We start from the raw sequence: 57,828 nt of genomic DNA, 5'->3' as shown, positions 1-57,828 counted from the left end.
TTTCGCTTTTTTTTTGTCTGAAGAAAAAGAAACTGAAATTAGCACATGGAAGAGGTAATGAGCTCCAGGTCCGTTAGAAAACCCTCATACACAAATTCCCTGAATGGCTGAATATAAAACACCCAATTTTCTCCGATTCATAAGTTGATAAAACTCAAACTTTTTTTTTTTTTTATTATTTAAAACTCAAACTTTCCGATTTACTTTTCTTTTTTTTTTGCTAACATACTTTCCGATTTACTTGACGATTAAGGAAAATCAAACATGAGTTTTGAAGATGGCGACAAAGAGCGACATCAATCTGTGGCGAGACATTGACATTAGTTTTTGGATCCAGAAGAAGCATATACCCAGATCAGAAACTGGGACGAATGATTTACTTTTCCACGAAAATAATAAAAAGAGTTATTTTTTCTTTTCGCAAAAATGTCAAACAGTCCGTAAAAAGTTGATGTTCTATCTAAAGAGATGGCAACGATGTGCATGTCATTTTGCAATAAAGGAACGATTATTAATTGTTCGTTAGCTTATGTTATAATGGATTCACAAAATATGTAATATGAATGCTAATGGCAATTGGCGTAAATTCTCTAGTAAGTAAATGTTAATAAATTTAGATTGCTGGGGAGAGCTGGGGTGCCGCCACATCAGAAAAATAGCAAAGTTGTGATTAATTTACTAAACTACGGTTGTTTATTAAAAATGCTCCTCCTTTAGTAATAAGAAGATATGATCCTATAGGTCACATACCTAAGCAAACTGGATCATACCTAAGCAAACTGGATCATTAATATATATATTAGGTTCATACTAAATATTATATATGATATAATATATGTATATATATTCACATACGAGATGTGAGTATAAAAGAGGGTCACGTTACTTTGAAATAATATTTTTTTTTTCTTTTTTTTGTTAACCGAGGGTCCCAGACCAGGGCCCAGACATCCCTCGAGGCCCGCAGCAGCCACGTCATTTCCACCCCAGAAGTAGCAGGGTGGGCCCGGGTGGCCACCTAGTGGTTTAACCGTAGTGGGGTGCCTTCGAACCCAGGTCGCTTAGCTCACTGGAGTCCGCCTACCACTAGGCCACCAAGAGGTGGTTTACTTTGAAATAATATTGATGGTCATTATTATTAAAAGAACAAAGTTAAGTATGAGCCCATAGGCAAACCTAATTGATTTAGGTTACGTGTATATATACCAAACACATATTATGATATGTGGAAGTTTTTTCCCTCGGCCGCAACTTAATTATAAAGACGAAGTGTTCGTGAGTTCTTGAGAGAAGTCTCAACGGTACTAGCATCCCGTATCAATCCAGTTTGTGTGCGTGTGAATACCAGTAGAGGCACGACATTTGGAATGCTAGAAATCTTAATTTGGTTTATTAATCCTTCCGCTGTAAAACTTCCAAGTATATTCGAAACCCTAAGATCTAGATTTATTTCCGTATTTGCATGAGATCTAGGCAAACTAAATTCATAGGTTGATTTATAAATCGTTATAAACTAGTATGAATTCCAACAAAGTGTTCTCCCGCGATTTTGACGTCGGTGTTCATGTGCTTGAGGAGAACGCCATGGACTAGATTCACCATCACCGACGGATCCGATCGTCGTCCTTTACCGGAGCTCACCGGATTCTCGCCTCACATATCCGATCGTCGTCCTTTGTCGGAGCTCCCCGGCTTCTCGCCTCACATATCCGATTTTCATCCTATGCCGGAGCTCGCCAGATTCTCACATCGAGGAAGAAGATATAGATGGGTTTTTTTTTGATCGATGGTTTAGATAAAAGCTTTTAGTAATTGATTAGTTTAGGTTTAATTAATTAGGGGACATAGTAGTCATTTTCCTATTAAAAATCTGGTGGTATAGTTGGTTAATGTATAATTGAAAAGTGGTATAAAGAAAATGGTATTTTTGGCAATTCCCCTTCGAATATTTTCTGATTTTTACACAGTAGGAGAAAAAATATCATCTTTTGATTTTCAGTTAAAACTTCCTTCTTCTTTTCGTTGCATCAAAACTTTTACAAGCATTTCAAAGATTTTTTTTTGTCAGCGAAACATTTCACAGATTATTGACTGAAATGATAAAAAATATGGTTTCTTTCTCCTCCAATATTAGGCCATCATTAACGGGGGTTTTGGATGGGTTTCTTACGCGTGGGCCCCCAGATTTTGACAAAACACGGTTTCCAAAGTTTGCATCATTGGCATTTCATTATACATATATATTTGCATAAAAAAAAAAATTCATTAAGTTTGCATCATTGGCATTTCTAGGAGAGTCTAGAGCATATAGGTTGCATTTACTTGCATTGGGAGCAATGATTTGAAATGCCTTGTAAAGAACATTACTTTGCACCTGAATAGCTTATGCACCTCTCAAAAACACTTGTATGCTTCGAGCCTTGAAGACTCTTCCTGAAACTTGTTGATTGCTGAAACTCAGTCTTTGAAGCCAACTACAACCTTATTTGAACTAAACGAACTTAATGCTTCTTGCTCATGGTCCCTTGTGTACTGAGTCATGGCTATACATACCTGAGTTGTCACATCCTTTATGCCAATCTTATTCTGACAAACTCTAGTGGTAGACCACTCCCAAAACCTTTCCCTCCTTTTAAGCTTTCATTGTTTGATGAGTGAGGCCTTCTTCGGAAAGTCTTACATGTGCATAATGTTGAGAGTATCGGGAACGACAATGCTTGATCTTCATTCTTGCTAGATTGGGCACTCTATTGTCTAGCTATAGGTGAGAGGTGAGAGTTGTGATTATGATTTGGGAGCAATGAAAAAGGAAAAGAAATGACTCTTTGTGTTTAAGTGAATTGTCTTATTGGGATAAGTAGAAAAACCTCTAGCTCAAGTTATGAAAAGTCTTGGCCCCCATCTAAAAAAAAAAAAAAAAAAGAGAAATAAAATATGAAAAGAAACGAAAAAGAAAGAAAAAGGGGGCTAGCAAAGTTGTTAGGAGCTAAGTAATGTTTTGAGGTTGTGAAAAATCCCTTGTAGATTTCAAAGAGAAGGAGTTAATGTTCTTAGGATCTTTTGGTGAGAGATGTGAGTTGGGTTTGGCATTTGAGAATGATTGTGTAATTGTATGTTTGGGAAAAGGGTAGAACAATGGAGATTGAGCATTGTATGCATGAATTGATCCCTTTCTTAGATATATTATGTGCAATGTCAAGGCTACTTGTTTCGAGAGTAAACCACCTTAAAGATTTTATGTTTCGAACCTCTTGAATCACTTGAATAAAAGTCTTCCCTCACCCAACCAAATGACTTGGACCAACTTACCATTTGCAAGAATTCACCTGATGTTTTGTGCTTAATGAATGTGAGAGTTGGTTGATTTGAATGTGTGGATGCATGATGATGAGTGTAGGGATGAAAAGAGTTCAGATAGACCTAGAGAAGCTAGAGTGTAATAAGAGAGTGTGCTCGTGCTGGATTAGATGTTGAATCGAGTACTAGTTGTGTTTCTTTTGGCTATGAGCTCCCACCTTCAAACCTCTCTCCCTATGAGTTCTAGAAAGTTCACTTGTGGACAAGTAAAAGAACAAGTTTGGGGGAGTTGATATCTTGTATATTTCCATTATCTTATCCATTCATCCATGTGCATTTTGATCATATAGACTAGGATTTAGCCATGTTTAGGTTGCATTTTGCATACATAAGTCTTTATCAGGTATTGGAGTACCACATGGAGTTCTCGGAGACATTTGGGTGTGTTTGGAGCTCGAAAGAGGTGTAAAGATGATCATTGGACGAGCAGAGCGTTGGGAGCGACTTCCCGGAGCGACACCAGCAAGTCGCTCTGACCTGCCTTTTCAGAGCGACCTTACCAGAGCGATGCGGAGAAGTCGCTCGCCATTTCATCCCGGTGGAAGCCGAAAACTGACCCGGAGCGACCTATCAGAGCGACCACTCCAGGTCGCTCCCGAAGCCCAGAGCGACTTGGCCAGAGTGACACCCCGAGGTCGCTCGCATTTCTATCGCATGACGACAACACAATGGAGCCCGAGCGACCTCTCGCAGCGACACAGCGAGGTCGCTCCCGAAGCATGGAGCGACTACTCGGAGCGACGAGCGGAGGTCGCTCGCATTTTCATCACTCGGGAACGCGAGAACGAGTCCGGAGCGACCTCTCGCAGCGACACAGCGAGGTCGCTCCCGAAGTGTGGAGCGACTACTCGGAGCGACGAGCGGAGGTCGCTCCGCGTCTTATTTCTGCTCGAACTTATGATTTCTCAAGGGCCTTTTGGTCATTTCATGATGCACGTTTTTATTTTCTAAACCTATGTTTTAATACTCTGTAAGCCACCAGGAGGCAGATCTATCTTTGTTCTGAAGAAAACCACCAAAAACCTTGAAAAAGGGGATCTCTTTGATTCATTGATCACATGTTCTACTGTTGATTTCTATTCTATTATCTGTATTTTCTCTGAATGATTAATCTGAAATCCAATATGGGTTTAAGAGGAATCATGGAGATTAGTGAGTAATCACCTTTTGAATTCATGGGTTAGGGAGATTAAGGGTGATTAGGTTAGTTCTAGGATGTTTTAGTGTAGATCATTCTTGTTCCTTGCTAGTAGAGTATTCCTAATGCATCTTCTGAGTTGGCCACTCAAAAGTTGATCAATAGGCATTTCCCACCCGAAAGGTGTTTGATGAAATGCCTGAGACAACTCTCCTAGGCTTTTAGTATACTTTGCCAAAGACATTTGTTGTTAAAGGTGCTAAGATAGCTAATAGACTTGTTAGTAATGATTGTTTTCATATTATTCAACCAAAGACATTTGATGTTTGAGATATGTTAGCAAATGAGCATTTATCTAGACATAGAGCTTGCTTAGAATTGTGTCTAGGCTTAAGGTTGATAGTTTGATTGATCATTTGCCATCATTAGTTCGATACTTGATCACCCAAGGTCTAATCCCTATGCCCATGAGTTCTCTTTTCCCTTAGTCAAGAAAGTATCATTTTGTTATTGCTTTCTAGTATTAGTAGTAGTTTAAAACTCATCTAAATCATTGGTTGCACTTAGATTAAGTGAGTACTTGCATTCTCAGTGCTTTGATATCCCTCAGAACTGGTTCGACAATCACTATACTACAACATTTGTCTTAGGAGCCTTGAAAACTCCTAACATCAAATTGGCGCCGTTGCCAAATTCTGAGTAGATTTGAACATTGAGATTTAGTCACTTACTTGAGACTAAGTCATTTTAATTTTGTTTTGTTACTGATTCTTCTTCTTCACCTACCTTTCACTTTCAGGTGTATGAACTTGAGGAGCAGAGGTCCATCAAACCTAGTTCCAATAGTAGCAGACATCAGAGCTTTCGAGAGGGAGTGTGTTAGAGCTAGAAGAGAAGAAGAACAACAAGCCCACTTGCAGAGATTGGATATTGATATGGCAGATCCACCGCAAGGGGCAGAACACCAACCGCGGGCAGCTCGACCCATTGGTACTTATGACCGGCCCAACATTCATGGTCACAGACTGGGAATCCGAGCACCGGCTGTGGCAGCCAACAACTTTGAGGTCAAGTCAGGACTCCTCAACGTGATCGAGAACAACAAATATCATGGCTTGGCTTTAGAGGACCCATTCGATCACTTGGACAGGTTCGACAGCTACTGTGGGTTGTCAAAAACCAATGGTGTGTCAGAGGATGCCTTAAAGCTGAAGTTATTCCCTTTCTCTTTGGGGGATAAGGCACGTCAGTGGGAGAAGTCTCTACCCAGCGACTCTATCACTACTTGGGATGAGTGCAAGAGAGCATTCTTGGAGAAATTCTTCTCATCCTCAAGAACTGCTAAGCTGAGAAATGAGATCTCCAGTTTCCAACAGAAGAACTTGGAAGGATTCAGTGAAGCCTGGGAGAGATTCAAAGGCTACCAAGCCAATGCCCACACCATGGTTTCTCTAAGGAGAGCTTGCTGAGCACATTCTACAGTGGTGCTCTTCCTAAGTACAGAGCCAGACTGGATACAGCTAGCAATGGGTTCTTCTTGGGAAGAACTGAGGAAGATGCAGAGGAGCTGGTTGACAACATGGTAAAGAGTGATGCAGTCTACAGTGGAGACCACGACAGGGGCAGTAGGGGTGATGATAAGCAGACGAGGAAAGAGATCAAAGCTCTACAGGATAAGATAGACATCCTCCTTGCTGATAAAGCCACACAAGAGCAGCTGCACTTTGTTGGTAACCCAAGCCAAGAAGCAACACCTGTTGTCCATGAGGTTGAGGGTTTGGAAGGTCAGGAAGAGTTGTGTTTCATCAACAACAATGGTAGCTGGTACAAAAAAGAGCCCAACTTTCAGTACAACAACTACCAACAGAAATCCTATCCCAACAACCAACAGAGTGGTTATCCGCCTCGAAACAACCAGCAAGGCAGCTATCAACCTCAGCAAAACCCCTCATCTGGTTCCTCTGCTCCTCAAGAGAGCAGCACTGACACCCTGCTGAAACAAATCTTGGAGTCTCAGACTAGAAGTGAGAAGCATGTTGGATATGAGTTGAAAAACCTTCATTCCAAGATTGATGGGAGCTACAATGAGCTCAACAACAAGTTCTCACATCTTGCTTCTACAGTCAAGAATTTAGAGAATCAGTTTGCTTCCATGAACACTCACCAGACTCGCCAGCAAGGATCTCTACCTGGAAAATCTGACCAAAACCCCAAGGAGGCCAAAGCTATCACCCTTAGGAGTGGTAAGCAGTTACCTCCTACAACCCTCACCAGGGATGCTGAGAAACTAGGTGAGGAGGTGGCCATCAACTTAGATGATGAAGTGGTGATTGTTGATGAGAAATTCAATGATGAAATCTTGGAGAAGATTGTGGAAGCCAAGGGTAAAGGAAAGGTTGGGGAAGAGAAGAAAACAGTGAAGGATGGTGAAGTTCTTGCTCCAGCAAGTGAGAATTCTTTTGTTCCTCCTCCCTATGAACCCAAACTACCATTCCCTGGTAGATTCAAGAGGCAGCTGCTAGAGAAGTACAAGGCTTTGTTTGACAAGCAAATGAGTGAAGCTCAGGTTGCAATGCCCATCATCGATGCTTTCATGTTGATTCCTCAATACAACAAGTTCCTGAAAGATGTTGTAGCTGCAAAGAAGAAGGAAATGGAAAGCATGATGATTCTTACCCATGAGTGCAGTGCCATCATCCAAAGGCTTGATGTTCCAGAGAAGTTAGAGGATCCAGGATGCTTCACACTACCTTGTGCTCTTGGACCTATGGTATTTGAGAAATGTCTCTGCGATTTGGGAGCTAGTGTCAGCGTGATGCCTTTGTCTGTTGCAAAGAAGCTTGGATTCACTCAGTACAAGAAGTGTAAACTCTCTCTGGTGTTAGCTGATCGTTCAGTGAAGTACCCTGTGGGCATCTTAGAGGACCTACCTGTGAAGATTGGAAGGTATGAGATACCTACAGATTTTGTGGTGCTTGAGATGGGTGAGGAGGCTCAGGACCCATTGATTCTTGGAAGGCCATTCTTAGCTACAGCAGGAGCAATTGTTAAGGTGAAAGAGGGCACGATTGATCTCCATTTGGGTAAAGGGCATGTTCTCCACTTTGACATCAAGGAGAAAATGAAGAAACCAACTGTGTTCGGGCAAGCCTTCTACATTGAAGAGATGGGCACTCTTACTGATGAGCACCTTGAAGAGTTACCACCTGAGGACGACGAGGAGGGAGCATCTCCCTCTACTCATTCTCCATAGAAGGTAACCCACTACTTTCCTTGTATATACCATTTCGTTTTTGCATGTTAGTTTTCTCTTTTTGGGTATCTCTCTCTCCTTGACAACACAGAGACTGTGTCATTTAAGTTTGGGGGAGGTACCAAGTATTTGATCACGTTTGCTTTGATGATTTTGAGTCTCATGCATTGCATTATACATATATATTTGCATAAAAAAAAAATTCATTAAGTTTGCATCATTGGCATTTCTAGGAGAGTCTAGAGCATATAGGTTGCATTTACTTGCATTGGGAGCAATGATTTGAAATGCCTTGTAAAGAACATTACTTTGCACCTGAATAGCTTATGCACCTCTCAAAAACACTTGTATGCTTCGAGCCTTGAAGACTCTTCCTGAAACTTGTTGATTGCTGAAACTCAGTCTTTGAAGCCAACTACAACCTTATTTGAACTAAACGAACTTAATGCTTCTTGCTCATGGTCCCTTGTGTACTGAGTCATGGCTATACACACCTGAGTTGTCACATCCTTTATGCCAATCTTATTCTGACAAACTCTAGTGGTAGACCACTCCCAAAACCTTTCCCTCCTTTTAAGCTTTCATTGTTTGATGAGTGAGGCCTTCTTCGGAAAGTCTTACATGTGCATAATGTTGAGAGTATCGGGAACGACAATGCTTGATCTTCATTCTTGCTAGATTGGGCACTCTATTGTCTAGCTATAGGTGGGAGGTGAGAGTTGTGATTATGATTTGGGAGCAATGAAAAAGGAAAAGAAATGACTCTTTGTGTTTAAGTGAATTGTCTTATTGGGATAAGTAGAAAAACCTCTAGCTCAAGTTATGAAAAGTCTTGGCCCCCATCTAAAAAAAAAAAAAAAAAAAAGAAATAAAATATGAAAAGAAACGAAAAAGAAAGAAAAAGGGGGCTAGCAAAGTTGTTAGGAGCTAAGTAATGTTTTGAGGTTGTGAAAAATCCCTTGTAGATTTCAAAGAGAAGGAGTTAATGTTCTTAGGATCTTTTGGTGAGAGATGTGAGTTGGGTTTGGCATTTGAGAATGATTGTGTAATTGTATGTTTGGGAAAAGGGTAGAACAATGGAGATTGAGCATTGTATGCATGAGTTGATCCCTTTCTTAGATATATTATGTGCAATGTCAAGGCTACTTGTTTCGAGAGTAAACCACCTTAAAGATTTTATGTTTCGAACCTCTTGAATCACTTGAATAAAAGTCTTCCCTCACCCAACCAAATGACTTGGACCAACTTACCATTTGCAAGAATTCACCTGATGTTTTGTGCTTAATGAATGTGAGAGTTGGTTGATTTGAATGTGTGGATGCATGATGATGAGTGTAGGGATGAAAAGAGTTCAGATAGACCTAGAGAAGCTAGAGTGTAATAAGAGAGTGTGCTCGTGCTGGATTAGATGTTGAATCGAGTACTAGTTGTGTTTCTTTTGGCTATGAGCTCCCACCTTCAAACCTCTCTCCCTATGAGTTCTAGAAAGTTCACTTGTGGACAAGTAAAAGAACAAGTTTGGGGGAGTTGATATCTTGTATATTTCCATTATCTTATCCATTCATCCATGTGCATTTTGATCATATAGACTAGGATTTAGCCATGTTTAGGTTGCATTTTGCATACATAAGTCTTTATCAGGTATTGGAGTACCACATGGAGTTCTCGGAGACATTTGGGTGTGTTTGGAGCTCGAAAGAGGTGTAAAGATGATCATTGGACGAGCAGAGCGTTGGGAGCGACTTCCCGGAGCGACACCAGCAAGTCGCTCTGACCTGCCTTTTCAGAGCGACCTTACCAGAGCGATGCGGAGAAGTCGCTCGCCATTTCATCCCGGTGGAAGCCGAAAACTGACCCGGAGCGACCTATCAGAGCGACCACTCCAGGTCGCTCCCGAAGCCCAGAGCGACTTGGCCAGAGTGACACCCCGAGGTCGCTCGCATTTCTATCGCATGACGACAACACAATGGAGCCAGAGCGACCTCTCGCAGCGACACAGCGAGGTCGCTCCCGAAGCATGGAGCGACTACTCGGAGCGACGAGCGGAGGTCGCTCGCATTTTCATCACTCGGGAACGCGAGAACGAGTCCGGAGCGACCTCTCGCAGCGACACAGCGAGGTCGCTCCCGAAGTGTGGAGCGACTACTCGGAGCGACGAGCGGAGGTCGCTCCGCGTCTTATTTCTGCTCGAACTTATGATTTCTCAAGGGCCTTTTGGTCATTTCATGATGCACGTTTTTATTTTCTAAACCTATGTTTTAATACTCTGTAAGCCACCAGGAGGCAGATCTATCTTTGTTCTGAAGAAAACCACCAAAAACCTTGAAAAAGGGGATCTCTTTGATTCATTGATCACATGTTCTACTGTTGATTTCTATTCTATTATCTGTATTTTCTCTGAATGATTAATCTGAAATCCAATATGGGTTTAAGAGGAATCATGGAGATTAGTGAGTAATCACCTTTTGAATTCATGGGTTAGGGAGATTAAGGGTGATTAGGTTAGTTCTAGGATGTTTTAGTGTAGATCATTCTTGTTCCTTGCTAGTAGAGTATTCCTAATGCATCTTCTGAGTTGGCCACTCAAAAGTTGATCAATAGGCATTTCCCACCCGAAAGGTGTTTGATGAAATGCCTGAGACAACTCTCCTAGGCTTTTAGTATACTTTGCCAAAGACATTTGTTGTTAAAGGTGCTAAGATAGCTAATAGACTTGTTAGTAATGATTGCTTTCATATTATTCAACCAAAGACATTTGATGTTTGAGATATGTTAGCAAATGAGCATTTATCTAGACATAGAGCTTGCTTAGAATTGTGTCTAGGCTTAAGGTTGATAGTTTGATTGATCATTTGCCATCTTTAGTTCGATACTTGATCACCCAAGGTCTAATCCCTATGCCCATGAGTTCTCTTTTCCCTTAGTCAAGAAAGTATCATTTTGTTATTGCTTTCTAGTATTAGTAGTAGTTTAAAACTCATCTAAATCATTGGTTGCACTTAGATTAAGTGAGTACTTGCTTTCTCAGTGCTTTGATATCCCTCAGAACTGGTTCGACAATCACTATACTACAACATTTGTCTTAGGAGCCTTGAAAACTCCTAACATCAAATTGGCGCCGTTGCCAAATTCTGAGTAGATTTGAACATTGAGATTTAGTCACTTACTTGAGACTAAGTCATTTTAATTTTGTTTTGTTACTGATTCTTCTTCTTCACCTACCTTTCACTTTCAGGTGTATGAACTTGAGGAGCAGAGGTCTGTCAAACCTAGTTCCAATAGTAGCAGACATCAGAGCTTTCGAGAGGGAGTGTGTTAGAGCTAGAAGAGAAGAAGAACAACAAGCCCACTTGCAGAGATTGGATATTGATATGGCAGATCCACCGCAAGGGGCAGAACACCAACCGCGGGCAGCTCGACCCATTGGTACTTATGACCGGCCCAACATTCATGGTCACAGACTGGGAATCCGAGCACCGGCTGTGGCAGCCAACAACTTTGAGGTCAAGTCCGGACTCCTCAATGTGATCGAGAACAACAAATATCATGGTTTGGCTTTAGAGGACCCATTCGATCACTTGGACAGGTTCGACAGCTACTGTGGGTTGTCAAAAACCAATGGTGTGTCAGAGGATGCCTTAAAGCTGAAGTTATTCCCTTTCTCTTTGGGGGATAAGGCACGTCAGTGGGAGAAGTCTCTACCCAGCGACTCTATCACTACTTGGGATGAGTGCAAGAGAGCATTCTTGCAGAAATTCTTCTCATCCTCAAGAACTGCTAAGCTGAGAAATGAGATCTCCAGTTTCCAACAGAAGAACTTGGAAGGATTCAGTGAAGCCTGGGAGAGATTCAAGGCTATCAAACCAATGCCCACACCATGGTTTCTCTAAGGAGAGCTTGCTCAGTACCTTCTACAGTGGTGCCTTCCTAAGTACAGAGCCAGACTGGATACAGCTAGCAATGGGTTCTTCTTGGGAAGAACTGAAGATGATGCAGAAGAGCTGGTTGACAACATGGTGAAGAGTGATGCAGTCTACAGTGGAGACACGACAGGGGCAGTAGGGGTGATGATAAGCAGACGAGGAAAGAGATGAAAGCTCTACAGGATAAGATAGACATCCTCCTTGCTGATAAAGCCACACAAGAGCAGCTGCACTTTGTTGGTAACCCAAACCAAGAAGCAACACCTGTTGTCCATGAGGTTGAGGGTTTGGAAGGTCAAGAAGAGTTGTGTTTCATCAACAACAATGGTAGCTGGTACAAAAAAGAGCCCAACTTTCAGTACAACAACTACCAACAGAAATCCTATCCCAACAACCAACAGAGTGGTTATCCGCCTCGAAACAACCAGCAAGGCAGCTATCAACCTCAGCAAAACCCCTCATCTGGTTCCTCTGCTCCTCAAGAGAGCAGCACTGACACCCTGCTGAAACAAATCTTGGAGTCTCAGACTAGAAGTGAGAAGCATGTTGGATATGAGTTGAAAAACCTTCATTCCAAGATTGATGGGAGCTACAATGAGCTCAACAACAAGTTCTCACATCTTGCTTCTACAGTCAAGAATTTAGAGAATCAGTTTGCTTCCATGAACACTCACCAGACTCGCCAGCAAGGATCTCTACCTGGAAAATCTGACCAAAACCCCAAGGAGGCCAAAGCTATCACCCTTAGGAGTGGTAAGCAGTTACCTCCTACAACCCTCACCAGGGATGCTGAGAAACTAGGTGAGGAGGTGGCCATCAACTTAGATGATGAAGTGGTGATTGTTGATGAGAAAATCAATGATGAAATCTTGGAGAAGATTGTGGAAGCCAAGGGTAAAGGAAAGGTTGGGGAAGAGAAGAAAACAGTGAAGGATGGTGAAGTTCTTGCTCCAGCAAGTGAGAATTCTTTTGTTCCTCCTCCCTATGAACCCAAACTACCATTCCCTGGTAGATTCAAGAGGCAGCTGCTAGAGAAGTACAAGGCTTTGTTTGACAAGCAAATGAGTGAAGCTCAGGTTGCAATGCCCATCATCGATGCTTTCATGTTGATTCCTCAATACAACAAGTTCCTGAAAGATGTTGTAGCTGCAAAGAAGAAGGAAATGGAAAGCATGATGATTCTTACCCATGAGTGCAGTGCCATCATCCAAAGGCTTGATGTTCCAGAGAAGTTAGAGGATCCAGGATGCTTTACACTACCTTGTGCTCTTGGACCTATGGTATTTGAGAAATGTCTCTGCGATTTGGGAGCTAGTGTCAGCGTGATGCCTTTGTCTGTTGCAAAGAAGCTTGGATTCACTCAGTACAAGAAGTGTAAACTCTCTCTGGTGTTAGCTGATCGTTCAGTGAAGTACCCTGTGGGCATCTTAGAGGACCTACCTGTGAAGATTGGAAGGTATGAGATACCTACAGATTTTGTGGTGCTTGAGATGGGTGAGGAGGCTCAGGACCCATTGATTCTTGGAAGGCCATTCTTAGCTACAGCAGGAGCAATTGTTAAGGTGAAAGAGGGCACGATTGATCTCCATTTGGGTAAAGGGCATGTTCTCCACTTTGACATCAAGGAGAAAATGAAGAAACCAACTGTGTTCGGGCAAGCCTTCTACATTGAAGAGATGGGCACTCTTACTGATGAGCACCTTGAAGAGTTACCACCTGAGGACGACGAGGAGGGAGCATCTCCCTCTACTCATTCTCCATAGAAGGTAACCCACTACTTTCCTTTGTATATACCATTTCGTTTTTGCATATTAGTTTTCTCTTTTTGGGTATCTCTCTCTCCTTGACAACACAGAGACTGTGTCATTTAAGTTTGGGGGAGGTACCAAGTATTTGATCACGTTTGCTTTGATGATTTTGAGTCTCATGCATTGCATTATACATATATATTTGCATAAAAAAAAAATTCATTTAGTTTGCATCATTGGCATTTCTAGGAGAGTCTAGAGCATATAGGTTGCATTTACTTGCATTGGGAGCAATGATTTGAAATGCCTTGTAAAGAACATTACTTTGCACCTGAATAGCTTATGCACCTCTCAAAAACACTTGTATGCTTCGAGCCTTGAAGACTCTTCCTGAAACTTGTTGATTGCTGAAACTCAGTCTTTGAAGCCAACTACAACCTTATTTGAACTAAACGAACTTAATGCTTCTTGCTCATGGTCCCTTGTGTACTGAGTCATGGCTATACACACCTGAGTTGTCACATCCTTTATGCCAATCTTATTCTGACAAACTCTAGTGGTAGACCACTCCCAAAACCTTTCCCTCCTTTTAAGCTTTCATTGTTTGATGAGTGAGGCCTTCTTCGGAAAGTCTTACATGTGCATAATGTTGAGAGTATCGGGAACGACAATGCTTGATCTTCATTCTTGCTAGATTGGGCACTCTATTGTCTAGCTATAGGTGGGGGTGAGAGTTGTGATTATGATTTGGGAGCAATGAAAAAGGAAAAGAAATGACTCTTTGTGTTTAAGTGAATTGTCTTATTGGGATAAGTAGAAAAACCTCTAGCTCAAGTTATGAAAAGTCTTGGCCCCCATCTAAAAAAAAAAAAAAAAAGAGAAATAAAATATGAAAAGAAACGAAAAAGAAAGAAAAAGGGGGCTAGCAAAGTTGTTAGGAGCTAAGTAATGTTTTGAGGTTGTGAAAAATCCCTTGTAGATTTCAAAGAGAAGGAGTTAATGTTCTTAGGATCTTTTGGTGAGAGATGTGAGTTGGGTTTGGCATTTGAGAATGATTGTGTAATTGTATGTTTGGGAAAAGGGTAGAACAATGGAGATTGAGCATTGTATGCATGAGTTGATCCCTTTCTTAGATATATTATGTGCAATGTCAAGGCTACTTGTTTCGAGAGTAAACCACCTTAAAGATTTTATGTTTCGAACCTCTTGAATCACTTGAATAAAAGTCTTCCCTCACCCAACCAAATGACTTGGACCAACTTACCATTTGCAAGAATTCACCTGATGTTTTGTGCTTAATGAATGTGAGAGTTGGTTGATTTGAATGTGTGGATGCATGATGATGAGTGTAGGGATGAAAAGAGTTCAGATAGACCTAGAGAAGCTAGAGTGTAATAAGAGAGTGTGCTCGTGCTGGATTAGATGTTGAATCGAGTACTAGTTGTGTTTCTTTTGGCTATGAGCTCCCACCTTCAAACCTCTCTCCCTATGAGTTCTAGAAAGTTCACTTGTGGACAAGTAAAAGAACAAGTTTGGGGGAGTTGATATCTTGTATATTTCCATTATCTTATCCATTCATCCATGTGCATTTTGATCATATAGACTAGGATTTAGCCATGTTTAGGTTGCATTTTGCATACATAAGTCTTTATCAGGTATTGGAGTACCACATGGAGTTCTCGGAGACATTTGGGTGTGTTTGGAGCTCGAAAGAGGTGTAAAGATGATCATTGGACGAGCAGAGCGTTGGGAGCGACTTCCCGGAGCGACACCAGCAAGTCGCTCTGACCTGCCTTTTCAGAGCGACCTTACCAGAGCGATGCGGAGAAGTCGCTCGCCATTTCATCCCGGTGGAAGCCGAAAACTGACCCGGAGCGACCTATCAGAGCGACCACTCCAGGTCGCTCCCGAAGCCCAGAGCGACTTGGCCAGAGTGACACCCCGAGGTCGCTCGCATTTCTATCGCATGACGACAACACAATGGAGCCCGAGCGACCTCTCGCAGCGACACAGCGAGGTCGCTCCCGAAGCATGGAGCGACTACTCGGAGCGACGAGCGGAGGTCGCTCGCATTTTCATCACTCGGGAACGCGAGAACGAGTCCGGAGCGACCTCTCGCAGCGACACAGCGAGGTCGCTCCCGAAGTGTGGAGCGACTACTCGGAGCGACGAGCGGAGGTCGCTCCGCGTCTTATTTCTGCTCGAACTTATGATTTCTCAAGGGCCTTTTGGTCATTTCATGATGCACGTTTTTATTTTCTAAACCTATGTTTTAATACTCTGTAAGCCACCAGGAGGCAGATCTATCTTTGTTCTGAAGAAAACCACCAAAAACCTTGAAAAAGGGGATCTCTTTGATTCATTGATCACATGTTCTACTGTTGATTTCTATTCTATTATCTGTATTTTCTCTGAATGATTAATCTGAAATCCAATATGGGTTTAAGAGGAATCATGGAGATTAGTGAGTAATCACCTTTTGAATTCATGGGTTAGGGAGATTAAGGGTGATTAGGTTAGTTCTAGGATGTTTTAGTGTAGATCATTCTTGTTCCTTGCTAGTAGAGTATTCCTAATGCATCTTCTGAGTTGGCCACTCAAAAGTTGATCAATAGGCATTTCCCACCCGAAAGGTGTTTGATGAAATGCCTGAGACAACTCTCCTAGGCTTTTAGTATACTTTGCCAAAGACATTTGTTGTTAAAGGTGCTAAGATAGCTAATAGACTTGTTAGTAATGATTGCTTTCATATTATTCAACCAAAGACATTTGATGTTTGAGATATGTTAGCAAATGAGCATTTATCTAGACATAGAGCTTGCTTAGAATTGTGTCTAGGCTTAAGGTTGATAGTTTGATTGATCATTTGCCATCCTTAGTTCGATACTTGATCACCCAAGGTCTAATCCCTATGCCCATGAGTTCTCTTTTCCCTTAGTCAAGAAAGTATCATTTTGTTATTGCTTTCTAGTATTAGTAGTAGTTTAAAACTCATCTAAATCATTGGTTGCACTTAGATTAAGTGAGTACTTGCATTCTCAGTGCTTTGATATCCCTCAGAACTGGTTCGACAATCACTATACTACAACATTTGTCTTAGGAGCCTTGAAAACTCCTAACATCAGCTGATCGTTCAGTGAAGTACCCTGTGGGTATCTTAGAGGACCTACCTGTGAAGATTGGAAGGTATGAGATACCTACAGATTTTGTGGTGCTTGAGATGGGTGAGGAGGCTCAGGACCCATTGATTCTTGGAAGGCCATTCTTAGCTACAGCAGGAGCAATTGTTAAGGTGAAAGAGAGAACGATTGATCTCCATTTGGGTAAAGGGCATGTTCTCCACTTTGACATCAAGGAGAAAATGAAGAAACCAACTGTGTTCGGGCAAGCCTTCTACATTGAAGAGATGGGCACTCTTACTGATGAGCACCTTGAAGAGTTACCACCTGAGGACGACGAGGAGGGAGCATCTCCCTCTACTCATTCTCCATAGAAGGTAACCCACTACTTTCCTTTGTATATACCATTTCGTTTTTGCATATTAGTTTACTCTTTTTGGGTATCTCTCTCTCCTTGACAACACAGAGACTGTGTCATTAAGTTTGGGGGAGGTTTGGGGAGGTACCAAGTATTTGATCACGTTTGCTTTGATGATTTTGAGTCTCATGCATTGCATTATACATATATATTTGCATAAAAAAAAAAATTCATTAAGTTTGCATCATTGGCATTTCTAGGAGAGTCTAGAGCATATAGGTTGCATTTACTTGCATTGGGAGCAATGATTTGAAATGCCTTGTAAAGAACATTACTTTGCACCTGAATAGCTTATGCACCTCTCAAAAACACTTGTATGCTTCGAGCCTTGAAGACTCTTCCTGAAACTTGTTGATTGCTGAAACTCAGTCTTTGAAGCCAACTACAACCTTATTTGAACTAAACGAACTTAAATGCTTCTTGCTCATGGTCCCTTGTGTACTGAGTCATGGCTATACATACCTGAGTTGTCACATCCTTTATGCCAATCTTATTCTGACAAACTCTAGTGGTAGACCACTCCCAAAACCTTTCCCTCCTTTTAAGCTTTCATTGTTTGATGAGTGAGGCCTTCTTCGGAAAGTCTTACATGTGCATAATGTTGAGAGTATCGGGAACGACAATGCTTGATCTTCATTCTTGCTAGATTGGGCACTCTATTGTCTAGCTATAGGTGAGAGGTGAGAGTTGTGATTATGATTTGGGAGCAATGAAAAAGGAAAAGAAATGACTCTTTGTGTTTAAGTGAATTGTCTTATTGGGATAAGTAGAAAAACCTCTAGCTCAAGTTATGAAAAGTCTTGGCCCCCATCTAAAAAAAAAAAAAAAAAAAGAAAATAAAATATGAAAAGAAACGAAAAGAAAGAAAAAGGGGGCTAGCAAAGTTGTTAGGAGCTAAGTAATGTTTTGAGGTTGTGAAAAATCCCTTGTAGATTTCAAAGAGAAGGAGTTAATGTTCTTAGGATCTTTTGGTGAGAGATGTGAGTTGGGTTTGGCATTTGAGAATGATTGTGTAATTGTATGTTTGGGAAAAGGGTAGAACAATGGAGATTGAGCATTGTATGCATGAATTGATCCCTTTCTTAGATATATTATGTGCAATGTCAAGGCTACTTGTTTCGAGAGTAAACCACCTTAAAGATTTTATGTTTCGAACCTCTTGAATCACTTGAATAAAAGTCTTCCCTCACCCAACCAAATGACTTGGACCAACTTACCATTTGCAAGAATTCACCTGATGTTTTGTGCTTAATGAATGTGAGAGTTGGTTGATTTGAATGTGTGGATGCATGATGATGAGTGTAGGGATGAAAAGAGTTCAGATAGACCTAGAGAAGCTAGAGTGTAATAAGAGAGTGTGCTCGTGCTGGATTAGATGTTGAATCGAGTACTAGTTGTGTTTCTTTTGGCTATGAGCTCCCACCTTCAAACCTCTCTCCCTATGAGTTCTAGAAAGTTCACTTGTGGACAAGTAAAAGAACAAGTTTGGGGGAGTTGATATCTTGTATATTTCCATTATCTTATCCATTCATCCATGTGCATTTTGATCATATAGACTAGGATTTAGCCATGTTTAGGTTGCATTTTGCATACATAAGTCTTTATCAGGTATTGGAGTACCACATGGAGTTCTCGGAGACATTTGGGTGTGTTTGGAGCTCGAAAGAGGTGTAAAGATGATCATTGGACGAGCAGAGCGTTGGGAGCGACTTCCCGGAGCGACACCAGCAAGTCGCTCTGACCTGCCTTTTCAGAGCGACCTTACCAGAGCGATGCGGAGAAGTCGCTCGCCATTTCATCCCGGTGGAAGCTGAGAACTGACCCGGAGCGACCTATCAGAGCGACCACTCCAGGTCGCTCCCGAAGCCCAGAGCGACTTGGCCAGAGTGACACCCCGAGGTCGCTCGCATTTCTATCGCATGACGACAACACAATGGAGCCCGAGCGACCTCTCGCAGCGACACAGCGAGGTCGCTCCCGAAGCATGGAGCGACTACTCGGAGCGACGAGCGGAGGTCGCTCGCATTTTCATCACTCGGAACGCGAGGCGAGAACGAGTCCGGAGCGACCTCTCGCAGCGACACAGCGAGGTCGCTCCCGAAGTGTGGAGCGACTACTCGGAGCGACGAGCGGAGGTCGCTCCGCGTCTTATTTCTGCTCGAACTTATGATTTCTCAAGGGCCTTTTGGTCATTTCATGATGCACGTTTTTATTTTCTAAACCTATGTTTTAATACTCTGTAAGCCACCAGGAGGCAGATCTATCTTTGTTCTGAAGAAAACCACCAAAAACCTTGAAAAAGGGGATCTCTTTGATTCATTGATCACATGTTCTACTGTTGATTTCTATTCTATTATCTGTATTTTCTCTGAATGATTAATCTGAAATCCAATATGGGTTTAAGAGGAATCATGGAGATTAGTGAGTAATCACCTTTTGAATTCATGGGTTAGGGAGATTAAGGGTGATTAGGTTAGTTCTAGGATGTTTTAGTGTAGATCATTCTTGTTCCTTGCTAGTAGAGTATTCCTAATGCATCTTCTGAGTTGGCCACTCAAAAGTTGATCAATAGGCATTTCCCACCCGAAAGGTGTTTGCTGAAATGCCTGAGACAACTCTCGTAGGCTTTTAGTATACTTTGCCAAAGACATTTGTTGTTAAAGGTGCTAAGATAGCTAATAGACTTGTTAGTAATGATTGTTTTCATATTATTCAACCAAAGACATTTGATGTTTGAGATATGTTAGCAAATGAGCATTTATCTAGACATAGAGCTTGCTTAGAATTGTGTCTAGGCTTAAGGTTGATAGTTTGATTGATCATTTGCCATCATTAGTTCGATACTTGATCACCCAAGGTCTAATCCCTATGCCCATGAGTTATCTTTTCCCTTAGTCAAGAAAGTATCATTTTGTTATTGCTTTCTAGTATTAGTAGTAGTTTAAAACTCATCTAAATCATTGGTTGCACTTAGATTAAGTGAGTACTTGCATTCTCAGTGCTTTGATATCCCTCAGAACTGGTTCGACAATCACTATACTACAACATTTGTCTTAAGAGCCTTGAAAACTCCTAACATCAAATTTCATAAATAAATCCTAAGAAATACACTAATCGGTGTTGACAAATAAAAATAAAAAAAACACTGATACATGTACTATATAGTATCGTGGACAAAAGAAAGTATATATTATAAGATTATCAACAACGGAAAGCACCGTACACATTATCATTGCATTTTTCTGTAAAACAAATTGTATAGAATTGGACAAATCTCTAAAATAGCAATTTTCTAAATTTATGTTACAAAAATAGCACTCAAAAACTAAAATGACCAAAATAACATTTTATCGTTTGAAAAATTTAATTTTTTTTTATTTTTTAAAATTTGAAATCTTATCTCAAAACTCCACTCCCCAACTTTAAACTCTAAACCATAAACTCTAAACCCTAAATCATAAATCATAAACCCTAAACCCCACCCCTTAACTCTAAATCCTAAACCCTAAACTCCACCCCTAAACTCTAAACCCTAAACCCTAAACCGTAAATCTTAAATCCTAAATCCTAAACTCCACCCGTTGACTCTAAACCCTAATGTTTAAATTAATTTACCATTGGAATATAAGTGTATATTATCTCTTTTGAGAAAACATTAAATGTTATTTTGAATATTTTTATTCTTAGATGTTATATTTGTGACAAAAAAAATTTTTAGTGCTATGGTAGTTATTTTCTCTGTAGAATTCGGGTTATGGATAAATACATGTGGATCATAGAGCTTTTTTGGGAAATAAATAAAAAAACAGGAAGAGAAAAAAACACTAGTTTCTGCCCCGGTTACTTTAGGTGGGATGTGTATGGCTTCTTGTTTGCTCAATTACAAATCAAAGCTCTCTTGAAACCCAAAAAGATTCTCTCCAACAAACAGCCTGTGAATAAAAAAGAAAAGCACAGATCCACTCCCAAAGATCGGATCTTTTTGAAGGTTCTTGTTTCACTCATCTGGAAAGTTCCAGGCTTTAACAAGAAATGTCACAGAAACATCTTGAATCATCACGAAACTCGATCGAATCTTGCACCTTACAGCTCCTCTCATGGCGTCCATTTCACCGCTCCAAAACCCTAGACCCATCTGAACAGCCCCAGTCACAGAGCCCTTACGGCGGCTCCATCTCCACCAAACGCCCTTGCTTCTCCGATCGCTCCACCACTTCTTTCTCCATCGAAGCTATGAGCCGTCTCTCTCTCGCCGACGAAGACAAGCTCTCAGCTTCCAATTGCAACAGTAAGGGGAGTTTCCGCTTAGTAGCGAGGAAGCGCCGGCGTCGCAATTCTAGATCGGTGTCTGGTCGGAGTAGCGATCGGAGCGGGACTCTGAGATGCTGCTCCATCGGAGCTCACGGGACTTGCTCTGATTTTCCGTTTGCTGTCGGTACGGATTCGAGCGGTGAGCTGTTTAGCGAAGCGAATTGGGCTTCCGATGTGAGCGAGGCACGGAGATCGCGGCAAGAGCGGCGGGATTCCGGCGGAGAGAAGGAAGCTTCCGGGTTTGGGTTCCCCGTTGGTGTCGACCCGATGGGGAACGAATCTGGGTACGGGAGTGAGCCTGGGTACAGAGGAGATGTTGAGTTTGGTTATGGTGATGAGTACGATGATGAAGAAGAAGACGTGAAGCCATTGTTTTGGGGAGGTAAACGCTCGAAACTTTAAAAAACTAGTGTTTGATCTTGAGAATTATGGTATCAACTGTGAGTGAATCTTCTTTTGCAATGAAGATTGAGAATTGATGCTTATTGGTTAGATCATGTGATACAGACTGAAAATTTAGATTGGATTGTCTCTGATTCAGTATCTAATGTGAATCTTCTTCAAATTCAGTGAGCCTCTAGCTTTATGGATGCTGCAAAACATAGGAAAGTTAAAAAAAGAGTGATAAAAATGGTGGAACTATCAAAATTATATTTCAAGCTAAAAGCTTGCAGAGTTCTTTAGTGGACTATAGATATGATACATTGTGGAGTTGGGTTTTGTCATGTTAGCTACTTCTTTTGTATGTATTTGTATCTTATTTATTAGTGTGTTTTGCTTGGTGATTATTGGTGTTTTGTTTTGGATTGGATCTGGAGCAGATTCAACTGTGGAGATGTCTGGTGATGCGAAATTCTCAGATAGTAAACCTCAGTTCAGGTGCCGCAGGAGACGACAACATGACTACAAAACTGTTGATTCCATGAGATAACACACATTGGCACACACATAAGACAAGTTGGACTTCGGTTCACGGCCAAAGCTTTTTCGGCCCAATTCCATGAGATAACACACATTAATTAGCACACAGACATTCTTTCAAGACAAGCGGGTCTTATTGGAGGAACTTTCCATGTATTTTTTTTAACTTTTAACAAGACCTGGAAATTTAAGAGCTTCTTCTCTAGCAAATTTTTTTATATATATGTGTATAGTGGATCTGTATTTGTTTTAGGTAGCTTCCTAAAAAACTCCATGGTTAATATTTTGACTGATCTAATCACCAAAGTATATCGTTGGTTTCATCTTCTCAAGATCGAATCTAATATCTTATAGCTATAAACATTTTTTAAGAACTTTTATAAAATAAATTTGCATAGTTTGGAGGCATATGTTTATATAAAATGCTTTTAAAATTTTGAAAACCAAAACCAATGTTTTATAGAGCAGTACTCAGATCCAGCAGTCCTGAATTTTTTGATACTATTTTAAAAATCTAGCTATGCTATCAAATGATATTAGGCCATCTTTATCGCAGGATCTTATAAGGGGTTTTTAATTTAATAAGGTATTAAAAAAAAAGAAAAAAGGTAATTAGTGTAAGCAACGTATCTTATTTAGGCGACAGAAGAAACGCCTCTTGATGCCACGCGTTGCTTTCGTAGTGTTTTGGGAGGAGAAAACGAGGGGAGAAAAAATCAGTTTGAAGGGGAAGAAAAAAGTTTGGTCTCGGTATCCTCCTTTTCATCTCCACGTTGATTTCTTCTGGGTTTTATGATTCTTGTTCAAGTCTTTGATCAGATTATTTAATCGCATCAAAGACCCAATTTTTTATTTGTCTGCGTGATCATCCTCAGATGGGTGGATCAGACGAGAACAAACACGGAGTTATCGGACCCATGAACCCACAAGGTATGATTGTATTCAAACACGAAACACTAATCTTTTGGTTTGGTTCTGTTTTTGATTGACTTAAGTGACTTGTTGTTAATGAAGGTGGTTTACGTGGAGGAAAGGTGAATCCGGCGAATGGGCAGACACGAAGAGCACTCAGTAACATAAACAAGAACATCATCGGAGCTCCGGTTTATCCTTGTGCTGTCAACAAGCGACCGTTGTTTGAGTAAGTTTATAAACAGACCCTTTTTACAAAACTGTGTTCATTTGTTCTAAAGAACTAATTTTTATTCTCTCTGATTTTTTTTTTCAGGAAGAATGTGATGTGTAACAAGAAGATTCCACCACCTGTTCCAGTGCATCGACCAATCACTAGGTCAGTAACGACTTCATTGCATCCTCTTTCAGTCTTCTTTTGATTTGGAGATTTTAATTATTGATTATTTTTTTTTTTGTTTCAGAAAGTTTGCTGCTCAATTAGCTGAGAATAATCCCCAAACCAAGAAGGAGGTAGCTTTACATTATTGACATCTGTTATAGTGAATGTGTTGTTCTGTGTTAATATGCATGATGAAATTGACAGAATGGTAAACAAAATGTCTGTACTCTTATCATGAAATGTCTTTACTTGACTCAAAAACTTTGGCTAGTGGTAGTTTGAGAATTGATTCATCGTTTATCTCTTGCTTTACATGAGGTTTCACTTTGTTTAGGGATGAGAAGAAATCAATTTGGTTTTATGTTGCAGAGGCTTTTCTTTCTCAACAGAGAGCAAGATCTGTCCTCTTTTGTTCTGCTGGATCTTGGTAGTTTAAATATAGTTATATTGCTAGTTTTGGTTGAGCAACTCTGTTTCTAGACTTTCAGAATGTAAAAGTATCATACTTGTTGAATTTTGGGATTGGTTGTGAGTAGAAGTCATGATTTTGAGATGCCTAGCATTTTGGCAACATTGTTCACTTTATGTGTACGATCTGCATTATTGACCCTTTTTGTTCTCAACAGGTAGTGATGACGATGAGAACACAAAGAGGAGATGAGGCTGTACTTCATATACTAAACCGTACCCGTAAGCTTTACAGGCGTCGAATCCAAGAAACAACTATTGTGGATCAGCTGGATTCTATATTTGTAGAGTGTGCCATTACAGAAGCACAGCCTCTTGGGCACGAGCCAACATCATCAACAGACCTAAATGGCACCAGAGAAAGAGTTACAGCGGATGCTCATGGGAACTCTATCTGGAGAAAAGCGTACTGGTGTAGTAATATGTGATACAAGGATGCTATTTTGTTTTGCCATGACATATCGCTTCTGCTGTAATGTGTTAGTTGATGTTGTTGATCTTTGAACGCAATGGGAAATGTATAACGCTTGCAACTTTGTCTCATGCCTCAGCATCCTATAGACTTGTAATGTTTCTTATGCTTGTCAACTCATTGTGATGAATGCCTTGATCCTTGGTTGATTGTGTGTCAAGTTTTATAATTTTGTCTCTTAAGTCACTTTTTATACTTAAAAGCATTAAAAAAATAATAAGAACCCCTAATATGGGTTTTTGCAATAATCATGCTCTTAGGATGTTATTAATGTTAAAATTTGCTATTTGTTTTTAGATCATAATTATTGGACATATTCAAATAACCAAAACAATATATGAATATAGTTTTATGATTCTGATCCAAGTCGATTTTTCATATTAATACCACTACTTATCAACCTATATTTTTAAACTTTATTCTCAAAAGAAGAAATATTTCTTCGAACTATGGTGCATCGTCACGCTGGATAGGCTCGAAGTTAGTTGATTCCAAAAAGAATATCCGCTCTACGAAAATTTGATGATCGTTGATTCCTAATTAAAAATGACCGTTTAAACGAAGGTTTTTGATCGTTGACAAAAAAAAAGAAAAAAAAAACGAAGGTGCTTGATAATCGTTGATTCCAAAAATTACCGAAGACTAAGAAAAGAAGAACTAAAGTTCTAGGGTTTTTTTTTTCTTGTTCAATATATCAATAGTTACTTTACAAAGCTATATAACAAGCTATTTATACTAAGCTAACTAGATCATACTTGTATCTCTACATTCTAATCTAAGAGGATTTGTACGTATCCGTAAAACTGATACAATTGTTCAATAAAATAAATACTTTATTAACACATGAAACCATACCAAGCTCATGGTCCATTTCGATGCGTTTCGATGCGTGCGCTGCATCAGTCCCTGTGGGTGAGAAAAGATTCGCCCACAAATCTGGCTCTTCATCATCGTCACCAAAATGGATACTTAGGTTTGTTGTTGAACAAATTGGGTTTGTGCAAGTCCACCATAGATGCACCTGACATCCATTTGCACTGATACGCTCGAAAACTTCAAATCGTCTAAACCTTTGTGATCTCACCTTTTTGTACGCATGAGATGTCATTAGGCTGTCAGCCAATGAGGAAACATCTGAGGTTCGAGACGGAAGAGACACACGATCCTTTGCCATGTCGAACCACATAAGTTCTTTTAACTCAAGACAAACCTTTTGGCGCAACAGAAAGTTATCTTTGGTAATGTACCCGAGTCACAACTTCCCTTCTTTGCTAGTCAAGCCACGCACGATTCGAACATTGGTGAAGAGACTCAAGGCAGCCGTAAGGAGAGGAGGACATGGTCTCCAACTGACGATGTTGTGCTCATCAGCTCGTGGTTAAACACGAGCAAAGATGCAGTAGTAGGGAATGAACAGAGGTCTATTGCATTCTGGAAAAGAATTGCTGCGTACTACAACGCTAGTCCTAAGCTTGTTGGGTGTGAAAAGCGAGAGGCAGCTCACTGTAAGAATCGTTGGCAGAAGATAAATGACCTCGTTTGCAAGTTTTGTGGAGCTTTTGAAGCTGCGACCAGAGAGAGAACCAGTGGGCAAAATGAAACTGATGTTCTCAAACTGGCCCACGAAATCTTCTTCACCAATTATAACAAAAAATTCACGCTTGAGCATGCTAGGAAAGAGTTGCGCAATGACCAAAAGTGGAGTGAGTTGTCTACGGCTAAAGCTGAGGGAAGCTCTAAAAAGAGGAAGAGTATGGATGTTTCTCACTCTGCAAGCTCTAAAGCAATTGATGTAGACTCTGGTGATGAATCAACAACTCGTCCCCCTAGAGTTAAGGCAGCAAAAGCTCGTTATAAGAAGCCAATTGGTGATGCAAAGAACTACGAAGAGTTTCAGACAATGTGGAGTCTGAAGAAGGAGGATTTGACTATGAAGAAAGAGCTGTCTAAGATCAAGCTTTTGGAGACTCTCATTGCTAAAGAAGGACCACTCGCGGATTATGAAGAAACTTTGAAGAAGAAACTGATTAATGAGTTAGGGTATAATTAAAATAAGTCTCTGTTTTTCGTATTTTCTGTTGCTTGTGTTTCTTGTGTTGCTTGTGTTGCTTAAGTTTCGGTTTTAATCATATATGCCTCTGTTTCTATTTAATGAGTAAAATGTTCTCTTAGTGATTTTAATCATGTATGCCTCTGTTTCTATTTAATGAGTAAAATGTTCTATGAAATGTTTAATGTGTCCTACTGCAGGTGAACGAGTGAAGGTTTCACGTGAAGCTATAGGAAGTGGAAGGATCACAGATTAAAAGAGGACTTGTCTAGTCTTGTAGTCACGGACAGTAACGAGTGGAGGAGGCTTCTTGTGTAGTCTTGTGAAGTCACAGACCTGCAAAAGTGAAATGTCTAGTGTTTAAGGCATGTGTAGTGTCTTGTTTGTATGCATATGTCACGGACAAACTTATCATTGTTTATTTATTTTGTAACTCACTTGTATAAATTAGACACGCTTCTTTCAAACACAAGACCATCTCCTCTCTTCTCATTGTTATACAAACACAAGACCATCTCCTCTCTTCTTGATGTTATTCAAACACAAGACCATCTCATTGTTATAACAAAATTCTCAGCATCTCGTTGTTTCTTCACGAGTTCTCACCAAACCATCTCCTCTCTCATTCTCACCAAACCATCTCCTCTCTTGTCACCAAACCATCTTTCGCCAAACCCAAACCAAACCAAGATCACATTATCTCATTCTAACCAAACCAAAATCACTAATCATATGGCTTCTTCTTCTTCTCCAAACCTTTTAGATGAAGCTTTTGATGATAGATTTGATGAAATCTTTGATCAACGTTTTGATCAAGCCTTCGAAAAACTTCTCATTGCTGGTGATCAAGATGTACGAAGTAGCAGAAGAAAAAAACGACTTTATATCGAAAGAAATCGTGAAGAAGGCAATGAACATTTATGAAATGATTATTTCAGTGAAACGCCAACGTATCCTGAAAATTATTTCCGACGACGTTTTCGAATGAACAAGTCATTTTTCATGCACATTGTTGATCGACTCTCGAACGAAGTTGACTTCTTTCGCCAAAAGAGAGATGGTCTTGGAAGGCTTGGTCTCTCAGCACTCCAAAAGTGTACAGCAGCTATCCGTGTCTTGGCATATGGTACTGCGGCGGATGCGGTCGACGAATACCTCCGGCTCGGTGAAACGACAACTCGGTCATGTGTGGAGAATTTTATGGAGGGAATAATTTATTTGTTCGGAGATGAATACCTACGAAGACCAACACCGGCTGGTCTTCAACGTCTACTTGATATTGGAGAATATCGTGGATTTCCCGGGATGATAGAAAGCATCGATTGTATGCATTGGGAGTGGAAGAATTGTCCCACTGCTTGGAAAGGACAATATTCTCGTGGTTCGGGCAAACCAACAATCGTATTAGAGGCGGTTGCTTCATATGATCTCTGGATATGACATGTTTTTTTCGGACCTCCAGGCACCTTAAATGATATCAATGTTCTTGATCGCTCACCTGTTTTTGATGACATAATAAATGGTCAAGCTCCGCAAGTTACCTTCTCTGTTAATGGAAGAGAGTATCGTATGGCTTACTATCTCACCGATGGTATTTATCCGAAATGGACAACTTTTATCCAATCTATTCCAATACCACCAGGACCGAAAGCGGTTTTATTTGCTTAAAATCAAGAAGCTGTTCGAAAAGATGTCGAGCGTGCTTTTGGAGTCTTGCAAGCTCGCTTTGCCATCGTTAAAAATCCAGCACTTTTTTGGGATAAAGTCAAAATTGGTAAGATTATGAGGGCATGTATCATACTCCATAATATGATAGTAGAAGACGAACGAGATGGATACACTCAATTTGATGTTTCCGAGTTCCAACAAGGAGAAGACAATGGAAGTTCACAAGTCGATCTCACGTATTCTACAGATATCCCTACAAATATCGCCAATATGATGGGTGTTCGAACTAGAATTCGTGATCGACAAATGCATGAACAACTGAAAGGTGATTTGGTTGAACATGTATGGCGTAAATTTGGAGGTGATGAAGACAACCAATAAGCTCACATGTTTTTTTCAAATTAATCTCGTTTATTGTACTAATCTTTATTTTAATGTTTTTTTTTAAATCTATGTTTAAAATGTTATCTTTTAATATGTTTTATGTAATAAATAAATTTTATCTAACAAAAACAATATTTAATATTTTATTTTCTTAAGCACCCCATAATAAGAACCTTGCATTGGAGGATCAAAATATACAAGTTTCTTAATGAAATGCTTAAATCCTACTTAATAATAAGAATGTGATTAAGCACCCCATTAGGGGTGCTCTGGTTAATGCTGCTCTTACAGATTTAGTGTGCAATTAGATTTTGGGCTACGAAACCCATAAGTTGGGCTTCACATAATACACATCATGTTTTGTTTCAAAAAAAAAACCTAAACCTAATTAATGAACTACTCAGACATATCATAAGAAACACATAAAAATGAAGAATAATGCATAATGAAACTAAAAATCAAAAACATGATTCAAAAATCTTCTTCAAAGATATAGATTCGTCTCCCCGAATCTCCAAATACAATATCAGATGAAAAAGAAAGCATACCCTAAACAATAGCTGAAAAGAAAGAGATATAGGTCTGATTTTCGTGCTGTTCGAAATTTGAGTTAAACCAAACAGAAAATAAAGAAAACCCAAAAAAGGTCTTGTATTGAACCGGCAAATAGACCAGCTATCAGTAAAACGTGCATACCTTTCAATATAACCCCTGGATTGACCTCAAACCGGTCCCAATGGAAAACTAACTCAATTTTCTATCCCATGTCAAAATTTGAGCTCAATGATTGGTGGGTGATCATTATTTGCACTCAATTTGAAATCTTCTACCCCAAATAAACATAATACCTGAAAAGACTCGATAGATAACTAATAGAATAGATAACACATACTATGACTCGATAAACGATTTAAAAACAAAGGTTACAAAAACGCCGTTTATCAACCGCTACCAATTTTTTTCATTTGGGGTGCTAATACTTTAAGTGGTGTGTGGTAGACGTCCTGTCAAGATTCATAATAAGAATGGTGAGAGGGTCTTCCTCGTTGATTGGGTTTTTGGTTTTTGTAATGAGGGAAACATCTTGGATTCTAAGGATCCAAATCTAGGACGGAATATGACCAATTAGAGGTTGAAATGATTTTGAAGCTAGGTTTGTTGTGCTCTCACTCTAACCCACAAGTTAGACCAACTACGAGACAGGTGTTACATTATCTAAGCGGAGATTCAGTGCTACCAGATTTGTCACAATTGGACTTTCGTGGAAGCGAGATGACATTGGGAATCCACCATGGAATTAGTGAGATATGCATGTTTACCGGTGGATCTTTGATTTTTGATTCTATACTTACTGATCTGCTGGAGGTGAATTTTAAATATCAAAACGTTTGTGTGTACACAATAGATGTTGAAAAGTAGTATCCTCCATAGATATTGAACGGTGTTGATATATTTCCCTGTTGTACATTGACGTGTAATAAATGAAAGATTATGAACGTAGAAGACCAGTTTACTATTGCATTCAATGTAGAGGTGGTTGATAAGTAGTATCCTCCATAGATATGGGACGGTGTTGATATACTTTGACAGACACTCGTCGAAAAGTATTACTCTCTAGCTTCCTAAATATAAGATGTTCTAGATAAAACATATTTACTAAAATAATTCTTATCTAAAAAGTACTATTAAAACTATAAATTAAAACTATTCAACCAATTACAAAATAGAACTATAAAATTTGATTATTTTAAACACGTTAAACAGTACAAGAAAAATGAAGACAGAGAACCCCTGGCTCTCTTTGAACAGTTGTGCTTCCGACGGCGACCCTCTGCAGTCTACCTCCGGTGGACTACTTCCCCCTCTCCCTGAACCCCCTGACCCTCTCTCGTTTCCTCCACTACCTTCATCCGGCTCCCCTTTTAAAACTACCCTTCCATCTCTTTCTCCTTCAACCACTACTGTGTTGGTTCCTCCAATTACTTCCTCTGTTTCTCTTCTTGTGCCTTCTTCCACCCTTATCTCACCTCCCTCTGATACTACTATGGTAAATGCTGAAGATCCCCCCCCTCCATTTACCTATTACTGAAGATCCTATTTCTGGATCTGAAACTGTTACTGTTCATTTTCCCCAAAATGAAAACCTAATTATTCTTCCCTCAAAAGGTACTTCTCCCCTCACTACAAACTCTGCCTCCGCCTCTTTTTCACTGCCCCCCCAACCCAAGCCAGCGTCAGATCCTCCCATTAAAACCCCTTCCAAAACCAAACCTAAACCAGCTCCAATTCCTTCCCACCACACCACCAAACCCTCTGTCCCTAAACCAAACTCTTCCAAGCCCCCTCAAACCTATGCTCAGAAAACTAGGCTCCTGGCTGATAGGTCTCTTCAGCGCCTTGCTCCAACTACCGTCTCCCCTGATGGGAAACCTCGTGTTCTAGTTCCCGATGCAGTCTTTGAGAGAGGGGCTGCACTCCACAAATAGTATATTGTCTGCTCTTTTCTGGGGAAAATGCCAGACTATGGTCCCATTCAAAGTGTACTAAACTACATGTGGGGAAAAGGCTCCAAGCTAGAGATCCACCTGCAACCATTGAAACACTCACTACTGGTCAGAGTCCCGAATGAATTTATCAGAGGCAAAATTCTTGAGAAAAAACTTTGGTATGTGGATACATCCATGTTCTATGTCACTCAGTGGGGATCCTCCACAGAATCATCCTACCCTGAAATCAAATCAATCCCTTTGTGGGCTCACCTACGTGGAGTGCCCTTTGATCTACGCACCAAGGAGGGACTAAGTCTTGCTGCGGGGTTAGTTGGTGAACCAATTGAAACTGACGACTACACCAAAAATGTCTCCTGCCTCAACATAGCTCATGTTAAGGTTGAAGCCAATCTTGATAACCCCTTACCCTCTTCTGGTGAGCTCGTTCGCCAGAGCGGTGAGATTATTCCTATTGAAATTGACTACCCTTGGACACCACCTTCTTGCACACACTGCAATAGGATTGGTCACATTGTTAAAAACTGCATCTACGCACCACCTACTGCCAAAGAAAAACCTGCGAAGGAAAAAAACAGCGAAGCTCCAGCTGTTCACCTGAACGACTACTCCCCTCATGTTGCTACTATGGAAAGACCGATAGAGATTGACTCCTCCGGGCCCTCCTCCCACCCAATGACTCCTTCTCTCCTCGAATCCTCCCCTCACCCTCCGGCTCCTACTCCCATCTCTGCCTCTGCCCCTCTCCTAGACTTGCCCCCCTCCCTCCCTCAAAACCCCCTCCCCATTTCCCCTCCCCCCTGCCCTCTGTTCTCCTTTGGCTCTGTTCCTTCCTCATTACCTTTACTTCCACTACCCCTTATCCCTTCTCTTGAAACTCAAACTGATCATCAATCACCTCCATCTCAAAAAAACCATCACTCTCCCCTGATTTTCTCTTCTTCTGGAGCTAACTCCTCTGTGGTTGTTGGCCTGGCTGCCCCTTTTGCTCCTAGAGCCAACTCCTACATTGCCATTCAGCAAGCTGCTGAGTTTAATGCCCCTCTTGTTTCTCTCCCCCTAGCCTACACTGATACCACTTCACCCTCCTGGCTAGCTTCTTCTTCCTTGCCCCCCCTACCACCACCCTACCCTCCCTCTGTCTAATTCAAACTAGCAATGGTTTGCCTTTTGTTTCTTCTTCCGATGGCTCCCCGCCTGAGGAAGTTCAAAATCCATCCCTATGAGTATAAAACTCTTTTTTTGGAACGTCTGCGGTATTAATGATGTGGACAAGCATTTACCTTTTAGGAATTGGCTTCATGTACATAGTCCTATTTTTGGAGCTATTTTAGAAACCCACATAAAGGAGCCCAATCTGCTAACTACTATGTCTTCTCTCTGCAATGGTTGGCAATTTACTAGCAACCATGCCTCTGATGATGACGGCAGAATCATCATTATCTGGAAAAACCCGGCCTCTGTTAGAGTCATCGATCAGACGTCGTAGTCCTTAACCTGTGAAGTATCTATCTCTCCCGCCACAAAATTCATCTACACTGCTGTCTACGCCTTTAATACGGCTGCTGAAAGGCTAGACCTCTGGGTTGATCTCATCCGCCTCCACCAGTCTCTCTCTCTTGATACCAGTCCATGGGTTTTAGGTGGAGATTTTAACCAGATCCTTCACCACTCTGAACACTCCTCTCTCTTGGTTAATACCCTGTCACAAGACATGATTGACTTCAACGACATTCTCTACCAACTCGGTATCTTTGATGTTCGTTATCAAGGTGTTTTCAATACTTGGACAAACAAACAACCCTCTCAGCCTATTGCCAAAAAGCTTGATCGACAACTGGTAAATCAAGCTTGGGTATCTACCTTCCCCAACAGCTCAGCTACGTTCTTAGCCAATGACTTCTCTGATCACACCCCCTGTACCCTTGACCTCGCCACCCCCTCCCTGTCGCTGGAACCAAGCCCTACAAATTCTTTAATTACCTCACCAAACACCCGAAGTTCTTGTCCACTGTGGAAGACGCTTGGATTATCGCCGGAAGTGCAGTAACTGTTCTTGGAGACCTGTGTTGGAAACTTAAACAGATTAAGAGTGCACTAAAAACTTTAAACAATGCAATTTTTTCCAAAATTCAAGAGAGAGTTCTTATTGCTAATCGTTTGTTAAATGAAGTGCAGGTCCGTGTCCTACAAACGCCTACCCAAGAGTGGTTTGCCAAAGAATAGCAAATACAGGAAAAGCTAGACTTTCTAAGGGGAATTGAAGAGGCTTACTTCAGACAAAAATCGAGAATTAACTGGTTAAAAGAAGGTGACCTCAACACTTCATACTTCCACAGGATCTGGAAAGTAAGAACAGCTTGTAACTCCATCCGGTTCTTCATCCTGTCATCTGGTGAAAGCATCTCAGATCCTTTGGCAATGGGTCTGATAGCTGTCAATCACTTTAGGAGTATACTCGGACCGTCTGCTCAACCTCACTCCATCTCCACCCCTAACTGGTTTCGATCACTCACTGCTTTCCGATGCTCTCAAACGAACGCTCAACTCTTTGCTGCCTTACCCACTACAGAAGACATAACCTCCACCATCTTCAGACTAAACATCAACAAAGCCCCAGGGCCATATGGGCTCACCGCAGGTTTCTTCAAAGCAGCATGGTGCCTCATTGGCCAAGAAGTTACCGCGGCAATCCACTCCTTCTTCAGAACAGGGTTCCTCCCTTCAAGTGTCAATGCAACAATTTTATCTTTGATACCCAAGAGAATCGGTGCCTCAGCCATCACTGACTACCGACCCATCTCCTGTTGCAACACACTATATAAAGTTATTTCCAAACTTCTGGTGGCCAAGCTGAAACCGCTACTTCCAGCCTTGATCCTCCCTAATCAAACTGCTTTTGTTCAAGGGCGTCTACTAGTAGAGAACACTATCCTTGCTACTGAAATAGTCTCTGGTTACCACTCTCAAAAGGGACCCGCGCGCATTGTTCTAAAGGTCGACATTGCAAAAGCATTTGACACACTAAACTGGGATTTCTTGTTCATCTGCCTCTCTTCCTTTGATCTCCCTCCTATCTATCTGCATTGGCTTTGTGCCTGTGTATGTACTCCAAGTTTTACAGTGGGATTCAATGGGACTGTTCAAGGCTATTTCAAAGGGACCCGTGGGCTGCGCCAGGGAGACCCTCTATCTCCTTACCTCTTTGTAATAGCAATGAACTGTCTCTCCCTACTACTAAATAAAGGAGCGGAAGAAGGCAGGTTTGGCTACCATAGAAAGTGTGAATCGACTAAGCTCACCCACCTCTGCTTTGCGGACGACCTACTGATCTTTACTGATGGCTCACTCTCATCTGTTCAAGCGATCCTACAGATACTGGAAGAGTTTGCCCTTCACTCTGGCCTCCGGATAAGTCTGCAGAAAACATCATTCGTCTCCTCTGGTCTCCAACAAGCTCAAGTTGATAATATTGTCACTGTAACGGGTCTTTCTGCTGGACAGCTACCTGTAGGATACCTAGGGGTACCCTTGTGCTCCAGAAAACTATCTATCTCCAACTGCGCCCCTCTACTCCAACATATAAAGTCGAAAGTCAGTACCTGGAGTGCTCGGAGCCTCTCGTTTACGGGCAGATTGTTGCTTCTCAACACCGTCGTGTCTGGCATCACCAATTTCTGGACATCTACTTTCATCATCCCAAAACAGTGCATCCGAAAGATCAACTCCTTATGTAGTGCTTTCCTTTGGCACGGATCAGCTGATGGCAGTCACTCTGCGCGGGTGGCGTGGGAAACTGTCACTCTCCCGAAAAAAGAGGGAGGACTTGGTTGCAGGGACTTATCTGCATGGAACAAGGCGTGTGCACTAAAACTCATATGGCTCCTATTCTCTTGTGCTGGTTCTATCTGGGTGGCTTGGTTCAAAAACGAAATTCTAGCTGGTTCCCTAAACAATCTATGGACGCAAAACCCATCTCCTAGATTCTCATGGTTCGCTAACAAGCTACTAACAACGGCTTCCTCTGCCTACAACTGGATCAAAGTAAGAATAGGAAGAGGTACCTCAGTTCATTTTTGGACAGATAACTGGTCGCCTTACGGGAAGCTCTCTGACTTCTTGTCTCCTCGCAATCTGAATACTATGGGAGTTCCTTTGAACGCAACTTTGGCTGACATCTGCAACAATGGAGAATGGAGAATCAGATCACCACGCTCGGATAAACAAATGCTGGTGCAAACCTTTATGACTACTTTCCATCTTACTGACACAGATGATGAATTTTACTGGCAGATAGAGGATAAGGAGCTTCTAAAATTCAAAACTGGAAGGATCTACAACCTCTTCCAAAGGCACGAGCCGGAAGTTCCTTGGGGAAGGATCGTCTGGAATCGTAGCGGCATCCCAAAGCAAAGCTTCTTAACTTGGCTAGTGGTTTTGAATCGTCTACCAACTCGCGATCACCTTCTCTCTTGGGGCCTTGCAGTTGATCCCTCTTGTGTTCTATGCTCCGGAGGTACTGAATCTCGCAATCACTTTCTTTTTGAATGTACTTATAGCTGGAACCTCTGGTCTGCTTCTGCTGCTCGTTGTGACTTCCACCCAACAGCTTCAGACTGGACTTCTACCCTATCAACACTTCAAGCTATACATCTACCCTCCTGGAAGACTCGCCTCCTCCTCCTTGTCTGGCAGCTCGTTATCTACTCTATTTGGTACGAGCGAAACGGCCGCATTCACCGTCTCATCTTTCGCTCAACCGATTCCGTCCTCTCCACGATCGACAGAACGGTTCGTAACCGTATTCAAGCCCTGCGTGAATCAAATCCTCAACTCTCCTCTCAGATGATCCAAGCTTGGCTATAAACTTACTTCTCCTTGTGCCTCTTCGACTACTCCGCCGATCACTACCTGAGTCGATCTCTTATTGGGTTCTTTTTTAAAATTTATGTGGGTTCTAACTATTGGGCTAACTATCAAAAACACTAAGGCCTATGGCTTGTATTTTTTGTATTCTCATGCTTTAAATAGAAGAATTTCGTCAAAAAAAAAAACTATAAAATTTGATTGGTTACGTATATTTTGAGGGAAAATCGCATTTTAAACTCCGAGAGTGTTACATTCTCGCACTTTAAACACTGAACGTTTTTGACTAGCACTTTAAACCTTGAAAGTGACATTTTTATCATAACAAACCTCCAATGAGGTTTACTTGTTTTCTAAGTCAATTAGGTGACATGTACTGTTTATTTTGTGATGACATGTCGGTTTTTTCTTTTTTCCTTTTCAAAAAATAAAATAAAATACATAGAAAATTCAAAAAATTTGAAAAATTCAAAAAAAAAAACTAAAAATTCAAAAAAAAATTATATTACAATTATATTTATTTAAGTAATTCTAAGTTTGTTTAAAAGGAAATTAACTTATAAGTGAAGTTCTTAAAAATAGTAAATAAGTTTGAAATTAAATAAATTACTAATCAAACTTTAGAGAAACTAAAATATATGTTACTTATCTAAGAAGTTCCACTCACACCAAAATCTAACATATACAAATCGACAAGCATACCTCTATATCTCTTAATTATATTTCAAACTAACTTACAATATTTTAGTTAAGGTCAAAAACAATTGAAGTGGCTTATGAGATTTTTTATAGTTTCAAAAAAAATTAATAAGTTAAGTATTAATAAATAGAAAATTAAAAAAAAAATCAAAAACCAAAAAACAGAATCTAGAATCACCATTCAAGTTATTACATTATACTCCCTCCGTTCCTGAAAGTAGGACATTTTAGATTTTTATTTGTTCAACAAAGATAGATTTTCTATATGTTTAAGGTATTTTTTTATACTTTTAAGAAACATTAAATTAAAATATTTGAATTGATTAAATTTGATTGGTGAAAAGTTATTGGAAAGTGTATAATAAAGTAAAAGAAAAATTAAATTGTAAGCATTTATTGAGTTCTTAATAAGCGTGAATACTTTAGAAAATCTTACTTTCGGGAACAGAAGGAATATATATTTATTATTTTATAATTGGATTAATTTTTTTAAAATATTTTATTTTATTTTTAATTTTGAAATGTTATTTTTTATATTTTTTTGAATTTATAGATTTTTTGAATTTTTCAAAAAAAATTGAATTTTTTTTTGATTTTTTTTTAAATTTTCTATGTATTTTATTATTATTATTTAAAAAAAAAAACAGATACATTATCACAAAATGAACAGTACAGATCACCTAGTTGACTTGGCAAACAAGTAAACCTCATTGGAGGTTTGTTATGATAAAATTGTCACTTTCAACGTTTAAAGTAGGACTGGGCAAAATAACCGGAACCGAAGAACCGAACCGGAACAGAACCGAAATACCCGAAACCGGAACCGCACTAATACCCTCAAATACCCGAACGGTTCCTATATTTTTACATCCGAAATAACCGAACCGAACCGGAACCGAACCGAGAACCGAACGGGTATCCGAATATATAAAAATATTAATTATATATACATATAACATCACTAAATATATATTTTTAATTTAAAATTCTATTAAAAGTATCTGAAAATAGTTGATGATAACTAAATTATTATAAAGTATCCAAACTACCCGAAACTATCCGAATAGGTTTATCCGAAATATCCAAAGTAATCCAAAATATCCAAATTTTTTATCTAAATCATCATAATTATTTGATATTTTACCCTAAATAACCGATATTTTATCCAAATTATCCGAACTACCCGAACTATCCGAACCGGATCCAAATGAGAACCGAACTTTTTCTGGATATTTTCCGGTTCCTACATTTACTATCTGAACCGAACCGAACCCGAAACTATCCGAACCGAACCGAACCGAAAATAAGTCAAGTACTAAATGGATCCTCTAGTCCCTATCCGAACTACCCGAAACCCGAAATACCCAAACCGAACCGAACCGATATCCGAAATGCCCAGGCCTAGTTTAAAGTGCTAGTCAAAAACGCTCAATGTTTAAAGTTGGCATGGGTATAATACCCGAAACCCAGACCCGAACCGAAACGAAGGGATCGGTTCGGTTTAGAATCTATTAAAAAACCCGATCGGGTTTAGTATGGCGATACATTGGGTTTCGGGATCGGTTCAGTTTAAACCGAGAACCGATGGGTAACCCGAAGTAAACCGAACCTATATAACATATAACGCATATGTATACATTACACAACACACGTGAGACACTTTCCCCTTTCGAGACTTTGAGTCTTTGAGTTTCGATGCTTTGGCAACGCAAAAGCATTATGCAAGAGGCTATTCATCTTCTTTTACTTTTCGAAATCCCTGATCATATCTCTACTATTAAACCTAAAGAGGCTCTCATGTTTCAAATATTCACTCACTTTCCAGCTTCTTCGTTTTCGCGAAATCAATCCCATGTAAATAACCTAAGGAACCTCTCATCTAGTTCTGTGATTCGATTAGGGTTTGAGTTCATTAGATGAAATCTGATTTCTTCACTTGTTCTGTTTGAGTTTGAGTTATTTAAAATAGATTGAATGTTAAGGGATTCTGTTGGGGTTATGATTGAATCTATTGAATTGAATCGATTGAATGTATTTTTTTCTCTTTTGATCATGCATGCTTCTGACTGTAATTTTTTTTTCAGATGGATTCATCTTCAACTCCAAACCGTGGTAATCTTGACAATGACAATGACAAAGCTGTAGAAGGTGATGAAGTTGAAGTGTTCATGACTCCAAATAGCAGAAGCAAAGGCAAAGGCAAAGGCAAACGTAAAGAATCACCTGGAGCTAGTGAAGAAACATATCAACAAAAGAAATCTCCTTGGGTTCTTCCTACAAGGTCTAAAATTTTGAACCATTTCACAAGAACAAAGGAGAATCGTGACAGATGCCTTTGTCATTATTGTAAGAAGTCGTTTTGTTGCGCAACAAGGTCGGGAACCTCCAACTTGCTGAAGCATATCGGTATCTGAAAATACTTCAGGTCTTTCATAGAGGGACAAAGTTCGACTCAAACTAACATCGATGAAGACGGAACAGTGAAGAATGCAAAAGTCAGTGCAACCACTTTCAGAGAAGCTACAAATGAGATGATGGTGATAGGGAAATTACCATTATGTTTCATAGAAAGTGTTGCTTGGAAACACTTCTGTAAGAAGGTTAGATTTCTCTTATGTTTTATAACTCATACATTGTTTAATGATTTTGTTTAAATTGGTATCTAACTTTGTATGTTATGTGTGTAGATGGATCTAGACAGACCTGTTTCAAGGAGGACATCAGCAAGAGACATTGTAGAGCTGTATGTGGAGAGGAAGACTGCTATAAAAAAATGGTTTAAAGCTAATAAACAAAGAGTTTCAGTGACTACTGATATCTGGACTGCTCAAGTAACACGTAAGTAGTGTCTGTGACTAATGATATTTCAGTTTTTCTTCTGTTTTGTTCCTTTTGTTCTTGGCTTGATCACAGGTGCTAGTTACATGGTTTTCACTGCCCATTTCATTGATGATTGCTGGCGATTGAGGAAGCTTATCCTTGGGTTCAAACACGTCATTGATCACAAAGGTCAGACAATATCTAAGGTTCTCTTGGATTGCTTAGCTCAGTGGGGAATATCCAAGGTATTCTGTGTAACCGTAGACAATGCAACGGCTAATTCTTCTGCTTTAAGAAGATTTCAAAGTCTGTTTTCTTCACAGTCTGAAGATGCAGTGGTCTTAGATGGAGAGTTCATGCATATGAGATGTTGTGCACATATCATTAACCTGATTGTGAAGGATGGAATGGCTGATGTTAGTGAGAGTGTTGAGGCTGTCCGTAATGCTGTGGTCTATGTTAGAGCTTCAGGAAATAGGCTGTCATCAGAAGGTAGAATCTGGTAAAATTACTAGAGGAAGCTTGCCATTAGATGTCACGACTAGGTGGAACTCCACTTACCTTATGTTGAGCACAGCCCTGAAGTTTCAAGTTGCTTTTGATAAAATGGAGCAAGAGGACAAGCTGTACAACAATTACTTTTTGGAAGTGGAGAAAGGGAAAAAGAGAACATGTCCTCCTCAGATGATTGATTGGAAAGCAATAGAAAGACTAAGCCGGTTCTTGATCATCTTCTACAACTCCACTGTCGTTGTATCAGCTTCCACATCTCTCAATGCTTTCAAGTGTTACGGGGAGATTGTAACCATAGCCGCGAACCTGCAGGATTTGAGCCATAGAAGAGATCATGAGATGAAGACAAAGGCTGTGGAGATGTATAAGAAGTTTGACAAGTATTGGGATGGGCTACAAAAAATCAACAAGATGTTAATTGTGGCGACAGTATTTGATCCGACGAAGAAGATGGATCTTTCAAGCATTTGTTTTGATGAGCTTTATGGAGAGGGCAGCTTGGAAGGCAAGGAAATGTATGACTCTGTGATAAGGATTCTGTGTAGCTTGTTCAAGGAGTATAGTGAGAGATATGGGAGGAGTCAAAGAGGGGATTCTGATGATTCAAAAAAATCCAGCACCCAAGCCTCTCAATGTAGCCGACAAGGAAAACAATCAACTGATACTTTGGATTTGGTTGAAGATGGTTTAGGCTACATGAGGATTGACCGAAAGTATAAGAAGCTAAGTGAGACAGGAGTGAGAGAAAAACGTGATGAGCTTGACATATACTTGAAAGAAGCTGTTGAGAATCCAGATTTGATGCTTGGTGTGGAATACGATGTTCTATCTTTCTGGAAGAGAAACTGTACCAAGTTTCCGGTTATGTCACTGATTGCAAAAGATGTTTTGGCCCTGCAAGTTTCTTCTGTTGCATCTGAGAGTGCCTTCAGTACAAGTTGGAGGTTAATTGACCCTTCTAGGAGCTGCCTTACTCACTACATGATTGAGGTTTTGATGTGTACCGAGCAGTGGCTAAAAGAGGACATTCGATGTGAGTCAAGAGTGCTTACTAATGCACAAATTCTTGAGGAAATTGAAGAACTTGAGAAACTTCAAAGAGGTATGTCTTCAATATGCTTGTTCAAGTTATGTTGATTCATATATGTGTTTATAATGACCTGCTTGTTTCTGTATTTTCAATAGAATTTGCTGATTGAATTCACGGGACTATCACAACTCACAAGGTAATGTCTGTTCTTGCTGTGAAGTTTACAATGTCTATGATTGAGTTTTCTGATTGAATACATTGCTTCTTCTGTTTACAAATATTTTGTTTCTGTTATAATGTAGTTGTTATTCTGTTTTGGCAGGAATAGAAGCTTATCAAGTGCTACTGTGTTTGTCAAATGGTCGTGTCCTCAAAAGATTATCATATGCTTTTGTGTTTGTCTTTTTAAAACTTTGTTGTTGTTCCTTTCTTGTTATTTTCCGAGTTGATGTGTTTTGCCAAAGTCACAGAAACTTTGTTGTTGTTCTTTTCTTGCTATTTTCGGTCCTTTTGGATGTTTTTTTCGAATTTGATGTATTTGGATGTTTTATTCTTATGGAATGTTGCTACTTTAGGATCATTGTGTTTAAGATGCTTTATAATTCAGTTTATTCATTATGTTTTCTAAGTTTAGTTTTTTTTATCAGGTATTATACTTCAGTATAATCCGAACCGAACCGAAAAAACCCGAATGATATATGACTACTTTACGGGTTTTAGGATGCAATACAAATTATAACCCAAACTGAAGTGATATTATCCGAATCCGACCCATATTAAAAAAAATTACTATGGGTCTTAGAAGCTTAAACCCGAAAACCCGTAAAACCCGACCCGAACGCCAACGGGTACCCGAACGCCAACGGGTACCCGAACGCCCATGCCTAGTTTAAAGTGCGAGAATATGACACTCTCAGAGTTTAAAATGCGATTTTCCCCATATTTTGATAAAGTTAAAGCTATCTAAAAATATGAAAACATCTTACATATTGAAAAATAAAATTTCTTCTAAACATCTTACATTTGGGAACCGAGGGAGTACTATATAAACTTAAATGTTTAGTCAAAACATCTATATATATAAAGTTGATTTTTTCATTTTTTCTGACAAGTGACAGGGGGTTTTTGCGACATGTGTCATCCATGTATTTTTTTATATTTTAGGTCATTTTTCTTTTAGATTATTGCAATTTGGCCAAATACTTTCTAATTGTGCACTATCTAATCTTTTTCGCACTAAATATTATCGTATGAAGTTTGATAATCTATTTTATTGTTTATTAAAAATCAATATGAATAAATAAATAAATAAAATAATAGAAATAAATTTTACATATTTAATTTATTCATAACTAAAAATAACATAATTTTTGTTATTTTTTTTTTTACCATTTTCTATTATTTAATTTACAAATTATATATTTATTTAACTATTAAAAATATAAAATGACCAAACTAATAAAAAGAAATTAGAGTGCAATACATAATCTAAACATAAAACTTCCACAATCACAAAGGAAAAACAAAATACCATAGTAATACTAACTCTATAAAAGTTTGGAGCTGAAAAAAGATAAACAAAGAAGACTAATCTATCTCATCGTAGCATAGAATGTCTTGGCTAAAACAAGCAAATGTCAGAAAAAAATAAAAAGATAAAATATGAGATAAAGCAATCCCCGGAACACAAAGGATCGCGATCAAGCACCAGCGCAAAAATCCAAAAAAGCGGGTCGGAGAAAAAATAATCGGAAGAACAAAGTCACCACAAAACAAAAAGACGCTTGTCTAAAGCACCGGCAGCACAACTACCAGCTAATAGATAAGAAGCACCTCACAAACTAAACAAGTACATACAAGGTGCCCATGACAGCGAAGAACCACAAAACTCTGAATAGAAGAAACCAAAGCTCCAAAAGACCTACACCAAGGGATGCATGAGAAGAATATAAGTAGCCTGAGTGTGGGAGAATGGAAGCCAACCACCGAGAAACCAAAGCTTAAGCTTGAGACCATAAACAACCTTCCAAGCGCACAAAGCATACACAGAGAAAAACACTATCCAGACCTGGAGTAGCAAATATGGCGAAAGGGAGAGCCACCAGAGACGTGATCAGCGATGAAAGATGCAACGAGATGAGAGAACAAAGAGATAAAAAGAGACAAAATTAAATCAACGAATCGTGGAGCCATCCTCGAGCTATGAAAAAAAGAACATAGAAATCAGATCACCAAAAACAATATCTTGAAAACCAAGACGAGCAGACACTATCGATGGCAAACCAGCAATGAGGAAAACAACATCAATGACAACTAAATTTTGACCCAAACCAACGAGATGTAGTTTCTAACCTTAGCCAAAATCGAAAGAAAAAAAACGACCAGTATTGACCGAAATAACATACAACGCCGTAAGAAACAACCACACAACATGTAACTAATATGCGTGATCTATAACAAATATCAAATAATCTCACGAAAAAGAAGGTGAGGAAAAGAAGAGCACGGAGGTGAGTCTTTTCCTAGTGATGGTGAGAAGCACTGCACATCGGAGAGGTAAACGAAATACATAGATGGTGACGGCTCAAAGTCAAAATATGGGGGAAAGTGCAAAAAAACATCTAAAAAGAGTAATGTGAAAAACTAAAATACAATTTGACGGTGTTGATCTTAAAATCAACAAATGTTTAAAGACAAAGTTATTGAGCATTATACATACAACAACACATTATTAAAAAAACAAACACATAATATATTAACTTATTAGCTACTAGTACTTAACATAATAAAACATCAAATAATGATATTCACAATAAATACTAACCATATAATCACATCATCCAAAAATCATATTTAAAAATAATAAAACAATATTTCGCGCGAAGCGCGGACACCCTCCTAGTACTATCTAAAGTGTAGACGTCATATTTCTTAGACATCCCCTATATATTAAAATGTGAACATTTTTAATAAGTAACACTAAATGTGTAAAATATTCACAAGAATGTCATTATGCTGATGTGTAAGCATAAGATGGTTTCTCACATCTTCTGTTTAAAAGACCATTCTCTTACTGGAGTATTTACATAATATGCCATTGGACACCATTAATTTAATATCCTTTATTATAAGCATCGTTAACATATAATATAAAGGTTAAGTTTTTTTATTTGCTAAAATTTGGAATATAAAGGTTAAGTTATAATGGTATAGCTCTGTTATAAACACGTTACTAAAAAAATATTATTGCTGAGTCACGTAAATTAAATTATTGTAATTCAAAATTTTAACCTCTACAACGTCTTCCTTCTAGCAAGTAAATTGTTAGAATGAATGTTTCACAACTCACGTTATAAACAGACTTTTTCAACACTAACAAAGTTGTTTGACGATGACAAGATATAAATCAGATTTGAACAAAACAGAGAGTCTAAACAGAATTAATGAGATTCTAACAATTTAAGTTACAACTCACGTTCAAAACAAAGAGTTTTTCAAACAGCCATATTCAAAATAAGTAGGGCTGGATACGGATCGGATATCTGGGTTTTTGAAAGTATTTGTGATTTGCTTCGTATGTTACGGATATCTAATTTTTCGATTTGCTTTGCTTCAGAAAATTACGGATATCCGGAAAAACGGATATCCGAAAAATAAATAGATATTTGCGGATATTTAAGAATACTTGCGGATATCTCATTCGCTTTGATTAATACAAATAATCTTAAAAAATTAATACAAATTTATTTTTAATATTTTTTTTTGCATGATATACAAAATAAAAACTAAAAAAAATAGTGAAACTACATATTTTGTAAATTTTAAACTTAGTTAACAATTATAATAACACAAAACTTTAGAAAAAAGTTATAATTGTTTTATAAATTTTTTCACTTCTTTTTTATGTAATATTTTTATATAAGTAATAATGTGAATAGAATTTGTCAAATCATATGTTATAATAATAATTATATAAACTTATACATTTAAAACATTAAGTATAATCAAGATGTATATATATTTATATATTTCCGGATCGGAGCGGATATCCGCTTCCCAAAATTTTGATATTTGTGATTTGCTTCGATTTTAACGGATATTGATTTTTTGTATTTGCTTTGCTTCGAAAGTTTACGGATATCCGGAAATTTCGGATCGAATCGAGACAAATAACAAATCGAATCAAATTTAACGGATAAAATGTCCGGCCCTAGAAATAAGTAATCGATAAGAGTGGTCACCTTATTTAATACCTTATTAACAGTTCCCTTCAGCTCCCTTGCGCAACAGAGTTGGGGTACTTGGTTGTCACGTTCAGTGAAGTAGTTCCCTTGAGCTCATCCTCCCTAATTCAAAACAAAGTGATCAGAACAGGGCATTCTCAGTAACTAAAATTATCATGAGAAACTACACAATACTGTTAGTGTTTAACATTGCTCTTCTTATACGTCAACAAAAACAAACAATGGTCAAGATTACATATTTTATGTAGATCCTGCTAACAAAACACTTTGAAATGCTTGGTTCTTAAATCCTGGAAACAAACCAGAAAACGTTAGTGGCTTTGCAATAATTTACTTCACCGAAGAACAGAAGCGTGCCTACAGTGTATTGAAAAATGTACTCGTCTTTGGCCACCCGATTAATATAAACTTTTTAGGAGCCCAAAATTTAAAATAGTTTCCAATCTAGGGGTTTAAACTTATTTTTAAAAAAAAAACTTTTCACATAGTAGACTAACTAACCTTTTGAATTCATGTGTTTTTTTCCTATATAATATAATATAGCATAAACTTATTTTTTTACAGTGTTACTTGTGTATTTGGTGAAAGTGATATATCATATTGCAAAATTGTTTTTACTGTAGTCGTAAATAAGTTTATTTTTAAAATTTGCCTTAGGCCCCTAAAACTCTTGGCACGGCACTGCTGAAGAACTACCTTGCAAGCAACCATGTAAACGTCTAATATATGAATTGTTGCTTGCTCAGAATAACCAATCTACATGATCAGAGTTACATAATTGGATTTTCAACCGGCAATTCCTATATCTAAGGTTTTTGATAAAGCTAATTCATAACGAGATACACAATATTGTTAGTGTCGGAGATTACTCTTTAATCAAAAAAATTAAAAACAAATGGTCAATATTTCAAAATCGATGTAGATCCCACTAACAGAGAACGTTGAAAGGCCTGGCTCTTAAAGCCAGGAAATTGACCATATAATTTTTTTTGATAATTCAGGTATCCGGACCTCTCACTTAGTCCGACTATCCCACCGCGTCCAACCGGAATTGGCGAGGAAGGTTTTGGAGGCCAAACGAAAACCATGTTAAATCCGCTGTGACCGGGGCTTGAACTCGTGATGGCGGGCACCTCAGCCGAGGTTCATTTACCACCAGACCACGAGGTCCGGTTAATTGACCATATAGTTTATGACTTATTCTTGGGTTCACCCCGCTAACCAATATGATTGTGTTATTTCATATTCGATATCTTTTAAAAAAAGAAACAAAATATTGTCAAGTTATATTATGTTTTTAAAATAAATAAAAAAGTAAAAATAAATAAATAAAAAATAGTAGTAATTACAAAAAAAAATATTTTAACGTCGTCTGCATAACACTAAACCCTAAATCATAATCCCTAAACCCTAAATCTTAAACCCTAAACTCTTGGATAAATCATAAACTCTAAATCAAAAACACTAAACACTAAAACACTGAATGATTTAGGGCTTAGGATTTAGGGCTTAGGGTTTTAGTGTTTAGTGTTTTTGATTTAGAATTTAGGATTTATCCAAGGGTTTAGGGTTTACCCAAAGGTTTAGGGTTTAGGGACTAGTATTTAGGGTTTAGTGTTTTGCTGAAGATGTTAAAAATATTATTTTTAAAATTCTTTTTTCTGTAACTACTATTTTTTCATTTTTTTTACCCTTGTATTTTTAAAACATAATATAACTTGACAATACTTTGTATCCTTTTCTAAAAGATATCGAATTTGAAATAATGAAATTCTATTGGTTGGTGAACTCAAAAATAACTCATATTTTATTATAATAGATTCTACAAATATATGAACATTAATTTTTTTTTATATATTCCTTTCATAAAAAGAAAGTTCACAAAATTTGATATTTAAAAATAAAAAATCATCCCTTTAAACCATTATTTTAAACAATATAGTATATATAAATATATGGAAATTAGTAAAATATTCCCATTTTATCAAACTATTTTGTTAGATGCTTAAAAAATTAGTTTAAATTACATAAACTAAGATATATTTAGTAAACTTAAAATATTTTATAATTACTATTATTGAGATGTTTTATTCTTTTCTACATTAATTTATTATTTTTTAAATAGTTTTGATTCATGTTTTCTTTATAAATTTTAAGAATCAAACTACATAAATAAAAATATATAATTTTTTTAATATGTAACTTTTATAACATGATTTTTCAAAAGTAATTTTCAAAATATATTTATTTTAATAATATTAATTAATATACTTTATAAATTGACTTTAAGAAAGAAGTCATATATTAAAAAGGAACCTAATCATGTTGTTTTTACTATAAGCTTATTTTTAATAAAAGAATTATAAAAGTGTTTAAATACAATAACTCAACACACTTTTAGTGAACTAAATATACTATACCTTACCATTAAAAATGTCTTTTTTTGCTTAGTATTTTTAGTTTACTTGTACAATCTTATATAATCATAATAAGAATAAACAAACTAATCTAAATTCTTATGTTTAATATAATTTAGAAAAAAATCACTTTAGTTTTTTATACACTTAAAGTATAAAATTACTTCAAATTAAAAAAAAACAATATTTGAATGATTTCATAAATATTAGAATCCGTTCATGAGCTTTCAACATATTATTGTGGTTATGTTGTCTATTTATGCATTATTTACTGATTATCCCTTTTATTTTATTGTTTTTTTAACTTTGTACAACAAATATCAAATTTGAAAAAAAATTCAAAAATATACACTTACACATTTACGATCAAAAACTGAACTGATGCAATTAATCAAATATATCAAATTTGCTTACCCAGAATCAAAAATAGTTGTAGTTCAATTTGATGAAATACATAAAAATCAATATACGAAATGTTTATACATTCAACATTGAATATTCGCTTTTCAAAAAAAAAAAACATTGAATATTCGATAGTGTGGTTAACTGTAAACTATATTATAATGTACATAATCACAAATATATAGTTTAAACATTTTTATAGTTATCTCATTCCGCACAGGCCGCAGATTACTACATAATAAAGTATTAATTAACATGTTCAATCAATAAAAGGCAAAAAAAAGTGCTGGCTAGGGAAAGGCAATATTGCAAGCAAAAGCATATATAGTCAGCCACCACCTTAGGCAAAAGTCGAGCATGAATCTCACTCTACAGGTTCTTACGAGGAATGGGTAAAATATCCGCACCTGAAGAACCGAGCCAAATTTAAAGATATCAAACACGTATTTACTGGAAGGATCCTAAACTATTATATACGAAAAACAACTACCGAACCTGACCTAGACCAAAGACAAAATGAGTATATGAAAATATCCAAAATATAAATACATGTCTTCAAATATATATCAAAAGGTATTAGTCATAATAAAATTTATAACGATCTCCAATACCCAAAATTAAAATTATAAATCTAAATATATTAGTTTGTTTAGTTTTTTTGGGTATTCTAGATGAAATTGGACAGTTTGAATATATAATACTCAAACCAAATGTATCCATGTGGTTTCTTTCGAAGAAAAATAACCGACTCAAATCGTATATGCTTTAAGGTAAGTTTGGATAATTTGGATACAAAATATCTCTATTGAACTGTATTTATTGATATTTTCGATAAAAATAACTGATACAAGCAGTATTTGAAAGGTAGTTAAATAAAACTGTCTCTCAAATAACATACATGAATTAACTCGAAATCGAAAAGAACCGAACCCAACCCAAAAATTTTAATGGGACTAAAGTATCTAAAAATCCATAAGAGCTGGTCCGGACATGAGTGGATTCGAATACTAAGGTCTAGTTTCTTTTGACTCACAATGTGGGAAAACCTCCCTTGACTCCATTTGTTTTCTAGAGTAAAATAAGCTGCTTCTCACTGTTTTCTGTATGTTGATGAAATCCAGAAAGTTTTATTGGTGAATTTCCATTGTATTTTTCCCATGTTCAATTGGTTTCTCTTCAGCTTTTCTTAGGCTTTTTGGTCTTTTAGGATGTTCGTTATCTTTCTTGAAGAAAGGAACAACATCAAACAAGGCAGTATCTGAAGATGCAAAGATCAGGTGGACAGCTTGAGCCATTTGGAAGTACGCCAGGATCTGCTACAATGAGTATGCGAGTAGAATGATCGAGATGTAGCAGAGCTAAAGAGTTGGAAACGGAGTCGATAGCGAAGCTGCGGTCAATCTAAAGATCACGTGGAGAACAAGCAGCTGAATATTTACACTTCAGAAGGAAAATTGTGACTTGGAAGTTTTCATAAGACTTGGTAGAGTTTTAGAAAACATGCCGTATTTGGAGATCTGTGACTATCTCTTTGGGAGGCTAGGTTAGCCGGTTGGATACTGGGTATAAGTATTCTTGTTCGACCTGTGTATTAGGGTTATCACTTGAATTGTATTCTTAACATAAATGTGGGTTTTCAGTGAAAAGCACAAAGGGCTAATGGGAGAGGTTATAAGACCATGATTAATCCGGGGTTCTTAGGGTGGTTCTTAGCGGAAGTTAAGAAACTGTTTCTTAACTTCCGCTAAGAACCTCATCCTAAGAACCTCGGGTTAATCATGCTCTAAGGTTTTGTATTCAACCTTAAGACGTGTAAGGCTAGAGCAGCGAGTCAAGAGTGTCTTGATCTGTTGAAGTTCTGTTTAAATAGAGACTTGTAACTTCATTTTAACAATATCTTAGTATATATATACCCGTATCTTTGTAGAGATATATGCTCTTGTGTACTTTGTGTTACAATTTCTGCTATAGTTCGTGCATTTACATTATCATCAATCAGTTTGATCTTAACAAAGCTGTTGACAAGAGCAGCAGCATCTAGAGCAGCATATGTGGAGTCATTCCCATTGTTTTCGAAAATTGACCCGACTCCGATTTCAGCCAGAAATCTGTTCTTCATCTGTTCTTCGCTGCCTCCAAAGTCTATGGAAGCTTTTTTTTTCATACGTATCATCAAGCTTGTGCACATCATCATCTATTTCGAGCCAAAAGCTTGCAGAGTTCTTTTGGTGGACTATGAATAATATACATTGTGGACTCGGGTTTTATCATGTTAGGTCTTGTGTCTGAAATATATCTGTATCTTCTTAGTATTTTGTTTTGCTTGGTGATTGTTGGTTGTTTTGGATCTGGGGCAGATACAAATTCAACAATGGACATGTCTGGTGATACGAAATTCTTAGATACTAAACGTCAGTTAAGGTCCACAGAAGACAACATGACTACAAAACTGTTGAATCCATGAGATAAACACAACAAACACATTAACATTTCTGAAATTAAGAGTTTCTTCGCTACCAACTTTTTAATAGATCTGTACCCTATTTTCACTCAGATTGCTAAAAAAGTAAAGACCTAATAACCAAAATATATCCTTGTTTTGATATCTTGTTCTACCATTCGTTGCATCAATTGAGGAAGTCAAGCACCTTAGTCTTCTACTAATTTTCCACCATGAATTAAATCGAGTTACACTTATGGTGACGACTCTTCCCTTGACGTGAAAAAAAAATACTGACTTTTCTACATTCTCTCCACACTATAAATTGACTTAGTTTCTCATAAAATCAAAAACACCTTAAACCAAAGCTAAACTGTTTGGAAGAAACAATTACGGAGCCATGTTCGTGAAGCTCCTCACCATTGTCTTCTTCTTCTTTAGTCTACTCTCTCAACTTCCAAAATCATCTTCCAAAGTTTTTAACTTCACTTACAATGGCTTCACTCCTCCACTGACTGACATATCCCTCCAAGGGATCACCACAGTCACCCCCAACGGTCTCTTGATGCTAACCAACTACACAGAGCAGAGAACGGGTCACGCCTTCTATACCAAACCAATCCGGTTCAAAGATTCTCCAAACGCCACCGTTTCTTCCTTCTCCACAACTTTCGTCTTCGCTATTCATTCTGAGATCCGGATACTTAGTGGCCACGGCATGGCTTTCGTCGTTGCTCCTAACGCAAGCCTCCCTGACGCAACATCAAGTCAATACCTGGGTCTCTTCAACATCTTAACCAACGGTAATGACACAAATCATGTCTTTGCAGTCGAACTGGATACCATCCGGAGTACCGAGTTCAATGATACGGACGATAACCATGCCGGAATCAATATCAATAGCTTACATTCAGAGAAAAGTTCGTATGCTGGGTATTGGGACAAGAAAGGCCATTTTAAGAATCTGACTTTGATAAGTCGCAGAAGGATGCAGGTTTGGGTCGATTATGATGGTCATACCCATCAGATCGATGTAACAATGGCTCCGTTCAGAAAGAATAAACCTACGAAACCACTTGTTTCCATCGTCAGAGATCTGTCTTCGGTTCTTTTGCAAGATATGTTCGTAGGTTTCTCGTCTTCGACAGGTTCTGTTCGTTCTGAACATTATGTTCTCGGATGGAGTTTCCGGGTTAAGGGGGAAGCTCCGCCGTTGGCCTTATCGAAACTTCCCAAAATTCCGAGGTGGGAGCCCAAAAGAATCTACAAGATTTGGATGCCGTCTCTTTCCTTATTTTTGACTCGTACGCTTCATCATAAGGAGGAGGAGAAAGTTCGAGGAGGAACTCGAAGATTGGGAAACAGGGTTTGGGAAGCACCGATTGAAGTTCAAGGACTTGTACTATGCCACCCAAGGGTTCAAGGAGGAGGACCTTCTCGGATCAGGTGGGTTTGGAAGCGTGTATAGAGGTGTCATGCCTAAGACAAAGAAAGAGATTGCTGTGAAAAGAGTCTCCAACAAATCCCGACAAGGGTTGAAAGAGTTTGTGTCTGAGGTCGTGAGTATCGGTCGGATGAGCCACCGGAACTTAGTCCCTCTCATGGGTTATTGCCGCAGGAGAGACGAGCTTCTTCTGGTGTACGATTACATGCCCAATGGAAGCTTAGACAAATATTTGTACAATAATCCGGAGGTAACCCTCGACTGGAAACAGCGGATTAAAGTCATTAAAGGCGTGGCCTCCGCCTTATTCTACCTTCACGAGGAATGGGAACAAGTGGTGATTCACCGCGATGTCAAAGCAAGCAACGTCTTGTTAGACGCAGAGCACAACGCGAGACTCGGGGATTTTGGTTTAGCTCGATTGTGCAGTCATGGTTCGGACCCTCAAACCACCCGAGTCGCTGGAACATGGGGATACCTATCCCCCGATCACGTCAGGACCGGAAGGGCCACTACTGCTACCGATATTTTTGCCTTTGGGGTGCTACTACTAGAAGTAGCTTGCGGTAGACGTCCTATCCAGATTCAGAACGAGGGTGGTGAGAGGGGCTTGCTCTTGGATTGGGTTTTTGAGTTTTGGAGTGACGGAAACATTTTGGATGCTAAGGATCCGAATCTAGGGCCGGAATGTGATCAAAGAGAAGTCGAAATGATTTTGAAACTAGGTTTGTTGTGCTCTCACTCCAACCCACAAGCTCGACCAAGTATGAGACAAGTGTTAAATTATCTAAGCGGAGATGCGGTGCTACCAGATTTGTCACCTTTGGAATTTCGTGGGTTGGGAATCCACCATGGAATTGGTGAGCTAGACATGTTTACATGTGGATCTTCCATGGTTGATTCTATACTCTCCGGTGGGAGGTGATTTTCAATATCAGAATGCTTGCGTACATGTCTTACATTACAGACTGTAGAAAAGGACTATCCAAACCGTGTTTACTCTTGAACAGCATGCACCATAAATTATATGCGTCTGTTGTATGAGTGTCATATCTAAATAGACACTTTTTAAATTGGTACAAATCCTACTTTTTTTTGTGCACTGCAACTCCGCATAGATAATTTTATATTATAAATTTTTGGGAAAGTCCTCCCTCTGTATGTAGCATCGAGGTTTAATATTCATATAATATCAGGTAATATCGTCTTTTAGTTAAGTTGCAACTCAATCAGGTCTCAATAGCTGTCATTTTCTGCGATTAGCTAAAATCTTACAGATGGAGAAATGGAGACAACAGTATGGAAGAAAATGGAGATGAACAAGAGTTTTGAAGAGCTCTGAAATAAACAACAGTGTCTATATTTTATAAATAAAACAAGTCACAAAGGCAAAATCGTTACCATGAGATCAAAATCTTGTAGCTTTCGTCGTTTACTTGGACTTGACTTTGCCCTGGCGTCTACTAGTCTTCTTTTTGGGTCTTTGTTTCTGATGGTTTCGAGGGTGTTCATCATCTACTTCATCGTTTGGATTCACTTCCTCGAACTTGACCGGTTTAATAATGACCCCAGTCTTCTTCACAACCTACACACACACACAAACGGTCAAATCGCCACAAGTAGACAACAATTTGCAACATGGGTGTTAATGAAAGTTTGACAAAGTAATCAAGACGAACCTCTGGTCGGTTCAGTTCCCCAACAATGGTAGATGGATTAAACTCGGGACCTATAGGCATACGCATACTATGCTCGAAAACTTCCTTTGATGTATAAGGGAATGGTAGAGTCGTTGTATGAAGTTTCTCAGCCTGTCAACAAAAACAGTTAACATGAGCATTAGAGAATCGAATGGTTATATCAAGAAATTAAAGCTAGAGGGAGACACAACTGACCTTTTTATCGACTTTCTCTGATATGATAACATGTTTAAGACGAGCGTCTTTCCTTGTTTTGAGACCTTGCTCCCACTCTTTCTTTTCAGCTTCGTGTTTTTGAACCATTTGTTTAGATATACCTCTCTTTCTTTGGATATCGGTCCAATTTCCCCAACCAGGAACTAGAACCGGTTTTTCGGGTTTAGGAACTTCCTGATTTAGAACCTCTTCCTTATCCTTCTCAAATTCATCCAACACATCATCACCAGCAAAAGCACGGTTTATAAGCTCTGCTTGAGAGGGAACCTCAAAGGTTTCCTTTGAGGCAAATGTCAAAACTCCGTCCACCATTTCCTCTGCTTCACTCTCTGAATCCTCACTTTCTTCATCTCTCGATCCCTTTTCAATATTTTATACAGAAGTACACAAAGGTAAGGAACTAAAACAGCCAGAAGCTACTACTGGTTGGAAAGAACAGTATAGTTCAACTGAGACTTGCAGAAAGAAAAACCTTTTTATCTTGAGCCTGTGGGGTGGGTGCACGCGTCTTCTTTGATGCCTTTTTGGATTCTGTGTTTTTGGAGCCTGTCATCTGCATAACATACCCCAAAAGGAGTTGAACAAAAGAATAACACCAAAAAAAAAAAAGACTAAGTCTGATGTAAAAAACTCAAAAGTAAACCTTCTTCCAGGAGCCTGATGCAAACATGGCAACATCGAATGTTGTCTTAGATGCTGGATTTCCAGCAACATCATCATCAAACTTCTGTAGACAAATCACAATAAAAGAATATATTGTTGTAACAAAGATTTCAAAGGAAGAGAAGAAAGAACCATTATGAAAAAATAAGATACCTCAGTATCTGTAATGGTGTTTCTAGCAGGTGAGGCATTATCTCTTACAGGCTCTATGTTATTATCTTCTATGCCAGCCATATCATTGTCACTATCACTGTCGTCATAAAAGTTATCTGAATCCTTTCTAGACTCTTTTGGAGCTTCCACTTTAGCGGTTGCACCAAACACTCTTCTACCACTAACATTCACTGTTTTTTTAGAGTTTTCTCCACCAGAATTCTCCCATTCTTCATACTCCTCCAGTGCACGTTTAGCTTCTTCATTAGCTTCCTCGTTTTTCTTTTTCATAGCACGGGCCTAACCCAAACCAAAAAAAAAAGCTCAAGACAAAAAGAAACATAAAACGAAGAAAATCAAAATCGTTATGAGAAAGCAAAAAGCAAATATTACCATGAAAGGTAATGACATAAGACCAGCATTGGGCACTTCATCATCTTCCAAAGCTCTCAATGTCTTCTCCTTCGCTTTTGCTATCAATCTAGAAGGAGTGTCCTCATCTGAACCATCGTTCAACTCTTCCTCATCGTCGCTCTCATCACTGCTACTTCCATCTCTCATGGAGTTCATCTTTCTGGACAAAGTAGCATTCATTTGAAGTTGTTCGGCTATAGCTGCCTTAGTTCCATCGTATTTCACATTCAGTCCACGGCTTATCATGCGCTTCGCCCACTTTCCTGTGTTTTTGTGCTTTAACGTCATACGTTCCTGAAAAAAGCACATAATTTAACGCAAATAAGATATATTTTTACTTCTTGCATGTGCAGTGAAGAGGAAGTTTCAGACTCACCTCTACTCGTTTAGCCTCTTGTCTCATAGCCTCTTCTTTGGCCATTTCCGGGTCAATTAATGCTCCCAGTGACGAGTTCTTCAGGTCTTTGTTTTTGAGGCGATGGTAAGTCTTTGACTTAATCTTCTTGATTCGTTTGCTTTTGAGCTCATGACGGAAGAGCAGGCTCCGCATCTTGGCAATGTGGTTACGGTCCTTTATGTGGTCTTCCATAGAGACCTGCACCACAACCAAACAGTTACATCCATAAACTATGTTCAATGTCAGATCAAGTTATACGATGTCAAACTTGCCTCGTTCAATTCAAGAAGACGAGCGCCATCGTCTCTGTGAGCCTCCGAGACCTCACTATCATTGAGTACAGAAGCCATCTTCTTCTCAAAATCAGTCCTGGGTTGAAACTCTGATGCTATTGCGCCAACCGTAGAGTAACCAAGATCGACATCTTGGTTAAAGTAAACAGTTGGTGCCTCCCTATTCTTCTTGACGAGATGCACCCACTTGCTAAACTCCTCATCGACTAGTCCTATCACGGCTTTACGCTCCAGTCTTTCTCGTTGGGGCTTTGGAAGAGGAGCATGAACAACATGCTTAGTATCCTTCCGCATACGGGCAATCTGCTTGCTTGTTTTTTGATATCCAGGTGTTCCTTCAAGAGGGGCCAGAAAGTCTTCCTCAGTGAGGACGTTCTTACCCTCAAGAACATCGCGGGTGGGATTGAATTCACCCTCTGGGTATGCTTCAGTGAAGAGCACAGGCTTGCTCTTACTCTCACCTGAAAAATAAAAAGAATAAGTAGGTTATATATGCGATGAAGCAGCAGATACAAGGAAAAGTCATAGAAGAAGAAAGTTTCAGTCTTTTTACTATCAAAATACCTTCAAAGGCTGCACTTGGCATTCCAGTGAGAGACTGCAACATTCGTGTGTGTCTATCATCATCATCGTCATCGTCATCGCCTTCTGCTTCATCATTGTCGTTGTTCCCACCATCGTCATCATCTTCTGACTCCACGTTTTCATCCTTCAATGATGATAAAAGACAATAAACCAGTCAGGCATATACCACGGGACGCAATAGCCAAAACTAGATCTAAAGTGGTAATGTCAATCTCGAATACAAAAAAAAAAAAAAGAGATAATAATCCAAATAAAGTCAAGTTTGTGTTGTAGCGAAGTCCCAAATTTCACAAGAAAAAAAGAAAACCCAAAACCTAAAATCAAATTTCTAGACCAAACACGTCTCTTGTAATGTAATTAAAAACAAAAAAAAAAATGCAATTCATACAGTGACAGGCGACAAGAAACACAATCCATGGCTGAATAAGACCAAACACATCTCCTCTATTGTAATAAATTGAAGTAGAAACAAAATATTTCAATTCATAAGAAGAAAACGAACCTCGAAATCCTCGGGAAGCTCGTAGTCGTAGTTATCATGGCGGTCGTAACGGTTGTTCTTCCTGGATTCCTCTTCAGGGACACCTTCTTCGTACTCGTACAAATCGCCACCGTGTTCATCATCGGAACCGATCACATCGTCGTCTTCTTCGTCGGAGTTCAAAGGACGCTTCTGGTTAGCAATGACCTTGAGTATTGAGTTGGGCAAGTGAGGACCTTTCTTCTTCTTTGACTTAGCCAGGGTTTTGGCACTCGACGATGATTTCCTCTTCAAGCCTCCCATGGCTGTTTAGTCGACGACTCGAGTGAGATCGATTGAGAGGCAGATTCGTAGGGTTTCTCCCTCTTTATATACTCAATCAAATAGACGGTCCGATTTGATCTATTAGTGGTAACCAAATTGACGGTCTGATTGGTTTATGAAAATGAGGTTTTTCCGGATAGTTATAATTTGTCATATAACTTGAGAGTACTACATACTATTTATACAAATGCTAAGTTAACCAAAAAGAAAGAAGAGTACAGTTTGAAGGGAAAGAAATTATTTAAAGGATTTTTATTGCTAAAAAAATAAACCGGTTTACTAAATCTTTTTTTGGTGCAGATGAACTTTAAATTCTTTGAGCTTTCATATCCATATTCTAATGTTCTTGGAGAGTTTATGAATGTTGTAGTTGGCATTTTACTATAAAATTGTTATCAAGAATACCACGATCTTAAATAAATCAAACCGAGTGGTAACCCATATATTTTATTTTTTGAATTCAGTCTCTAGAGGTGATGCAGCGAAACCCAATCTAGTTGCTCCCCAAAACTCATAAACGACATGTTGGCCTCGTAAGATCCAACCAGATGGTAATTAGGCAATTTACAGGGAAATATCTCGGGGAAATTTCACTTTTTAAGTATTTATTTATATAGAATCCTAAATTTCATATTCCAAAAATCCTATACTACCCTACCCCTCAACTCTAAACCCTAAGTCTAAATTAGTTAACTC

The 57,828-nt window shown here is 38.8% G+C and overlaps 4 protein-coding genes, 2 non-coding genes and 1 pseudogene across 7 annotated transcripts; 4 read left to right on the top strand and 3 right to left on the bottom strand.

Moving 5' to 3' along the window:
* Positions 1 to 5,838: 5,838 nt before the first annotated feature.
* LOC125582663 lies at positions 5,839 to 5,944 on the bottom strand. The gene has a single exon (XR_007320119.1). It is a non-coding gene; the product is annotated as a small nucleolar RNA R71 (small nucleolar RNA).
* Positions 5,945 to 11,527: 5,583 nt separating this feature from the next.
* On the bottom strand, positions 11,528 to 11,632 carry LOC125582668. The gene has a single exon (XR_007320124.1). It is a non-coding gene; the product is annotated as a small nucleolar RNA R71 (small nucleolar RNA).
* A 9,118-nt stretch (positions 11,633 to 20,750) lies between these two features.
* On the top strand, positions 20,751 to 22,511 carry LOC106381625. The gene is made up of 2 exons (XM_013821551.3): positions 20,751 to 21,649; positions 22,089 to 22,511. The coding sequence occupies exons 1-2, from the start codon at positions 20,989 to 20,991 to the stop codon at positions 22,196 to 22,198; spliced, it is 771 nt and encodes a 256-aa protein (XP_013677005.1). The 5' UTR covers positions 20,751 to 20,988; the 3' UTR covers positions 22,199 to 22,511.
* A 311-nt stretch (positions 22,512 to 22,822) lies between these two features.
* On the top strand, positions 22,823 to 24,591 carry LOC106381624 (cyclin-B2-4). Its single transcript, XM_013821549.3, has 6 exons — positions 22,823 to 22,938; positions 23,064 to 23,118; positions 23,203 to 23,329; positions 23,417 to 23,479; positions 23,565 to 23,613; positions 24,109 to 24,591. The coding sequence occupies exons 2-6, from the start codon at positions 23,064 to 23,066 to the stop codon at positions 24,376 to 24,378; spliced, it is 564 nt and encodes a 187-aa protein (XP_013677003.1). The 5' UTR covers positions 22,823 to 22,938; the 3' UTR covers positions 24,379 to 24,591.
* Positions 24,592 to 25,297: 706 nt separating this feature from the next.
* Positions 25,298 to 26,472, top strand: LOC106378328 (glutathione S-transferase T3-like). The gene is made up of 3 exons (XM_013818475.1): positions 25,298 to 25,416; positions 25,534 to 25,561; positions 25,648 to 26,472. The coding sequence occupies exons 1-3, from the start codon at positions 25,298 to 25,300 to the stop codon at positions 26,470 to 26,472; spliced, it is 972 nt and encodes a 323-aa protein (XP_013673929.1).
* A 23,172-nt stretch (positions 26,473 to 49,644) lies between these two features.
* On the top strand, positions 49,645 to 52,880 carry LOC106381623 (annotated as a pseudogene).
* A 218-nt stretch (positions 52,881 to 53,098) lies between these two features.
* LOC106381621 (U3 small nucleolar RNA-associated protein 14) lies at positions 53,099 to 57,173 on the bottom strand. 2 transcript variants are annotated; one of them, XM_013821545.3, is made up of 11 exons: positions 56,830 to 57,173; positions 56,307 to 56,451; positions 55,722 to 56,203; positions 55,429 to 55,647; positions 55,032 to 55,346; positions 54,639 to 54,938; positions 54,466 to 54,549; positions 54,295 to 54,375; positions 53,802 to 54,182; positions 53,586 to 53,717; positions 53,099 to 53,491 (listed from the first exon to the last, which is right to left on the bottom strand). In XM_013821545.3, exons 1-11 carry the CDS (start codon positions 57,109 to 57,111, stop codon positions 53,339 to 53,341), a joined length of 2,574 nt encoding a protein of 857 aa, XP_013676999.1. In that variant the 5' UTR covers positions 57,112 to 57,173; the 3' UTR covers positions 53,099 to 53,338. The 2 variants fall into 2 exon arrangements, with proteins under 2 accessions (XP_013676999.1, XP_013677000.1); XM_013821546.3 differs by having other exon boundaries at positions 54,466 to 54,546.
* Between the last annotated feature and the right edge of the window lie 655 nt (positions 57,174 to 57,828).

The sequence above is a fragment of the Brassica napus genome, chromosome C2 (assembly GCF_020379485.1).
Source record: "Brassica napus cultivar Da-Ae chromosome C2, Da-Ae, whole genome shotgun sequence".
Lineage (NCBI taxonomy): Eukaryota > Viridiplantae > Streptophyta > Magnoliopsida > Brassicales > Brassicaceae > Brassica > Brassica napus.
Note: the sequence above shows the minus strand (reverse complement) of the source record. Positions and strands in the feature narration are given on the sequence as shown.

Coding starts and splice junctions, on each gene's coding strand:
- LOC106381625 (XM_013821551.3), top strand. CDS start 20,989: ATGTCACAGAAACATCTTGAATCATCACGAAACTCGATCGAATCTTGC. Junction 21,650..22,088: donor GAAGCCATTGTTTTGGGGAG/GTAAACGCTCGA, acceptor GATCTGGAGCAG/ATTCAACTGTGGAGATGTCT.
- LOC106381624 (XM_013821549.3), top strand. CDS start 23,064: ATGGGTGGATCAGACGAGAACAAACACGGAGTTATCGGACCCATGAAC. Junction 23,119..23,202: donor CGGACCCATGAACCCACAAG/GTATGATTGTAT, acceptor TTGTTAATGAAG/GTGGTTTACGTGGAGGAAAG. Junction 23,614..24,108: donor ATCCCCAAACCAAGAAGGAG/GTAGCTTTACAT, acceptor TGTTCTCAACAG/GTAGTGATGACGATGAGAAC.
- LOC106378328 (XM_013818475.1), top strand. CDS start 25,298: ATGCGTTTCGATGCGTGCGCTGCATCAGTCCCTGTGGGTGAGAAAAGA. Junction 25,417..25,533: donor TTTGTTGTTGAACAAATTGG/GTTTGTGCAAGT, acceptor AGATGTCATTAG/GCTGTCAGCCAATGAGGAAA. Junction 25,562..25,647: donor CCAATGAGGAAACATCTGAG/GTTCGAGACGGA, acceptor TTGGCGCAACAG/AAAGTTATCTTTGGTAATGT.
- LOC106381621 (XM_013821545.3), bottom strand. CDS start 57,111: ATGGGAGGCTTGAAGAGGAAATCATCGTCGAGTGCCAAAACCCTGGCT. Junction 55,648..55,721: donor GTCTTCTTGAATTGAACGAG/GCAAGTTTGACA, acceptor GTTGTGGTGCAG/GTCTCTATGGAAGACCACAT. Junction 53,492..53,585: donor GGGAACTGAACCGACCAGAG/GTTCGTCTTGAT, acceptor GTGTGTGTGTAG/GTTGTGAAGAAGACTGGGGT.